Below are 70,522 nucleotides of genomic sequence, written 5' to 3' on the forward strand. Positions count from 1 at the left end.
CAATCAGGGGGCTGGAGAGATGGTTCACTGGTTAGGAACACTTACTGCTCTTGCAGGAAATGTGGATTTGGATTTGGTTCCCAGCACCCAGGTTGGACAGCTCACAACCAACCACCTGTAATGCCAATTCCAGGGTTCCAAAGCTCTCTTCTCACCCCCTGAGGGCGCTATGCAAATGTGACCCACATACATATAGCTAGGTACCCAAATGACTAGACAGACACATCTTTTAATAATAAGTAGTTAGCAGCATTTGATCATGTGAATACTGTTTGCTAAGTTAAGGAGGCTGGCCTTGAATTCACTCTGCTGTAGCCAGATCAGGCCTTAAAAGTCCATCCTTGGGGGATGGAGAGATGGCTCAGCGGTTAAGAGCACTGGTTGTTCTTCCAGAGGTCCTGAGTTCAATTTCCAGCAACCACATGGTGGCTCACAACCATCTGTAATGAGATCTGGTGCCACTTCTGGCCTGCAAGCATATATGTAGGCAGAACACTGTATACATAATAAATAAATCTTTAAAAAAAAAAAAAAGTCCATCCTTGTGTGTCAGCTCCAGGATTATAGTCCTCTATCATCCAGCCTGGCTGCTACCAACTGTTTATCTCTCAAACAACAGGTGTTGGTTTTCCAGCTCCCATCTGTCCTAAACCTTGGGCCCAGGGACATCTCCAGCTTCCTCTGACCCTTACATGCCTGGGCTGTTGGGTCACCTTCCTTTCTGTTCTTCTTTTCCTGGTCTGAAGTAGCATTAGTCAGTCAGGGCCCCCAGGCTACAACTTCATCTGCTCTGGGAGATCTTTGACGTTCTACCTTCTGACCCTGCAGACCGGCCCTGGGAGACACTGGGGCCTGGGCCTGGTGTGCCCCTGCAGGGCCTTGGGAGTCTGGAGCACCCTGTGGTTGAGTGTATGGGTTGGGCCTTGTGGAGGTGCCTGCATGTTGAACAGTGAGCTTCAGGGGTGCATCACCCCTACTCCTGCAGGTCCTTTCAACAAGCCCATTGACCTGGCTAGGCTTGGGTGGTTTGCTCAGCCGGCAAGCAACACGGAGATCTGGATGTATCCCTCTAAGCTTGTGGATTGCGAGAAAGGTGCCCCGGGGCAAGATGCTGATCCTGAAGGAAGTCTTATCTTCAAGGGGCAGACAGGACATGGAAACTCCCTGTACTTTCTGCCCAGGTTCCCTGAGGCCCTAATACTTGTGTAAAAATAAAATAAAGATCATTAAAAATAAAAAGCTAAGGACTGGAGAGATGGCTCAGCAGTGAAGGGCACTGGATGCTCTTCCAGAGGTCTCGGGTTCAATTCCCAGTACCTACATGGCAGCTCACACCTGTCTGTGACTCCAGTTCCAGGGAATCTGACGCCTTCACACAGACATACATGCAGGCAAACACCAACATAAAATAAATGAGTGAATGAATGAATGAATGAACAAATGAAAAGCCAACCACAGAGCTCAGAGGGAGGAACCTCTGTCATTGGCGTGGAGAAGGGTAATGTACTTAGAGCAGAGTTCTCCTGGGAAGCATGCATATAAAGGCAGAGGCAGCAGCTACAGGCCAAAAGGAAATCAGGTCTGGGGGAGAGGAGGAGGCTTAGGGAGCAATTGGTGTGGGGAATAAGGGGTGCTCCGTAGTGGGACAGTTACTGTGGAAGGGCCATGGGGGACTCCCCCGCGTGACTCCTCGTGCACAAAGGGGCAGATGGAGGGGTGATTTTATGTCCTGCTGGCTCAAGACGTCCCCGCACCACCCCCACAAGAAGGCTGAGAAGGCAGGGTCTAGAGACTGCAACTGGATCTTACAAAGAAGAAGGTCAGCGGGTGTGGCAGGAGAGCACCGGATGGAGGGCAGGGGAGCACCGGATGGAGGGCAGGGGAGCACCGGATGGAGGGCAGGGGAGCACTGTGGTGTGGCAGGAGAGCACCGGATGGAGGGCAGGGGAGCACCGGATGGAGGGCAGGAGAGCACCGGATGGAGGGCAGGGGAGCACTGGATGGAGGGCAGGGGAGCACCGGATGGAGGGCAGGGGAGCACTGTGGTGTGGCAGGAGAGCACCGGATGGAGGGCAGAAGAGCACTGTGGTGTGGCAGGAGAGCACCGGATGAAGGGCAGGGGAGCACCGGATGGAGGGCAGGAGAGCACCGGATGGAGGGCAGGGGAGCACCGTGGCTCCGGTGACAAAGGGGTGCTCCTCCCCTTTATTGGAATCTGAGGTTGGCCAGGGCAGAAGGGTGAGGGGAGAGACGTTTGAGGGGGGCAGGCTCAGAGGTGTTTACAGGGTGAGGGAAGTCGAGGGCGTTTATAGACCAGGGTGGGGGGTGCTCCAGTTCTCAGAGGGGAACTCAGCACAGGTGGGAAGAGGCAGGGGCTTTTCCACAGACTGCTTCGGTTTATTACAGAAAACGCATTGCGCTGTGGAAGAAAACACCTTAACTCCATCTTTTGACTTGGTCAACCGTTCGATTTCCTTGTGAAAAGTTTTCCTTGGCAGAGAGAGGAGGGGATTCCGAGGAGGTCGGGTCCCAAGACCTCAGCTTGCCTGGAGCCAGCAGCCAGGGATCAGGGATAGCCTCTAAAGGTTTTCACCACGTGTTCATCAGAAACGAATAAAGAGACCTGATCTGCCACTAGCTCCTCATCCTGTATCCATTCTTCCACTTTTCCCTGGGGCCGCCGTTCTCGGGACTCACCCCTGACCTCCACGCGTGGAGGGGGCAGGGAGGGCCCCAAAGCAGCCCCATTGATGGAGGCCATGCAGTAATTGAATCCAGGGACCTCAAGACAGGCAGAGGCCGATGGTTTTTCCCGGCCTAATTAGACGTATTTGGGGAAAAAAAAAAAAAAAAAGAACACAAAACCTAGGAAACAAATCCATATGGTCTGCGATTCTTTTCTCAGGCTCTTTACCCTCCTGAAGTCGTAAATGTCGTGGGCTTTTTAGCACCAGGGGATTGGGAAGGGGGAGGGCCCACGGGCTAAGGTTTCTCTGCTGTAGCCTGGTCCAGAATCTGAGGTTTTAGCGCCAGGGTCCTCACCCCCACCCCAGTCACTGGCTCTCTCTGTTATGCCTGGCACACAGCCTCCATCCTCCACCCACGCAAACCTCCCTTCTCCCTCAGGCCTCTCCGCCCATGCACACCCTTCCCCAACTCCACAGTCTCTCCCCACAGTCCAGCCCTCCTCTCCACCCGCAGTATGGCCCATACACATCACCTTCCGTCTGTCCTCAGCCCCTGCCTGCACTGAAGTAAGCCGGCAACCTTTTGTCCATCTCTCCCCTTTGGGTGACCTTTCTCCACCACCAGGCTGGAAGCAGATCAGAGACAAAATACAGGTCTTTCCCATCAATCTGGGGAAGCGTAGTCTTTAAAATTGGCCCAAGCAATCTTTAATTTGCTGTATACAGAAGGTATCCAAAGCCAGCAAACAGGATCAGCAGGGTTTTGTGTTAATGTGGACATCTCCCAGTGTGGGGAGGGGTAGAACTTGGGATGGGAGCTGTAGACTCCTCCGGGCTCTGTTGCTTTGCACCTCCTGGCCTGGACGTTTCTGCAGGACCAGGGAGATGCGGGGTTCTGCATTAAAGCCAGAGGGAGGTTTCTGGGGTGACTACAGAACAGGAGTGCACACATTGAGAGGAAAGAGCCCGATCCCTTCTTCTGAGGGCAACCCAGCTTTGGAAATCCAGGTCATAGTATCTCGCCTCTGAGACACCCCCATCCCCCACCCCACCATGGGGATTGTGAGAAAAACCCAGAGTCCTGTGGTCCTTTGGTGTCTACAGGGGACTGGTTTCAGGACTCCTCCGGATACAGAACTCACAAGTGTTCACAGTCTTCCAATGAAAAGATAGAGTATTTGTATATACCTGGGGAGAATAATGACAAGAAATTATGTGCTTGTTCAATACAGATGCAATTTTTAAGAAGTTTTTTATGTTTTGGTTTTTTGAGACAGGGTTTCCTTGTGTAGCCCTGGCTGTCCTAGAACTCGCCCTGTAGACCAGGCTGGCCTCCAACTCAGAGATCGGCTTGCCCCTGCCTCCCGAGTGCTGGGATTAAAGGTGTGTGTCACCACAGCCCAGCTTTTTTTTTTTTTTTTTTTTTTTGCTTTTTCGAGATAGGGTTTCTCTGTGTAGCTTTGAGCCTTTCCTGGAATTCACTTGGTAGTCCAGGCTGGTCTCGAACTCAGAGATCCGCCTGGCTCTGCCTCCCAAGTGCTGGGATTAAAGGCGTGCGCCACCACCACCCAGCACAGCCCAGCTTTAAAGGGGTTTTGTTTTGTTTTTGTTTTTGTAGTGTGTGTGTGTGTGTGTGTGTGTGTGTGTGTGTGTGTGTGTGCTCGTGACACTTGGCAAGTGTGGAGGTCATGCTTCCGGAAGTTGGTTCTTTCCTTTCCTTTTGTTTTTGAGGCAGGGTCTCTCTTGCTGCTGTTACACTGCCCTCACGTGAGTTTCCAGAGGGTTCTCCCGTCTCTGTCTCCCACCTTGCTGTAGGATTGCTAGAATTATAGATTCAAACCACACAGAATCCAGGGTTTTTTTAGTTTGTTTTTAATTAAATGTAGGTTCCAGGGACTGGACCTGAGTCCACACGTACTTTTATTCACTGAGCCATTTTGCTGACCCACAGTTTCTTGTGTTACGGCTTTCAGCCCATGGTTAGTTGGGCGTATGGCTGCAGAAACCACAGATATGGAAAGCTGACTGTGTACGGAGGCCCAAGGTCTCAAAGGCGGCCCCACCTCTGCTGAGAAGCCACAGTGTGTTCTTGGGAGAAGCTTCTTTGAGCCGTTTCCTTGTGTACCAGCGGTTCTCATCCTTCCTAATGCTGTGACCCTTTAATACAGTTCCTCAGGTTGGAGTAACCCCCAACCATAAAATTCTATCTTCATTGCTACTTCATAACTGTAAATTTGCTACTGTTATGAATCATAAGGTAAAGATCTGATGTTCAGGATGATGTCAGGTGACTCCTGTAAAAGGGTCGTTTGAACCCCAAAGGGGTTGTGACCCACAGGTTGAGAACCACTGTTGTATAACTTTGGGGTCCCTGAACAAATTGTTGTTTGTCTGCACAGGCTAATTAGTAAGAGTCCATCCATTCTCAAGGAGCTTGTGTCCCAGGCGAGACACGGAGGAGCATCACTGAAACTCTAAAGGGGATTGGAGGATGCTTTTGGGAGAGCCGCAGCAGACAGACGGGTGTCAGTAGCAGCCCAGCTCAGCAGTCAGAATATCTTCCTCTCACTTTTCCCACCTCATACTCTTCTCCCAGCTCTTGCCTTGGAGGCCCAGGCTGTGTCTGCCTAACAAATTGGTGCCTGTGGGTGGCTTCTCCTTCTCCATGTCAGCCAAGAATGGGGGAAGGAGCAAGCTGCTGGCCTTGCTGGAGCCTGAGGGACAATTGTCTGGAGCTCCTGCCAAACGTGTCAGGCTGGATTAAGTCAAGGGGCTGGCCCAGTTTCTGGGTTTCTCTCTGCTCCCTCACTTTATCTGTCTCTGTGCACAGTTGGGGGTCTGGGTCTTCCTTGAAAGGCAATGCTGGTCCTTTTGGCTGTGAGGCTGGAGTAGAAGCTGACCAAGTAGGTGGGGAGGCACAGGCTGGGTTCACTCTTGGTGGAAGAGGGCCTTCCAGCATTCCCAGGGTTCTGAGCACTTACTCAGAGGACTGGGGGTAGGGTAGGGGCGAGTAGTGACTGTGAAGAGGGTCTCAAAGATGAGTTGGCTTATAGTTTTTTTAAGATGTATTTATTTATTTACTTTGAAACAGGGTCTCACTATGGAGCTCTGGCTGTCCTGGAACTCACTATATAGACCAGGCTGGCTTCAAATGCACAGAGATCCTCCTGAGTGCTGGGGTTAAAGGCGTGCACCCCTACACCTGGCTTTTGTTTGTTTGCATTTTTAAATATTTTTAATTATGTGTAAATATGTGCACATGAATGCACGGTGCTCACAGAATCTCTAGCCTGGAGCTAGAGTTACAGGCAGTTCTGAGTCACCTGCATGGGTGCTGGCAGTTGGATTTGAACTCAGGTCGTCTAGAAAAGCAATACATGCTCTTAACCACTAAACCATCTCTCCAGCCTCAGCTTATAATTTTTAAAAGATATAAGCAAGGACCCAAAGTTAAATGGAATCCTTCCTGTGCAAAGTACTGAGGCAATGTGACATTGAGACCCAGGCAGACAGGCAGAAGGATGCAGCTGATGCCCACAGAGAGCAGCCCTGTGGGCAGCAGGTTGCAGTTCTGGCCTCACGCAGGGACGCGCAGGGTGTGCTGGGGGTGGGCAGGCTGAGAGGGTGGGAGGCATACAAACAAATCACCCAGTCTGGCTGCTGTGACAGGCATCCACGGGGAGGGTGGAAGGCCGGTTAGAAGGGCAGGGTGAGGTTCCTGTGGGGGAACCCTCTAGTACCGGGGTGGGAGAGACAGTGAGTCAAGGATAATTTGAGATAATTATATTCATAAATATAATTTAACAGGCTTGTGCTAGATTCAGCCTCATGCATGCAATATTAACTTTAAGTAGCACAGCAAATTGCCGAGTTAGTAACTAATTATCCCCATTTTACAGCTTAGGGAATAAGAGCGCAGATAGGATTTGGGACCAGTTTCCCCCAGACCCCAGAACTAGTAAGCGACAGGCCCTGGCTTGGAGTCCAGGAGTGTGTAGCTCTGAAGCCCACTTTCCTCTTATAACCCAAGAGGTAGAATCAAAATGACCAGCAGAAGCTGGGGAGAATGTTCCAGCTTGGAGGCTCCTTTTTGGAACATTATGGAGCTACCTGGTGGGATCTAGCAGAGACCAGGGGAGGGAGGAGGGAGGGTCTTTAAAAGGCAGGGTTTCTAGCCAGGCAAGATGGATCATGCCTATAATCCCAGAACCTGGGAGGTAGGAGTGGAGAGAGAAGGATCTTTAGGAGTTAGAGACCAGACTGGGCTACAGGATGAGACTCTGTCATAAAACAAAGCAAAACAAAATAAACAACACAAATCAGTGGCTGGAGGAATAGCTCGGTGGTTAAGAGCACTTGCATTAGTCTGGCGGAGGACCCAGGTTCAGTGCCTGATGCCCTCATGGTAGCTCACAACTCTCTGTACCTCCAGTTCCAGGGAGATTTGACACCTCTTTCTGGCCTCTGAGGGCTCAAGGTAAGCACGTGGTGTACATAAAGGCCAACCATTTATACACATAAAGACAAAAACAAATAATTTTTTTTTTTTAAAAGCCAACTTCTCAGAAAAAATCTCGGACCCTTGGGACCCACTGTGGATCGACAGGGTGGTAAGGATGGATGGGGGTAGCGGTCCAGGGTGCCCAGAGCAGGACCAGGTCTGCACCATGATCCCACTGTCTTCGGGCCCTGCCCCCCTGGGCTGGCCTGGATGGCTCTGTGCCAGGTGCCCAGCAGCCCCAGCCCGCTGCAGCTGGGGTGAGGGGCTGGGAACAGAGGGGAGGGGGCCCTAGTGGCGGCATTAGGGTTCAGACTCCAGGCTCTGAACTGGGATCCCCTTTCTCTTCTTCCCCTGGTGGGCTCCAGCTGTCCCTGTCACTCTTTGGAAGGGGACAAGCGACATGGAAGGGGGTCCTTTAGTCACATGGAGAGAAGGTGGGTTTATCTCCAGGCTCCATGCCACCTCCTCAGCTGCGGTTCCCACTCCAGTCTCCCTGTATCTCTAGACCCACGCCTTACCTCCAGCCTTTATCTCCATCCCCATCCAGCCCCTGCACCTCCAACCTCAGCCCGCTGGGAGCATGGGTCCAGAGCGGTAGACGGCCCTGTGGAGCGGGTGGGCTCCCTGGGTTGTCTCTGCCCCTCACTCTCCTGTGGCCTTGGACAAATCCCTGGCTTTCCATGGTCTTATCTGTAAAGTGGGTCCAGTCATGCTTCTCAGGCAGGGCCAACGAGGGGATTACATGGAAGGGCAACTTACATGGCCATGCTTTGTAAGTACTGCACAAATGGCATCTGATAGCATGAAGTAGTTTCCAGGGGTCCCCGACAGGCACTTTTATTAGCTCCCAGTTCCCTAGGGTCCCCTGGAGTTTCCAGACCCAACTTGGGACCAGACTGAATACTACCTGGATGACGGCACTGATCCTTGTTCGAGCTGCCTGGGACAGCCTCAGTGCCAGTATGCCAAAGAGATTTTCCCACTACCCCGCCCCCCTCTGTTCTTAGCCAACCAGGGCCCCGGACAGGTGGGGTACTGCAGTCTGGCCTGGATGGGAGTCTCCCTCCAGCCCCCACCCTCCTCTGAGTCATTGTTCTGGGTTTACCCAGCTGCGGGGCTTCTGGCAGCCTCTCTGGAGAGGCATGTGGCAGGCCCCAGCCTGACAGGCATGTGGCACTCTCTGGGCACGTGCCCAGCCCGTGTGCTGCCCTATGAAGGAGGAGCCAGGTGCCCAGAGCTGCTGAGGCAGCTTCTATGTGAATCTACTGTGATTTTGACCTCCTGCTCTGGCTTCTAGGCAGTCACACACACCACCCCCATGCCCACCCTTCACACACACACACACACACACACACACACACACACACACACACACACCCCAGAAGGGATGCTGTGAGCATTTTCTGGCTCACAGAGCCTTGACAGCTACTTCTCCAAGTCTCAAGGAGGCAGCATTTTGACAGGAAATCTAGGCTGTGGCACTTGAGACTGAATCCAATCTCACTGAGATAGACAATGTCTGTCTCCATGTTGACCTGTCATGGAGCTGCTGGCGAGGCAGACATTGGCTCGTGCTGGCAGGGTGGTGAGGCATCCAGAGTGGGATCCTGGGGGTCTTAGCCAAACGCCTTCTACTGGCCAAGTGTAGAGACCTTGGAAACTGTGGAGTTTCTGGGGGCTGCCACAGGGTGGAATTCAAGGCTGCCCAGCCATACAGCTTCAGGGTCCCGATCCCGGGCACCCCACTTCCCCTCATCGCCATGCAGGACTTCCTGTTGTCCCTGGGCAGGCCTGTCTCTCTCCTTCCCTTCCCTGCACAGCTTCCAGGGGACTTGCTCAGGGGAGCCATCCATCTCCTCCACCGGGCTTCCCTCCGACCACCACCAGCCCTCTCCAGTTGGTTTGTTTGTTTATTGGTTTTTCGAGACAGGGTTTCTCTGTGTAGCTTTGGTGCCTGTCCTGGATCTTGTTCTGTAGACCAGGCTGGCCTCGAACTCACAGAGATCTGCCTGGCTCTGCCTCCGAGTGCTGGGATTAAAGGCGTGCGCCACCACCGCCTGGCTGAGTAGTTTATTTTTGACATATTTAAGCACAGTACAGCTTTGGAAAAAAGTTTCCTTGTGACAGTTATCACAACAAAGCTAAGACTTGATTCCATCAAAAGTCCTTTGCAAAGCACCTTTGACGTCTTCCATAAAAATGGGTTCTATTGACAGAGAAACAATACTGAGGATAAGGGTCTAGGGAGGAAGGGTCTGGAATAAGCATAATAGTAGTTTTTTTGGGGGGGGGGTGTTGTTGTTTTTTGCAAAGCACATGAGATCTCCTTCTTAAGAATGGGTGATGCAGGTGAGGCCTGGCTCTCAGATAGCAAAGGTTAGTAGCTACATCCAACCCCAGCATTGTGGTGGAAAACAGGCAAACAGGTGGAAACCCTTTCCCTTGAAGAGAAAAGCCGACCAGTTTACTGTTTCTGGTTTCTCTAGTGCTAAGGAAGAGCGCAGCACTTCATACCCTCTGCACCACAGACCTCTTTCCACAGGACCACACTCAGTAGCTGTCAGATGACTCAGGGCTGGGTGGCGGTGGCCTATGCCCTTAGTCCCAGGACTTGGGAGGCAGAGGCAGTGCACGTGTGTGTGTGTGCACGCATGTGCCATGATGTGTGAGTGGAGGTCAGAACCCCAACTTACAGGAATCAGTTCTTTCTACTGTGGAGGTCCCAGGGATCAAGTTCACTCCATGGACCTTGGTGGCAGGCACCTTGCCTTACTGAACCATCACTGGTCCTGTATCCCCTCCTCCTAATACTGCCTTAATAATCTTCTGTGAGTTCCAGGCCAGCCTGGGGGCACACAGAGAAACCCTGTCTTGAAAAAATCCAACCAAACAAACAAAAACAGGTGACTCAAAGGTATTCCTCTAGAAGACTGGAAACTCCCTGAGCCCTGAGATTCCATCACCTCAAGGCTCTGAAAGCCTTCCCTGCCTCCCAACTCTCCTGTCTCCGTGAACATCTCTGTCAGCCACACAGTGCCCAGGCTGGTGCTGTTTCTCATTCTGACCCCCTACTGCCTTGCTGCTCTGATGCCAAGGCTAGCTTAGTTCCTCTTGGTTTTTCTTGAGACAGGGTCTCTCACTTGTAGCCCAGGCTGACATTGGGTCCTCTTGCACCAGCCTGAGTACTGGGCTTATAGGAATTGCCACTATGCTATGCCTGGTTTTTACTTTATCTCATCAAATCTCACTCTCACCCCTCCCACCCCGCCCCCGCCAGTACTGGAGATTGAATCCAGGGCCTTATGCATGCTAAGCAGGTACTCTGCCAATGAGTTATATCCCCAGCCACGTTCCTTCTTTTTCTTCTTTGATTTTTTTTTGTTTGTCTTTTGAGACAGGATCTCACTCTATAGCCCTAGCTGTCCTGAAGCTTACTGTACAGACCAGGCTGGCCTCGAACTCACAGAGATCCACCAGCCTCTGCCTCCCAAGTGCTGGGATTAAAGGTGTGAACTACCATGCCTGGCTAAATTTTTGTGTAATTTTATCTATGCATTCATAGATGTGTGCACGTGTGTGCACGCATGTGCACACATGTGCCATGCTGTGTGAGTGGAGGTCAGAACCCAACTTACAGGAATCAGTTCTTTCCTTCTACTGTGGAGGTCCCAGGGATCAAGTTCACGCCATCGGCCTTGGTGGCAGGCTCCTTACCCACTGAACCATCTCACTGGCCCGTATCCCCTCCTCTTAATGCTGCCTGAATTCTTTTTCTACCCCCTCCCCCCTTTTGTGTCCTTCCTCCTTCCGGAACATTTTCTTGCTCAGGCGACCTTAGGAGCTCCCCACTCAGTCCAGATTCCTCAGACTGCCACCAAATCACCACCGGCCTTGGCTCTGTCCTCCCCTTGTTCTCGTGAGCATCTATGGGAGTCCAAGTCAGCCTCCCACTCCTTTCCCGCCTTGGCTTCAGCTCGTTCTGGTCTTCATGTTCTTTCCCCAGATCTTCCACTCCACAATCCACACCCTGTCCAGACTTTGGGGCTCAATTCAAGTGCTACCCTGGTAGGACCCTCTTGGGGTTTCTCAGAGATCTAATGCCTGCTGGGTGCTCCTGTACCACAATACCCACATTTTCCCCAGTGATTCTTTTGTAGATATTTATTTAATTTTTATTTCTCTCCCCCTCTGTCTCTCTGTCTCTGTCTCTGTCTCTCTCTGTCTCTCTCTGTCTCTCTCTGTCTCTCTCTGTCTCTCTCTGTCTCTCTCTCTCTCTCTCTCTCTCTCTCGTGTGTGTGTGTGTGTGTGTGTGTGTGTGTGTGTGTGTGTGTGTGTGTGTGTATGTGTGTGTGTGTGTATACAGATACCCAAGAAGGCCAGCAGAGGGCATCGGATTTCCTGGAGCTAAAGTTGTGTGTAGTTGTAAGCTGCCAGATGTGGAGGCTAGGAAGTGAACTTGGGTCCTCTGCAACAGTAGCAAGCACTCTTAGTTCCTGAAGCACACCTCTCCAGCCCTTCTTGGTGATTCCTCCTAGAAATCCACACTGCATTCGATGTGTCGGGAGACCCTTTTAGCAGTCTTTTTTTTTTTTTTTGGTTTTTTTTTTTTGTTTTGTTTTTTTTTTTTCGAGACAGGGTTTCTCTGTGTAGCTTTGCGCCTTTTCTGGAGCTCACTCTGTAGACCAGGCTGGCCTCGAACTCACAGAGATCCACCTGGCTCTGCCTCCCAAGTGCTGGCCCTTTTAGCAGTCTTAACAACACCCAGTCCCCAGCCCCCAGCCCCTGCCACACTTGTCAGTCCCTCGCTTCAGGTTGAGATGACATTCTTGCCCCAGGGATGGAGCACTCAGCTTTCGCCTTAGCCGGTTTGTGATTCCCTTCGTGGCTCACAGGGATGGGCCAATCAGAACCAAAGACCCCTAGGGACCTTGGTGGGGATTATTAGGACCAGAGTACTCTCTACCCCTAGGTCCTTGGTCATGAGGCTTTTGGGCTTTCTTGTCAGCACAAAGGGGAAGGTGACCTGAGGAAGGGGAGCAGGAGACGGAGCTGGAGAAATCAGGTTCTGGGGATGTCCTATCCTGGTCTTTTCATTTCTGATGATGGACTGTAAATTGCCAGATTGAGTTGGTTGGGCTTGCTTCCTGTTACAACACAAAGACTCCTGGCTATTACATGCAGGGTTGAGGAGCAGAAAGCTCCTTCAGGCTGCCTTCTGGGCTCCGTCTGGGGACGCCACAAGGTCATGGCATGGCCCTCCGCCCCAGCCCTGATGAATGGCACCTAAGTTGCCCTGTGCCCCTGGCTTGCACATCCTGTGTACAGTGCTGGTATCCAAGGTCTAGGGGAGTAGAATGAGAACCATCTGGACTGCTAATGGAAGCCTTAGCCCTGGGGTGGGTAGGGCTAGGTCTCGGGGCGTGGCACTGAGCCACAGGCCAAGGGTTTGTAAGGTGGGGCTTCAGGCTCCTACGGGATGACTCTGAGGGACCCTTATATCAGAGTCATTAGGCTATGGGGTAAGGGAGCGCATGCCTAGATTTTTTTTTTTTTCCTTAAGGGAGTAATCCCAGCTTGGGGAGGTGACCCAAACTCACTTCTTCATGAATCCTTTGAGAATGTTGCTGGAAACATTCGAACCAGTGATGAGGGAGTGGCAGGTGGGCAGGGATTGCTGGGAAGGAGTACCACCAGGTCTGGGAAATGCCGGGATGTGGTCTGAAGGGGGCACCATTGAATGCCCCGGGAGAGATGAGGGATGAGAACCAGAATGTTCCAGTGTGTTCTGTGATGGCACCTTTGGGAAATGTCCCTAGCTTCATCTCCTACACGGCTGTAGGACTGGAAGAGGTCAATGCTTAGGTGGAGCATGCTGGGTAATGGGGATCACTTCCTGGGCCTGGGAGTTCTCACCCTGCACCTGGAGCTGATGATAAGGGCCTGCGTTGGGGCAGTGTACAGGAGCACTCCAGGGCACGTGCTGGGTGGGAATGCCTGCCCACTTTGAGGAGCTGGGCTGGGAGCTGGATCCTGAGCACAGGCCCGGCAGGAGAGCAGAGGGGTGTCTGGTGTGGCTGGGAAGGGTCAGAGGGAGGACGAGAAGGCTGGAGCAGGGAACCAAAGGGGATAGGAGGTTGACAGAGTCATCCTTGCCTCTTCTTTTCTGTCTCCCAAGCCCCGGGGGCCCAGCCTTCTGCCCACCAGCTGCCACAGAGCTGAAGTGGGTCTGCTTTACATTATCAGAGGAACTGCTGCTTCCAGCCATATGGTCCGCAGACCCTCGGCTGGGGCACCATGGAAAATGGCTTCTATGGACCCCAGCTCTGGCCCAGCCCCTTCTTCCCCTGGAGTTCTACCACAGGCCCAGGGTCCCCCATGGTTCTCTCTGCTGGATGCAGAGGCCTTATATATGTTTCGAATCTTGTCTCTCTTTACCCATTGGCTGAAGGAGGGGAGGGAGGCATGAGAGGGACACCTGGGCCGTCAAAGATGAAGGAATGAGACAGACAGACCCTCGGGTCTGAGTTTAGAGAAAGGATGCCTTGGGAGCGTCGGGAGGCATGTCAGTAGTGAAGACTACAGGCTAGGTCCAAGGTTGCTGAGGACACGCGCAGAAGCTAAGGGGTTCCATTTGTCCTCTGGAACCCCTGAGGACTTGGAGTGAGTCCCTACTCTGGAGGTCCAACTCTCTACAGCTGAGCCCTGGGCTGCGGTGGGTGGCCTCGTGCAGTGGCCACTAGTCATTGGTGACCATTGACGTTTGACATGTGGCTGGTCTAAAATTAGATGTGGAGAAAGGATGTAGACACATAGGAGCTGGGTGTGGTGGCGTACACCTTTAATCCCAGCACTTGATAGGCAGAGTCAGGAAGGTCGGCTAGCCTGGTCTACATAGGAAGTTTCAGGACAGCCAGGACCGTATAGAGAAACTGTGTCTCAAAAAAACCAAAGAAGAAAAGCAAAAACCACGTAGGATTGAGACAACTTAGTGGGACAAAAAAAAGTATCTAAAATATTTCATGAACAATTTTAAGTAGTGATTGCGTGTTGAAATAATATTCTATATCTATTGGGCTAATCCCCTGGTAGAGGCAGCTGTTTCTTTTATTTGTGGAAGGTGCCCACTACAGAGGTGGCAAGGCCGTCTACAGGTGCCACTGGGTAGCAGATGGCATGAGCTCATCACTAGCTCAGTGCAATCAAACAGTGCGTCAGCTCTGTACCGGGGAGGTGCTAAGCGTGGGACAGTGAGCAAGACCAGAGCCTGGCTCTGGTTTCCTGGAGTTTACAGTAATCGGATAATCACGCAGACGGGTGCCTGAATACAAAGAGGTCCTTTAAGCAGTGTAAAGAAGAGGAGGGACCGTGGGGTTTTCTGAAGCTGGAACCAAGAAACTTGATTTGGAGCTAAGTGTGATGGCACACGCCTGTAATCCAGTCTTGGGGTGTGGAGGCAGGAGGATCTGGAGTTGAAGGCTAGTCTTGTTATAGATGGAGGTTCAGATTAGTCTGGGTTATAGAAAACCCTGTCAAAACCAAAACAGATTAAACAAACAACACACACACACCATGTGAGAGGGAGAGAGAGAGGCAGACAGGCAGACAGATAGACAGAGACAGAGAGACGGAAAAACTAATTTGGACCCAGGGAACCAGTTGGCCTTCCCTAAAGATTCTTTGGACTGAGGTAACTTGGTAAAGAATATTCTAGAGAGGACAGTACACACAGAGGCCCTGTGGCTAAAAGAAATTATAAACTTTTTAGACTTCTGAGGCTGTTTGGGAGGCACACAGAGAGTAAGGTCAAACTGTTGGATCAAAGCAGTGAGTCTGGGAGGGTAGGGGGGGTATACTCACACGGCCCCATGGGAGGTCAGTAAACATAAGGGAGCTGATTGTAGAGATTTAACCCTTGAGATTTAACCTGTCTCCAGACAGGAGCGGTGGAGAGGTTACACCAAGCCTTCCCCCTCCGTGTTGGAAGGGACGCGGAGGGTTTGCAATCCTTCCAGAGTCCTAAGAATACAGTCCACCCCCTTCAACAGACTCCACGGGAGCCCTGGCCGCTGTCTGGCCCTCCCTCCTACCCTCCCCCCCGCCTTGCTTTTCCTCCTTTCCTTTTCTGGGCTTGAGGCTCCCTGTTTCTCCAGGCTGGGCTCTGTTCTTTCTCCTCCCAGGCCGGCTACCTCACGCACCCCTAAGGGCCAGCTTCCATGTCCCTTCCCTGACCTCTCTGGGGCTTTCAGTTACACTTTCTGTACCAGCCAGGGCCGCCTGCTGCAGCTCTCTGGAGAAAGCCGTCGCTGAGGAGGGGACTTGTGTCCCTCCTAATTCCCACAAGACAGAATCTGGATTCTTCCATCAGAGACACCTTTAGGGTGAAGATGGTATTTCTTTCATCAGAATGGAGAGTCCCTTGAGGGGGCAGATATAGTTCTCTCATTATTATAGGAACCCATTTCTGCTATGGATAGTCGGTCCATAGTAGGAAGATGGCCCCCCAGCCTGAGCCCTTCTTCTCCATCAGACAGGGTCTCTCTTCCCCATTACTGCGAGGCTTTGCTAGTGCCGAGATCATCTCTCCCATCTCCTCTGTCTCTCCTCTCCACCGCCATGTCATCCTCCTTGTCCATCCCGTCAGTGGGGGCGGGGGAGACAAGGATGCTCCTGTCTCCCTGATGTCCGACTCTTGGCTGGGCCCCGCTGGCCCTGCTCCCTGGCCTGGAAATCTGGAAGGTGTGCTTGCTGTTCTTCCTAGAAGAACAAATCCTTCTCCTGCCTTCCAGGGTGGCCCCAAGCCACTCCCACTAGAGGACCTGTACAGTGGACCAGTAAGGGATGGGCAGTTGTGACCACCTACCTCACCAGCCTCAGAAGGGGCACAGCCTGGAGTCAGGAGTCCTAAAGGCTCCCAGGCCAGGCAGGCAAGAGCCCTGGCTAGGATCTGTCCACAGAGTCTTCAGGGAGGGGCTTGCCTGACTCCTAGCCAGGCCAGCCAGTCTCCTGCTGGGCCATCTGGACAGAGGTTCTGTGTGATCTTGTGTATGATGCTTGTGTGTCTTACAGGCCATGTGGGTGGCTGGGAGCTGTGGGGTCATGACCTGGCCCTCCTAGCAAGCCTCTGGCTCCCCTGTGGTCAGTTTCACTTCTGACATCTGGTCAAGTTCACAGCTGGCCAGCTTCCTGCATGTTTTTTTTTTTTTTTTTTTTAACTTTCCCTCTCTGAGATCTGGGAGCAAAGGCCCCCACTCTTTTCTCCCACCCACCTTATGACCGCACATATGAAGTTGCTGGATTCTTGTCAAAACTTACAGAAAAGCGGACAGGAACTTAGAACACTGGAGATTATAAGGGCTGAGAGTTTGGGGGGAGGGACCCTGATCTACACATTCAATCCTGACTAACAAAACGTGGGTGTTTCCAGAAAAAAAAAATTCTCCTGGCACCATTTTTCTTTCCTTTTGTTTTTTTTTGCTCTTTAATGTCCATCATTTATGTTTTATGTGTAGGTTTCGGGAAGGCCCGAGAAATGCTTATACAGGATGCAAGGGGGAGGTGACGGGGACAGTGAAGGGGGTCTGGAGCTGGAAGCTGCCAGCTGGGAGGGTCAACGGTTCCGTCTTGACCCAAAGTAAGGCTGGAGAGACCCCAGAACCAACCACATGCTAAACTCCCCACTGCCCCCCGAACTTCTGGGGAAGAAAATAAATACACAAAGAATATCCCACTCCCCAAGTGCCTGGATTGAGGTCCATAAAAACGCCACCCGTGTACAATGTTGCTAGTCTCTTTTCAGGGTTCGGAGGACCCTGGGTGGGGAGGGGGGGTGGTCAGTCTGTGCATACCCTGCCTGGAGCTCCTTCATGCTAAATAGAGGGGAGCCCACCCATTCCAACAGCAAGCAAAACAGAACAGGCCAGGGAGGGGGTGAAAACACCACTGAGACCTCATGCCCCTTGCTGGCGGTGCTCAGGAAATCAGTCCTTTGCAGAGGCCTTGAAATTTCGGAGAAACCTGCCACAGGCCACAGGCCAGCATCTGGTTTTTTGGTTTTTTTTTTTTCTTGCTGCACTCTCCCACCAGCCCGCTTATCTTCACTGTAGCCTTCTGGGTACAGCCAAACTCAGGCTTGGAGAAGGGGAGGAGTATGAGCATTCCTCCACGCGCAGGGCCTTGGAAGACAGACGCCAGCTCAGACACAGCAGTCCTTGGCCTGCCAAACCCGGGGGCGAGGAAGGCGGCCCCCATGAAGCTCAGCTCAGTTCCCTCCGATGCTTTTCTGGCAGCGACCCCCCAGCAGGATCTAGTCTCAGCCCAAAAAGAGCATGGAAAAGCAAGATATCTTATCGTGTGTGTGTGTGTGTGTGTGTGTGTGTGTGTGTGTGTGTGTGTGTGTGGTATTGGGATGGTGGGGTGGGAGTCCTTGGTCCCTGACCTCTAGGGCTGATTCTAGGGGCCAACGTTGGCTCCAGGCCTATGCTGAGAATGAGGACACTAACAGATGTACCACCCTGCAAATGCCATGTGGGTAAGCCTGACAGAGACAGAGGAACCCCTTTCCCCAAAGCCCTAGCCTGACTCCATTAGGATGGGCCAATGGACCAGGCCTTGGGCAAACAGTTCATCTGCACAAGGCTTGGGTAGGGGCCTGGAAGTGGCAGAGGGTGGGACAGACTTGGCTTCCGGACATGTCGCTGAAAGTCGCTCCATCCCTGCCATCACGCACACCTGATGCCCTCATTCAGAGAGGAGGACGTCAGTTTCCGTTTGCTCTCTCTGCTGCTGGGTGGGCTGAGCCAGTCCCTGCCTCTCTAGCCTGTGTGTAAGGGGGGAGTGTGGACTGGCTTTCAAGCCTGCCTTCAGCTCAGAGGGGCCTGTAATCCTGTTTATCTTTGGCCAGAGCGGAGGAGGGAGGGACTAAGGAAGGTCTAGCCCACCACAGTGCCCCCCGTTCTCCAGTTCACAGTGTGGAGTCCATGACTCTGGCTCTTTAGTGCTGCCTGAGTCTCTGGGGCGCCCCTGTTACCGTCTCTGGTGTCAGACCCCCAGATCTGACACCGCTAAGGGGCGGGAGAGGGAGAAAAGGCCTGAGGCGGTCATGGGGCAGGACAGGCTTGGGGTGGTCCTGCCTCTCACCAGAGAGGAAGTGTGGTCAGCAACAGGGCTATGGTGTGGGGAGCAGGGCTCAGAGGCCCTGCACAGAGGAGCTCGGCTCTGACTGCTGGGCCACCCCAGGGGAAAGGGGACGTCTCTGTGGGGGGCTGGCTAGAGCATCAGATGTTGGAATGTGGGGCAGGACAGGGGCTCCCCAGCCTGCGAGCTCACACTGGGGATGTGGCTGTGGACTCGCTGCTGCACAGACTCTCCACAATGTCAGCCCTCTGGATGCGGCGCAGGGCGGCTAAAAGGGCATCGAGCGTTGCGCTGTCCTGGGCACCCCAGCTGGCCATCAGGGCTCGGACTGGGCAGGTCTCGTGGGTGAAGGAGTCTATATGCTCAGGCTGGTAGCCCAGCTCGCCTGCCAGATGTCGCCAGGTGTCCCCTGCCGAGCCTTTGAGCAGCTTCTCCACCTCCTCACGCTTGGTCAGGGGCAGGCTGCTGTAGAGGTTGCCATCACCCTTGAGGGCTGCAGAGGACAAGAGCAGGTCAGTCCCTAACCCTGGACCCTCTTTCCTCCAGTGCACATAGAGGGTTGGGCCAAGGCGGCGAGTTGGAAGCAGAGCAATGGTCAAGATGAGGTCCTAGGTAGGTAGGGCCTGGGTGGGAGGGCTCTGGGCCATGCTGACTCACTGTCTCTTCCTCACCCTCAGCTCCTCCGGCATCATCTTTTCCACTAGCGTCCCCTCCCCCCACCCCCCACCCCCAGCAATCATCAAGGCAGAGAAGGGCACAGGGCTCTTCAGCTCCAGACAAGTGCAGCAAGTGTCCTAGAGCCCGGCTAGGGGCTGCTAATTAGGGTACACACTTAACCACTTGTTTCCTAGAAGTCCAGCGCAGGAGGCTAATTGCAGCTACTTTGGGCAGTGATTAACCCCCAGGGGGGACAATTAGCCTGATGAGTCTGGATGCTCCAACTTGTAAAAGCCTCCATTCCCCCAAGTCATCCCAGGGGAAAACATTGCCCTTCCCAAGTCCCCCACCCCAGCCAGCCTCTCCTACCCGTTGTAACCCAGCTAGTCCCTTCTGTAGTCTAATCATAGCTAAACCCCCAGTCATTTGCCTTCCCACTCACCCTGGCCTGAGGCCGTCTGTGTATGGGTCTGCTGGTCGTGCAGGCTCTGGCTGTCCACAGAGATACCACTGTCGCTGTGGAGTTTTTCTCCCTCGGGTGGGGGCGTCTGGTTCACTGGCCGGCTGTTGGCTCCTTGTTTGTTCTGTTTACAGCTGTTCCACCTGGAACCCAGGGGCAGGCCAGGTCTCCGGGTGAGGGGTTGTGTCAGCCAGTGCAGCCAACACAGCCATGCCGATGGTCCAGGCCAGGGCCACGGCAGGTGCCCTCCAAAGTATCTAAGGAACTTGCTTTTTTTACGTCAGTGGTTCTCGACCTTCCTAAGGTTGCGACCCTTTAATACAGTTCCTCATGTGGTGGTGGCCCTCACAACCATAACATCATTTCTGTGGCTACTTCATAACTGTAATTTTGCTATTGTTATGAATCATCATTGTAAATATCTGATGTGTGGGTGGTCTTAGGTGACCCCTGTGAAAGGGCTGGTCAACCCCACCCAAGGGGTCACAACCCACAGGTTGAGAACCACTGCTTTACACGCTTTTATCTAAAAGGCTGAGAAGTGAAAAGGTGCTCATTTCTGCACACACACACACACACACACACACACACACACACACACACTGAATGCTCTATAGGCATAGAAGAACTTGGTAAGCATTCAGTAAATGTTCGCAGAACAAACAGTACATAAATAAATAAATGACTTCCTAGAAATTCCACTTTTCCCAATCTACCGTTCTAAAACAATCCCACATGTGAGCAGCAGACACACACACACACACACACACACACACACACACACAGATTTCCTTGGCTATTATAAACAATAACAACAATAAGAAAAAACTGAAAATAAACCAAATGTCCATCAGGAGAGGACTGGCTAACTATATTACGGTCCAGGCATGTTGCTGAATGGGAGGCTGTAAATGATCAGACAATCTGAGTTCTGAGGAAAGCTCTCCTGAGGGGGATTAGGAGGGGAAAGTGCATTGTAGGTGAACGGTGTGTTTCCACTGAGTCATTAGGGCAGCTCTCCATGTCTACATATAATTATAAAAAATTCATGTGTGAGTGTTTGTATTTTTAAAAAAAAATACAGTATAAACAGCTGGGAAAGTGTTATCCTGAAGAGATTTCCCACAAGATGGGTAGGATTTGAGGAAATAAAGCGAGGCTTTTCCTTCTTGCTTTGGAAGATATTGGTCTTGGGACTGGGGCGATTGCTCAGTGGTAGTAAGCTTGCTTGGCACGTTCAAAGATCTGGGCTCCATCCCCCGCCTCACAAAACAAATTTGGTCTTGTTTGCATTTGCTTTTAAAAAGCATGTATTACTTTGATGATTTAAAAAACAAAATACAAAAGAGAATGGGACAACCATTTATAGTTGAAAAATGCCTTCTGGGAGTTTTTCTATGCCTTGAATTCCTTGATGTGGGTACCACAGAAGCCCAAGGGTGACATGGGAATTTGAGGGTGACATGAAAGCCAGAGTGATTTAGGAAGAGAAGACTCATGTATACCCAGAAAACTGTGGGGTGAGTGGGGTTGGGGGCAAGGATGCAAGCAGCCAGAGGTGGCAGGAGTTAAGGAATGGGGGAGCAGCCTGGGAGTGGGGAGGAGCTGGAGCCGGGACAGGAAAGGGAACTCTCTAATGTCACTGCCCTCCCCCAACCTGCCACACCCAAGGGTCAGGCACAAAATGGTGAGTGAGGATGGGTTTAGGGTTGAATTCAAAGAGTATGTGTGTTTTCAAATGTCCCCTCCATCCTCACTGTGTCCCCTCTTACCTCTTGAAAGCAATATAGGCCACGAGGCCGACAACCACCGCAGCCAAGATGGAGCAGTAGACAGGAATGAGGTTGTCCGTGGTGCCTCGGGTCACTACAGGCTGGGAGCTGCCCATCACAGTGGTCACCATATCTGCCACCGTGCTGGCTACGGGGTCTTGATCTGGAGGTGCCTCAGGCTCCTGGGTGCTGGGGGCCGTGCTGTCCGAGCCCTCTGGGGGTGTAGACCTTGTGATCCATCGGTCAGGGATCTCTGGGGAACAGGACCACAGGAGTTAGGACCTACCCAGGCCTTCCCCTTAGCTCGGGCACTCCAATGCCTCATCATGAGCCTCCAATCCCCGGTCCCAGGCACATGGGGCCAGGCTGTTATGCATGGGGTTGGGGGCTGGGACTGTGCACACGAGTCACGTGAGTGGAGAAGGGCAAGGGCTGCATGACCGGAGACTGATGTCAGTATGGAAGCTTGCCTTCCCCGTCCAGAGAATGGGCTCTCTGAGAAGAAATGGTCTCTAAGAAACTTTTTGACTTGGGCTGCGGAATCAGAATTCTAGTCTCTGTCCAGCAGCCAGGCACGAGGCAAACACACCAAGAAGCCTGAGCTGTAGCGATGTTTCGAGCTGGAGCAATGCCTCAGTTGCTTGAAGGGATGTAATTTTGCTGGCCTGGTGACCAGGGCCCTCCGGAAGGATGTGGCACTTAGGTACCTGATCAGAGATGCTGCTTGGATCAGAGATGCAGGTGGCACTCAGCCCTCTTTCCTGTCTCAGATGCTCCAGGCTGGCACCAGAGGTGGAGAGTATAACTAACTGGCTTGCCTCCTCCCAGCCAGTCCTTGTCCAGTGGCTGGCATGTTGTTTCATGTGCTGCCTGACCCCCAAACAGCCTGGCCCTGGCACCTAGAGAAGACTGGGTCAGACAGCTGGCACCCTTGTTGGCAGGAAGCAGACAGCTGGTGGAGGGAGGATCTAAAAAGTAGGCACTGCCTCCTGCCTCAGAAGGAGCAGTTCTGGGCTTGGCCACCCATCTAGGCATGCTCATGCCATTCGGGCACTGCCAGGCTTCCTGGCAGAGGCCCCGGCCCCTCCTGGCACGGGTGGGTGGGATTTTCCATTCTGCCACCCAGCCAGAGGCAGTGCTAGAGGTTGTGGGCTCTGGATGATGGCCTGGGGGATACTTGTCTGGGCAAAGCAGCCTGTCCCATCCATTCTCACTTCCCACGCTTGGGGCAGGCATGCTAGCGGGGTTAAGGGGAGGACACCTTGCTACCCAGCTCTGTCCCGCCCAGGCTACATTGTGCCCACCCAAGCTGGAGTTGAGGCTGCCCACTGGTTCTCTGGGCCTCCCCGGCTCGAGACAGAAATGCTTCAAAGGCCCCATTTTCAGCACCTTCTGAGGGGTAAGGCCCCCAGATGTGAGTCTGGAATCCATCTGGCTGGCAGTAGGGAGAAGATTGCCATCTGCTGCCCGGTCCCACCCTTCCCCCATCCCAGTACTGGACAGGGCTGGAAGGGGAGCGATGGGAAGTGGAAGAGACAGTCCTGTCTGGGTGTTGGACCCTAGAGCCTTCTTGTGACGTGCTAGGGTAACAGGGCCGGTCGGGGGTACAGCCTGAGCCCCGGGGCTGCAGATATGACCCAGTTCAGATTGACAGCCCTGACCCTGATGCTGACGTGGGTGGGTGAGGGGTATAGAAATGAAGGAGCCTCGGAGAAGGGCTGAAAACAGTGTCGAGTGTCCAGGACACCTTCCCTCACCCTCTCCAGCCTCTCTGATGGGGGTGGAGACGAGATCCAGATGTGGCCCTGTCCCCTAGCATTCCAACCCGCTAAGCCCTTGGCAGGTCCTGACAGCCATTTCCGGAATGGGAGCTATCAGGAGGAAGAGGGAGCAGGTGACCCCTCCGAAACATCAATGTGGCAAGGGGGCCGGGCATCTGCCCCAAGGCTGGGTGAGTCACCATGTTGACACCTGAAATGTATATGCAGGAAAGTATGCTACATTGGACTAGACTGTCAACTCAAGAATCAAATTCCACTTCCTGAAAGGGATGCTTGGCCTCCGGGCTAACATTTAACCCTTCGGAGGTTGGAACAGAAAGAAGAACAATATAGGGATAAACATTCCTCCAGGGTACCTTCTGCCAAGATGTCTGGGAAAGTAGGGTGGCATCTGGGAGGAAATAACTCCCTAAACAGCGAGGTCTTCTCCTTTTCCAACTAGACCCTTCCTTTACTCATCACACCCCTGACCCTGTACCCCACTGGTTGATTCAGACCTGCCCACGGAACTGTGCTGCCCACTGGCCTGCTGCCTGGCTGTTGAAGCTCTCTCCCGGCTCAGCCTGGCTTCTGGGGCCCATGAAAATCTCCACCAGAGCCACCCGGGGCCTATGCCCCACGGCATCCCTCTCCACCTATTCAATAAAGAACACTGCAAACATATTGAGGTCCTCAGTGCGGCTTACCAGCCTTCTCCACTCTGTTACTTGAGCAAGCTGAAGTCTGGGTATGGGGGGTGCTGGTTGTGAGGACCTGGGCCCCATCTACCCCCTGGCAAGGACAGGGTCCTGTATCTTCTACTCAGCTAGAGGCTGACGGAAGGCAGAAACCGTGCTGACTCTCTCAGAATCTCCAAAGCTGGGCCTGTCTTCTTCCTTCAGGAACTAGGGGCTGGGTTGTGGGGCTCCCCTCACTGGACCAGTGCCAAAGGCCATCCCTCTCCAGGAAAACTAGGGACTCCCTAAAGAGATGGCACTCTTGCCTGCTCCCTGTGAGCACAATCTGAGGTTAGAGTTCATAGAAAAACCGGTCCATGGGCGTGGCCACCGGCTGATGGACAGAATGGAAAAGCACCGCCCACTTCCCTCCCAGTCCCCTCTGAGATGAACGCTACCAACCAGTGACCATGGTGGCTGTGCCCTGGCTCCCAGGTGCCTCCTCCTCTCCCAGGATCCCCCTATCTCCTTCAGGTGAGCTGTCTGGATAAGGCAGGCCCACCCAGCTCCTACAGCCCCCGGTAGACAAGAGCCCTCCAAGCATGTCCCACCTTTTCCTACCCACCCCCAGCCCATATTTACCGCTCCTCTTTTGTTCCACAAGACTACTTCTCTCATTGCCTGGCCATTTGCAGCAGCCAACTCCATCTTACTAAACTGCCACAATGTTTCCACCTCATCCCCAGACACCAGGAGAGGAATGTGCCATCTACCCCAACAACCCTATAGCCATCAAAACCAGGTCCAGAGCCAAGAGTAATCTCCCTGATGCCACGCAGAGCTGATCTGATTTGGGATTGCTACAGGCATCATCGTCACCTGCATCTGGCCTCAGAGCTGCAGGGTCCTTACTCCTGCAGGTCCCCAGCCCCACTCCAGTTCAGAAAACCTGCCCCACGCTAAGGAAACCTGCATCTATAGCTCCTTCCAGGTGCGGTTTGTTGTCCATGGAATCTCTGGGAGAGGAGTTAAGAAGACTTCTTCAAGTGAACATCTAACTTTCCCAACGTCAGTCCAAAGAAGGACTTAGTGGAAAATGGTTTTGCAGTGAGGTCGAATCTGGAATCGCCACCTCTGGGCATTTATCAAGAGGGAACTCAGGCTCAAAGAAGGTGCTTGCCGGATGAAGGCCCGCCGGGGCCCTTAAGATCCCTAGAGGGCGCCCTTCCTCACCAATCCAGCCCTGCACCCCCACACCGCCCTGCCGGGAACCACGCTCACCCTCGCACTCAGCGTCGGCCCAGGGCGTGCACTCGCGTAACTGGCGCTCCGTGTCCTCGCACACCGTGCAGGGCAGGCACGGGTCCACATGGTTGGCTTCGTCTGAGTACGTGCCCTCTGGGCACTCTTCACACACTGTGTTCTGTTTGTCCTGGCAGGAGTACACGAGTCCTGAGCCCACCTCGCACACGCTGCACGCCTCGCAGCGGCCAGTCTCCTCGTCCTGGTAGTAGCCGTAGGCACATCGGCACACTGCATCATCTGCCTCGACGCAGGGAGCGGACATGCTCTGCAGGCCCAGGCACTCGGTGCACGGCTTGCACGGCTCGGTGGCGCTCACCACATCAGAGAACGTCACACCTGAGGACAAAGGCACAGAAGGGAAAGCATCAGCCTCAGAACTTAGTCCCTTGGAAGGTGTTTGGGTCGCTTGAATACAGGGCTGGAGTCCCTCCTTGCCCAGCCCCAGCTAGAGCTATTACCGTGTCTCAGCCTCGCTTTCTTACTGACCTCCACTCCCTTTTCTGCAGTCCCTCAGCCTCAGCCTGTGGAAGCTGGTGTGGCAGCCTACTGGGAAGGAAACCAGGATCCCCTCTCCAGAAGAGCTTGAGGGCTCCTGAGGTCCCAGCTCTTCAGGTAGCTTCCTGGGCAAGCCTTAGAGTTCCCAGCCCGGTACCTAGTTCCCAGCATGATTAAAGAATAATGTGAATGTGGGTCCTATCCAGCCTCCCGTGGGAGCTGTGCACCCACGAGCCTCTCTGCCCCAGCTGTCCTTCTGGCCCTCTTCCCATGGGGCGGGGGTGGGTGGCAGGGTCAAAATGGGAGGGACTAGGAGTGACAGCAGACTTTCTGACCAATAACCATACTAACTGCTAACAGCATGGCTCTTAAGACCAGGGCCTGTGCTCTGAGCAAGACAGTCCAGGGACAGCAAGAAAGACAGAAGCTAGAAAGCATCAGGGACTTGCACGTATAGTTCCCTGGCAGTATAAAGGAGTAGTTTCCAAACTCACTCTGGACTCACTGTGAAGTAGGGCATGTGAACTCTGGAAACTCAGGGTAGGCTGTGTGTGTGTGTGTGGGGGGGGTTGTTCCTTGCCTCCTGAGAAGCGATCAGGGAAGGGGTGGACCCAGCTCTCAGTCCCTTCCATCCCAGGGAGAGAACTCTGTACCACCATGAAGACAGGAGGAGCTGTCTTTGCTCAGGGTGTTGAAGAAGCTGAGGACCAGAGGAGGAGGGAGGGCTTGGCATGCGGAGGTGAAGGTAGAGAGTATGGATGCGGTGGGGAATGGGACCTGCAGTGGGACCCCATGTTGACACCGTCTAAAGGCATCGGGATCATATCCTGTCAGGTGTGGGTGCGGCAAAGGATGGAGAGGAGTTAACCGGGCAGAGTGGAGACAGGAGAGAGAAAACAGAAGGGGCCGGAAGACTGCAATACACTTGCATTTCTAGTCACTTCTTCTAGAGGTACCCAGGTTTCTTTTCCTAGGGATGAGGCAGATCTGGCTTCAAAACTCACTTCCATCACTTATTAAGTCTGTGACTTAACCTTTCAGAGAATTTTCCTTTCTCCGTGAAATAGAAAATAATAACCAGGTATGGCGCTGCACAGGAGGATCGTGAATTCAAGGCCAGTCTGCTCTACATGGTGATTTTTGAGGTTAGCCTGGGCTGTATAGCAAGAACCTGTCTCTGAACTAAGTAAGTAAGTAATATCCCCACCCCCATAGGGTTCTGACGAAGAATAAGTGACGGGCTCCATGGAGGAGCAGTGGTAAGGACAGTGGTCTTTGGTGGTTGAGATACAGACAGCAGAAAGCACCTGTCTAGCAGGACATCTGACCTCTCCAAATGAGAGGGTGCTTACGTGGGGGTGGGGTGGAGGCTAGTCACACTGGATGGAAAGAGCAAGCCGGCTCCTGGGAAAAATGCAGAAATTAGCCGGAAGGCTCCTGGGATTAGGTTTTGGATGGTGTGAAAACTGTGGTCTTTTTTGGCAGAGCATGAAGGCAGGAGCTTAATAGGCTTCCTAGTGGAAACGTCTTTTGAGGGTGGAGGGAAAGTCCGCTGGGGTCTCCAGCCCATAAAGTAGGCTTGTAAAAGCAGCCTGTTAACACAGCTGGAGGGGAGTGTGGCGGGGGGACCCAAGGGGGAGGAAAGAGGAAGGGAATGAGGTGGGGAGGCTGCTGCAGCCCCCTCTGAGCTGCCCTTAGTTCCTGTTGCCCTTCCTCTTCCCTAATTCCTGACATGGCCCTCCCCTGAGCTCCGAACCCACCAGCTGCTGAGAAAGGATGCACAGGACACAGGACGGAGACAGAGCATGGCCTATGGCATCTACATCCAGGCAAAGATGTTGACTCTGCCTTGGGATAGACTCCATGAAGCCAAGGCAGGTCAGGTACCACCTTCGGGGGTGGGGGTGGGGGGAGGGGGGCTTCCCATCCAGCCCAGGTGTCCTACTGCTGGGGATGGGGTTACAGAAGTCACAAGCACAGGGATAGAAATACATGTGTTTGAGAACACTAAGGAACTGGGGTTGTCTGAAGATGGGACAGACTCGGGAGGGAGCATACTGAGGTAAGACTAGACTGACAGGTAGTCTCAGAGACCCCGGCTCTGTATTCTGTTACTAGCAGCCCTCCGAGTGGGGACTGAGTGCCAGGCAGATGCAGGATCCCACTGGCAGCAGACAGGGAAGCAGCTCTGCCCTGGGCACCCGAGGCAGCAGCAGAGTAATGAGGTACCTAGCAGCAGAGACCAAGATTCCCGGTCCCACAGGACACAGAACTCTCTTGAGGATGAGAACAGAGCTGTCACCCTTCTCCACCACTCCTGGAAGACGGGACTCCTTCCTTCTGAAGCAGATGCCAGGTAGCTCCCCTCTGCTGTTCCCACCTGGTGCCATCCCATAGTAAGGACATCCCTGTGCTCCAGCCTCTATCCTTCCCAGCATCAGAAAGCTACACAAGAGTGGCCTGGAGGAGGGGCAGCCACACCCTCCCAGGATCCCCCAAGGTCAGTTTCCCGGGCAGCCAGGTTTGAGTCTCCTTCCCTTCCCCCAAACCCACAGAGGGTAGGCTGCAACCATTGATCTTGCAGTGCAGAAGGTATTTTTAGCTGGCCTGAGCATCAGCTTCTCCTTGCCTGGCCACACTCTTCTACCAGCCTCTCTGCTTGGGGGCTGGGAAGGGGGACCCCTTTGGGGGACCCCCCACCAGGTCCCCCTCCCCTGCCCACACACTCCCCCATATACTCAGCATCTCTCTGCCTCTTATATCATATCCTGCTCACTTCTGGTGACCATACAGAGGTTGGCAGGGGACCTGCCAGGAGGTGGAACACGTACAAGGTCTGTTCTGTACGTTCTACACCTTCCCCCATTTGCCATCCTATACTCACTATCCAGGCAGGGTTCACACACGGTCTGGTTGGCTCCACAAGGCTGGGCCACACCTTCGCCCAGGTTGCAGGCTTTGCAGCATTCTCCACTATGGGTGTACAAGCCTGTAGGACATGTCCCCTTGGCACCTTCAAGGGACACCTAGGTGGAAGAAGATCAGAGGGTCAGCCTGGCAGGAGAAGGGGGGGTATCTTCCAGGGGATCAAACACCTCCCTCTTAATACCTTCTATTGGAACCACCTGGGCTGGGATGAGCTCACCCGGGAGGCATTAGGAGGATCAAAGCTGGCAGGAAGGAAGGCTGTGTGTGTGTGGGGGGGGGGGGGGGGGATAGTGTGCCCTTGACTGCTGCTGGGGTGTGAGGTCACAGCCTCAGGGGCTAACCTTCTGCAGAGTTCACCTTGGGGTTACAGCCCCTCATGGAGCCCTGAGGATACGCCACGTGGGGAGGGCAGCCTGAGACCGACATCCACAATGGCTGGACAGGTTGCAGCTTGTGCAGGGCTCCCGGCCAAGGGGGCCAGTGGAACTGAAACCTGGCCTGAACTCCATTGGCTAAGCCTCACACCTGCAGGGCTGCGATTACCCAGCGGCAGGGCCTTTTCCTAACAAAGGGGAACGGGGTCCTTCTCCAGGTCTCGTTCCTCATATTAAATATCAAAAGGGAGTTGTCTATGTCCAAGAGCAGAAGGCCAGAGGCCTGGGTTCAAATCTAGACTCCATCTAGACTGGAGGTCTCTGTCCTGCCCTGGTTTTCCTTTGGGAGCTGTCACCTCTCTGCAGATAGAGACAGTGACAGCTTGGTGCCAGAGCAAAGGACAGGCTGATGGGCAAGTCTGGCGCCAAGACAGGGAGAGAGGGATGCCTGTTATCAGTAGCTGTTCTCACCATCCAGCAACTCTGGTCCACCAGAGTTGACTTCCAGTCACTAGCCTGACTCCATCGCCTCCCCTCGCCTCCCATGTGGCTCCTGGGAACAGGGCTGGAACTGGGGAAAGGGGAATCAAATTCCTGCCACTAAAGCGTCTTTGCTCATGGATGGAACGACTTAGCACCAGATTCCCCAGAGGGAGGGGCTGCAATGAGGCTCGCTTTGTTTCTGTTCCTTAAAGAACGATCTTAATGTCTAATAAAACTCCAAAGCCTTCTCTGCAGGCTCCAGACCTTGCATACACACACACACACACACACACACACACACACACACACACACACACACACACACGCCATTTGATGCCGAGCAATTTGGGCTCTTGTCATGAGACCAGGGAGCTTTACAAGGTTGCTTGGGCATTCCTCTACAGCTTCCATGCTGGACAGATATTTGCCAAGATACCAAAACAAAAGCCTGTGGTCTCACCAGAGTTTGATGGGAAAGGAAATATAGAAGTTGGGGGATACTGGGTGGTTCCCTAGGGGCAACATGGTCTCCATGAGCCCAGTAGGAACAACGCAGGCAGCACAGGAAGCTGCCACCATCTCCTCCCAAGTGCCAGCAGCAGGAGCGAGCGCTGGCTGGCAACATCTGCAGACCAGGAGCCCTGAGGCGAGCTTTCTTCTGGAGCTGAGATTCCAGAAGGGTCTGTTCCCATTTCCTTTCATCACTTAGGGCTCTACTTAAATATCACTTCCTCTAGGAAGTGTTCCTGTCATCCCCACCCCTCCCAGATTAGAGGGACACGAGGTTGACCTTCTATCTCCTGCCCTACCTGGCACAGAGTAGGGCACCAATGTTTGTAATTTGTGTGATTTCAGAACAGGAAGCTGCATGTGCCTTCAGTCGCCTACAAAGTCTGCAAGGCTAACTTTGTGTCCTCGGGGGCAAACAAGTGTGCTGGTGTCCTCCGGTGTCTTTCTCGGTGACCTGGGGGCTGCACCCTGCTCTGCCTCTGCAGGTCCTCCATCACTGGGGCACTGGCTGTTAGCACCAGCGATTACTCAGGGCTGCAATGCAGCAGTGCTCTCGTGTTCTTGGTCCCAGATGACCACATTTCTTGTCATTTTGTCAGCTTTTTGATAGTTTTCCTGTCCCTTCTCTTCCTGTCAAGGTATCAGTTGTCACTTCTTGCTCCCTATCATACTGTGACCAGAAGAGTCCCTCTCCTAGAATCATAATGTGTCAGATCTAATGGAGTCTTTAAAATGATGTCACTGGACTTGGTTTAAAAAAAAAAAAAAAAAAGCTGTCTGGGAGCCAGGTGAATAAGGCCTGAATAAGGGGGTGCCAAGAAAAGAGGATCTCCAGTTCAAGGCCAGCCAGGACTACACAGAGAGAAATGGAGATGGGGGGGAGGGGGAGGAGAGAAAAAAGTGTGTGTGTGTGTGTGTGTGTGTGTGTGTGTGTGTGTGTGTGTGTGTCTGTGTCTGTGTCTGTGTCTGTGTGTCTGTGTAGTAGGAGCTGACACAGAAGAACAGTACCTGAGTCAAACATTTGAGCATAATCACTGCCCATTCCACTTCTCCAGTTGATGTTAGGCCCTCATCAGTTAGGGCCAGAGTGACAAACAGGTTTTTCATTTCTCTCTGCCTCTGTTTCCTACCAATAGGGTAATCAAGACAGCACCTGCTTCAAACTACTGTATTAAATGAATGGGTGAGTATGGGTCAATGTTTTTTAGAACTCTCCTTTTAGATGGGTGGGAATGGTAGCCTATGCCTTTAATCCCAGCACTGGGGAGGCAGAGGCAGGGGGATCTCTGTGAGTTCCAGGACAGCCAGGGCTCTTACAGAGAAACCCTGTCTTAAAAAACCAAACCAAACCAACCAACCAAACAAACAAACAAACAAACAAGCAAATGACTCTTCTCTATTCCGGTGTGTGTTCCCTTTGTGGACCTGGGGTATGTACCATGCCCCACTAAACCGAGGTCAGCAGAGAGTTGGAGAGTGTGAGTTGGGGGTGAAGCTGTATGGTCCTTGTGGGAGACATAGTAGCTTTGGGCAAACATCTCTGCCGAGATCCTGCTCTCTCCATGCCTCCCCGCTCCTTTCAGGACTTGTATTTAAAGTTGAGGCCACATAATCAGCATCCACATCTGCACTTGATTTATGTCCTCTATCATAAAATCCTAGATTTGCTGCAAAATAGTCTGTGATTTTGAGCATCTTATTCTTCTGAAATCTCAGTTTTCCTATCTAAAACACTGGGCCGAGTAAGATTCCTGCACTGGGCTGCTGTGGGAACTGAATGAAATAATGTATGCAGATCTGTCTGGCGTACAGTAGGAGTTCAATCAATGGTAGTTATTGAGGAAGTAGCATGTCTTAGGGAGTATGAGCGGCTGACCCCAGGGAAGTCAAAACAGAAAGGGAGCCATCCGCCAAGCAGGGAAGTGTGACTAGAGTTCAGGCTAATTGCTCCAAAACCCGATCCAAATTGAGCAATGTATCAAAGTGACAGACCCATTTGCCTGATAGTTATATCTATTACATTTATTCATTTCCAAGTTGATAGCATGACTTCTCCATCTTTCAGAACGTTTGCCATCTATTTCTGTCATTGCAGGGCTTTTCAGTGTTCGGTCGGAACAGAAATCACACCAGTGTTTGCAGTTCTATGGATGCTTCCATGGGCTCAATCCTGACCGTTCACAACAGCTTCAGAGAAGGCTCCTCGGAGAATAAAAACCTGGTCCCAGCGGTATGGGGTAGGAGAGGTTTTCCACAATCTGGAGAGCCTTAGATAGATTCAAACCCAGGGATGGGCATTGGCTTCCAGCCCCACGCCCCACCCCTTTGGACAGTCACTGAGTCATGAGAAGGAGATTGCTGTTGATTCCTTAAGAAGCTGCCTTGTCTCCACTTGAGGAGGGGCGAGGGCTCTGGCCACGTGGAGCAGGGGAGTGGCTCAGTTCAGAGGCACAGGGCACGGCCTAACCCACCCAGCCAGTGGCAGTTCAGGACCACACCCCCTTTCATGATCTGTAAGTAAAGGGAAGCTGAAAAGGAACTGCGCATGAGGAAAAAACCAGAGCCTTGACTCCCAGCTTCCTACAGGCCATCTCTGTTTTCCGACTGGGGAGCCTGGTGTCCTGCCTAAGTTTCCTGGGGATCAGCCTCTCACCTGTAAAATGGGAATAACTAAGTTTACCTTGCTGGAACCTAAGGAGTATACAACGTAAAAGTACCTAGGACGGTGCAGGTCGCGGAGTAGGCACCTCCCAAACGTTATTATGTCCTCTCTTCCAACTTATCCACTAGGGAGGAAGCCATGCGCTGGAACTAGGCTGAGCTGGCCAGGTAGGGTGGAGGCTTTTCCCTCCGGGAGCCGCCTCACCATCCACCCTCTGCTCCAGCCCCGACACTCACGCTGCCCATTTGCTGCCTACGCTGCTGCAGCCCTATTAGGAGCATTAGCCAGCCCGGAGGCTCCGGTTACAGACGTCTGAATGACAAAGTGCCTCCATTACCGGCGCGGCCCGCCAGCAGACTCGCCGGGATGCGCTCTGGTTTCAACACTCTCTCAGCGGCGCAGGAAGAGGCTGGACCGCTGAACTGGCTCATACCGAACAATCTGGGGCAGAGGTGGAAAGTAGAGCCCCGGGGGCTCAGGTCCGAAGGTTCTGTTCCAGGTCCACCTTGCTGAGGCCTCCTTGCGCGCCTTTTCTAAACTCAGGGATATCCTCCTGTCCAGGTCCAGAGGCCACGCCCTCATCTCTCCAGGATCGGGACCACACAGCGCCCAAGGCATCTCTAACCAGGGACGTTAGTTAACAAACACCCTTGCAGCCACTCCCAAATCCCCGGAGGAAGCCTCAGGTACCGACAGCTCCAAGGAACCGGGTTTGGGCTTTGAGGATGAAACCGACGCTTGAAGAAGTTCTCCATCCTCTGGATTCCACCTCTGCCTACCCCTTAGGATGGTGTCACCCTGCTGTGAAGTTGACCCCCACCCCCACCCCAAGCTGCACCCTTGAGTAGAGAGACCACAGAGCTGGAATGAGGTGAGGGTCCATCCAGCCACAGGACTCTGGCCCAACTTGCTTGTGAGATCTTGGCCAACTTGTTTCAACTCAAAAGTCTCTGCCTCCCTTATCAGTAAGATGGAGCTTTGGGGGCACGGTGCTCAGATGAAGAAAACGGTGGTGGGAAGAGTGAAGATGCCACTTTCATTGCCAACCTTTCTTAAGATCTGATCAGAAATACCCAGAGTACTCGGGTTCTTAGCAAGACCTGATGACCGAGCTGGAGTTGGTGTCTCTGAACAACAATACGACCGAATCCGAGGCATCCAAGCGGCCACTGTCTCAGCCTAACCAGGTGTGGGCGGGATGATGACCCTATTAAGTTCTGGACCGGAAGGAGCTCGAAGGGCGCAGAGCCGGGGGGAGGGGGGGCTGCTTAACTTAGAAGGGGCGCAGTGCGCAGCCCCAGGCGCGCACGCAGCTGCTAACAGCAATCCCGCACCCCGCAGTGCCCCCTGCGGGTCGCCCGGAGCTTGTGCATTCCCCGAGCTGTGCTCTGCGGGAACCGTCACCGCCTGGAGCGCCCCAGCGCTCCGCATCCCTAGACCCGGCAGGCGTCAGATAGGGTAGGGGGATGCTGGCTCTGTCTCTCCCGGTCCACTGCTTTGCTTCAAACCGTGTGAAAAGGCTTGCCAAGGATCCACTCTGGGAACGGATTTGTCCCAGTGAAGTGGGCGCTCGCTTCCCAGCCTGGGATGCCCAGCTGCAATTCTCGGACTGGGCGAGGCCGCGAGAAAGAGCGCTAGAACCCACGCGGGAAACGTCTGTGTCTGGGCTGTCCTCATCCCACTGTCCTTGAGTAGGCAGGTGGGGCCCCGAACACTTTAGGATACGCACCGCTTTCCATCTCTCTACCTCTTTGGTGGCAGTTTCTTTTCTGCCCTCCTTGAAGCCCACTTCTCGCTCTCCAACCTCTCTGCCACTCCCGAATCGCTCCCTTCGACGCCCCTCCCCCCTCATTGTCTGGCCGGTCCCCATTGTCCATGCCCGGTCCCCTCTGCCTCCAGTCCCTCCAGCCGCCTCCCCCATTGTTCCATCGCTAACCCCTCACATCTCTAGCGCCGCTCTCATCCCCCCGCCCTCCTTTCTCTCCTCGGTTCTGTCCTACAACTCCCCAAGGACTAAGATGCTAAAGGGAAAAGTCCTCTCGAGATCCCAGAATTCGCATGCCGTCGTCAAAAGAACCTAGGCTCCCGTAATTCCCAAACCTCCTTCCGAGAAACCCCTCCCACTACCCTACACCGTCCTCACCGCAGTACCCAAAGACCAGCTGCTGCAGCAGCAGCACCAAAGACCAGCATGGGTGTCACAGTCCTGTCCGCATCTCTATCCTGGGACTGGGTCGCCTCTGCGCTCTCAAAGTCCCAAAAGCTTAGAAGCGCCCCTGTGGGCCACGGCATCGCAGCTCCTCCGCCACCCGTTCCCAGCATCTGGGACCTAGACGCCCTATTCTGTTTCCTGGGTGGTGGCACTCGGATCCCCTTGGGGTTCGGCTCCTGGAAAAGGTTAACAGGCGTCCCTCCCGCTACCACTTACCCCTAGAAGCAGCAGCAGCAGCAGCAGCAGCAGGCGTGACCGGTCCATGGCGCTGCAGGCAGCACCTGCCCTCATCGCTCGCCTCCGGCCACAGCGCTCCGCTTCTAGCTCAGTCCGCTCTGCCGGCCGATGGGCTGCGTGCGCTGAGCTGCGCTGCGCTCCAGCGCCTGCTGCCCGCCGGAGCTGGCGGAGGCTCCACTCGCTCTAGATGCCGGCGGGCGGGAGCAGCTGGGTAAAGGCAGTGCAGCAGCCCCGCCTCCTCCCCGCCCAGCCCGCCCAACTCCCCCCCACCCCTCCGGAACCGCGCCCGCCCGGCCGTTTCGGGGTGGGGAGTCCGGAGCAGCCAAGGGAGGCGTGCGGGAGACCGCGCCCGTGTGCCCCGCTGCAGCTTCTCTAGGGGCTGTCTGTCCCACGTACTCAGTGCGCTGCCGGTTATGCGGAGCATTAATATGGGATGCTGTGGATCCAGCGGGGGGCCATTGCTCTCCTACTGATGAGGCCTGCCTCAGAGCTCACTCGCTAAAACATCTTCAGCCTCTCTCTTCCTAGTTCCCTACCCATCCCTCATTCTGGGAATGCTGCTGCCCTTTTGAGATTAGCTCTACACCTTATTCCATCCCGTCCCCTCTACTGCTTCCCACTTGTGGAGCAAGGTGTTCCTTGGGACGTTCAAGGTGGAATCCATCCCAGTATCATAATTCGGGATCTCCCCCCCCCCCTCTCTCTCTCTCTCTCACACACACACACACACACACACACACACACGGGAATTCTCCCAACACACCTAGGACCTCACACATGCCAACCAGGCATCCTATCACTGAACTGTATCTCCAGTCTTTCAAAGCCATGAGCTTGAAGGAGTCACAGGTGTGCACATAAAACCCAGGCGTACACAGATGCACTCACACGTTCACCTGTACATGTGCTCATACACTCACACTTGCCCATACCATCCTCAGGCATTAGTATAAACCTACTCATCCTACAAGGGTCCCTAATACAGATCAGACATACATCTGCGCACACATGATGTGACATTCACGTACACACCCACACACATTCACAAGTGTACAGTGCACAATCATACTCAAACAAGCCCTCACCGGTATTGAGCACTCAAAAGCGTATACATTCCTGAGTGTACAAACCATGCATAAACACAGTTACCTGAGCTTCTGAGCTTCTGAGCTTCCTAAGATGGGAACAGTAGTGTCTTCTCTGCTACAGTAGGTGTTCAGTAATGAATGCTCTGTAGAGGGGATTTAGTGGGAAAGTGGTTGAATGGACTCTACATTCACATTCTCATTTCATCCATGTACTGTGTAGGCGTTCTGAGGATCAAACTTGTCATGTCTGGAAACCTGGCACATCAAATCATTTGTACACCAGAGAATGTGCAGTCTTTCAAGAGAAACATCACCCCGCCCTTTTGGGTTCCCAGACAGCCAAGGCCCTGGTTCAGAGCTGTGGAGGGGACAAGCCTGCAAAGCCTATCCCAACACCAGATGTTAGCCATGTCTGTACTCCAGTTTCCTCTTTGAAAATATAGTCCCAAATAATAGAAACAAGGGACAGACCAAGAGCATTTATAAACATTTCCTAGGTCACTTTAAACTTAATTCATTCACTGCAGAGGAAAACAAAACAATCCTGCGTAACCAATAAAGTTCAGCAGACAGTCCCCAGGAAAGATGGGCAGGCATCATTGTGGCTTTGAGCATTCACATTCATGAACCACCATGGCTGGGTGTAAGAGTCTAGGCGGCAAGCAGGACCTCAGAAGTCCCTGAGGACCCGCCCCTTCCTCCTGGACAGAGATTACTTCTAAGATGTCCCCTCCCCCAAGGCTTTTACAGATCTGCCTTGCTCTCCACTGAATTCATGGGAAGCAGGAAAGAGAAGCATTAGTACTTCTAGAAGCATCGAGCTGCTTACTACCAGCCTATTGACAGTGTGGCATTAATTTAAATACTCCCGTTATTAATTTATGATCCCAGTTACTATTATTGCCAAGGTTATCCATCTCAACACAATTTAATATGACCCATACCACCATGGCTGGGCCTGGGTTATTAATAATTTCCATGGCCTTGATCATTTAAGCCTTACTCCAACAATTACAAACAGCAATCGTTACTATTATTAGCAGTATTTCTATGATTAAGCTGAAGCGCAGGCCTGAGATGTATTGCTGAGTGCCTGCCGGCAGGGAGAGTGGCTGGGAAGGGTGCAGAAGGAGTGTGGTGTTGGGAGTCAGGTAGGCCTGGGTGAGAAGGCCTGCCTCCTGCTCCATTGCCTGTGCCAGCATTGCCTTAGGAAGGCTACACCTTCTCTCCCGGCCTTCACTTTCTCATCTCTAAGATGGGGCTTTGAAGGAAGATAACAAGGATCAAACAGAGCAACGCGGTGTCCATCACAGGAGGGGCTCCGTCCTCTCTTGTTCGCTCATGTGTGTTTGTGGGGTGCTCACTGTGGAGCACTCGCTATGGAGCACTTGCTACCGCCCACCCACACTCCTGGGCACGGGAGATTCAGCAGAGGACAAGACCTACCGTGGAACCGCCGGACTAGATCAGCGGTTCTCAACCTGTGGATCGCGACCCTTTCACGGGGGTCACCTAAGTCTATCGGAAATATCAGATACTTACATTATGATTCATAAAGAGTAGCAAAATTGCAGTTAAGAAGTAACAAAAGTAATTTTGTGGTTGGGGGGTCACCACAACATAAGGAATTATATTAAAGGGTCAAAGCATTAGGAAGGTTGAGAACCACTGGTCTGGATAGAGTATTAGTTATTTATTTATTTTTTATTTATTTATTTTTATTTTTTTATTTTTGTTTTTCGAGACAGGGTTTCTCTGTGTAGCTTTGCGCCTTTCCTGGAACTCACTTGGTAGCCCAGGCTGGCTTCGAACTCACAGAGATCCACCTGCCTCTGCCTCCCGAGTGCTGGGATTAAAGGCGTGCGCCACCACCGCCCGGCGAGTATTAGTTATTTAATGTGAGGGTTATTTTGTAATGTGACGCTTTAGCACAGCCGTGATCAGAATGTTCCTTTGCTGAGATCCCCATATCACCATGACCACAAACACCTGCCCCCAAACCAGTACACACCACTATGACCACCATTGTCATAATCACCACCATCTCCATCACCGCCACGGTTCATACCATAACAGCTGTCTCGGTGAATCCTAGCAGGCCAGGATCTTCTCACCCCACACCGCCCCAAATCATCATGACCCTGACTATGGCGATAACCTTCATTGTCGACGAGACTAGATTAAGAGGCACTGGGGCACCACCCTGGGTGTTTTTATGGTTTTTCCCAGAAAGTTTTAACCGTGGAAGAAGGAAGCCACCATAAATGTGATAGCATCTTGCGGGCAGGTATCCCACACTGAATTCAAAGGAAAGCGGGGTGAAGTACCTGCATTCCCGGCTGCTGATGCAATGTGCCCCCCTCATGCCCTGTGCTCCTGCTTCTGTGCTGTGCTGGTTTGAAAGAGATGTCCCCACAAGTCTCAGATGCTTTAATAATTGGTCCTCAGTTGCTGGCTATTTGGGAAGGATTAAGAGGTGTGGCCTTGTTAGAGGAGATGTGTCACCATGTCACGGGGATGGGCTAAGGGCTTCAAAAGCCTTTGGGCATCCGTGAGTCCTCCCTGCTTCCTGTCTGTGTATCTGAAATGTGAGCTCTCAGCTACTGCTCCAGCATCTTGCCATGACCGACTGCCTGTTGCCATGCTCCTCACCCAGATCATCTTGGACTCCTAGCCCTCTGGAACTGTAAGCCCCCAATAAACCCTTTCTTCTAGAAGTTGCCTTGATCATGATCCTTCTTAATCTGCTTTACTGGGTCTTTTGTCACAGTAATTAGAAAAGTAAGCAATAAACCATTGTCACCATCATCTGTCACAGACAATTTTACCAAGTCCAGTACTACATGACTACCACCACCCACATTCATCATGACCATGACCCTAACCATCATCATAACCACCTCTACAAACTCTAGTGACTTCACGGCCATTATCACCACAACCACCTCTGCTTACCCCTTAGAGCCATTGCCTGCCTGAGCCAAACTCCTTTGTGACTGCGACTCCTGGCCCCAAACTGAGTAGTTTCCAACTACTTAGTGGTCTCTCCCAGACTCGACAAGATGCGCTTTCTTCTCGGCGATCTTTTCCCTAATCACTGAGAGATGGGACATAGGGACGGCCAGCTTGGCAGCACCAGGGGGCAATAATTTTCCTGAAGGATCTTCTATAACCGACTCCTGTAATAAAGCTGCACATAGAGAAACATAGAGAAGATCTCTCTCTCTCTCTCTCTCTCTCTCTCTCTCTCTCTCTCTCTCAATCTCTCTCTCTCTCTCTCTCTCTCTCTCTCTCTCTCTCTCTCTCTCTCTCTCTTCCTGGACTACACCAACTCCAACGTAAAAGGGTAAATAATAATAAGCGCAGCTCAGCATGGAGCTGGAAGCGGGAGGGGTTGGGAAGTCCTCTCCCTCTCTTCCCATTCCGTTTGTCCACTCACCTGGACCTCTCCAAGGGCCTTCATACCTTTGCAGTTGCAAAGGACTCAGCACCTTTGTGGGCACTGACAGCCCCACGTGCCCATATTCTTGGCTGCAATGTGAGCCAGCCTGATGCTGCAAACCCTGTCCTAGCAGACAATGAGAATGCCCGCCCCCATTACCTTTCTGCAGGCCGGGAGATGCACACGACTATCTCCTGTGCTCCCATTGCCGTCTCCGAAGGCTGTGCTGGAATCACTTTACAGGTGGAGTGTCTGAGACTCGAAGAGGTGAACACTTGCCTCAGGAGGAAGTAGTGGCGTCATAGCTCCCAGGTTCACACCCCTCCCCATTAACATCCTGATCCCAGGTTACTCCTCCCCTCCATGCCAGCTCCTCAGCCTTTACCCTCTAGACAGCTGCTGGGGGCGCTGGGGAGGAAGGACCCCCATCTCAGAGGGACTGAGTCCTGTCTCTAGGTCCCTGGCTGCTCCCTCTTGGTGTCCACAGCCCAAGACAGGCTTAGTTAGAGGCTAAGTGGGATGGCATTTCATGCCAGAGAGGAGGGCTGAACTCTGCCAACTTCCACCTTTCTTGCCCCAAGAGAATTACTTCTGACTCCTCAGTCCCATGTCCAACCAGAGATGGGGTGGCAGGGGGTGGTCCAGGGGAGAGGAAAGAGGAAATGCTAGGTCTTTACAGCTGTATCCCATCTGCCCCTGGCAGGCAGCCAGCCAAGATAAGTGAAACTTGCTGCCCCCGCCCCCCCAAGGAGTTGGCTTGGTGGCTTTGAAGCCTGATTGTCTCTATACTGACTCTGAGACATAAAGGTGGAGCCTATTGGATGAGGGCATGGTGGGGCCCAGAGATTGGTTCAGGGTGATTGAGACTTGATTCTGGAGCTGAGTCGGTAGTAAGGGAAGTGGGAAGAGGCAGCAATTTTGGAGTCCAATTGGACTAACTTGAGCATCATAACGGGCCGTTTTCACAATGCCCTCTCTTCTCCACTGTCCACTCAGGTATGGAGACTAATGCTGTCTCCCCGCCTGAGCTCTGCTCTGTTGGAACCACATAGAACCCACGCTCACCAGCTTCTCCTACCTGTGAGCCTGACACAAGGTCTGCCCCGGGAGCACGGCTTGAATGAAGCTCTCTTCCTTTAACACAATGGTTGGGTTGCATCGGGCAAAGGCTTCCGGGCAGATCACTTTTCCTGTGAAGATCTGGGCCATACCCATACATGGGCCAAGGAGCCACAAGACTTGGTCAGTTCATTCAGGCACAGGTAAGAGGGACATGTTTTCCTCAGATTCCGTGTCATGGTGAAAGGCCCTATCGTGAGGGGGACGAAGGGTGTCCGGGCTCTCCAGTAAAGGCGTGTGGGACAAATGCTGGAGCTCAGGGCCTCAGAGCAGCCAGCTCCTCCCTGACTTCAGTGGTCCAGGCTCTCTCCTCTCTGAGCACAACCTTCCTCTAGGAGGTTCCTCTCAACTTCCCACCATGATCCTTTGAGCTCCCAGGGGCCTCCGAGCTGCCCCACAATTAGAAACTGGATTTTCTTGTAGCTGTTTTTTTTTGTTGTTGTTGTTGTTTTGTTTTGTTTTTTTTCTACACATTTATTTTCCTATTTAAAAAAATATTCTTATATGCCTGAGTGTTAGTCTGCGTATACGTATGTGTACCACGTGCATGCCTGGTGCCTAAAGAGGTCAGAAGAGGGTATAGAGTCCCCGGAACTGGAGTTAAAGACAGTTGTGAGCTGCCATGTAGGTGCTGGAAAACAAAACCAAGTCCTTTGCAAAAACAAAACCATCAAGTGCTCTTAACCGCTGAGCTATCGCTCCAGCCCTTCGTAGAGACAGTGTCTCACGAATCTCGGGCTGGCCCTGAACTTGTTCCGTAACTGATCCTCCATCTCTCAAGTGCTAAGACTATAGGCCTGCGGCATCATGTCCAGTTTAGAGGGTACTGGAAGGTGGAACCCAGGGCTTTTGGGCATGCTAGGCAAGTACTTACCCAACTGAACTACATCTCCAGCCTAGACTCAGTTCTTTATTTGCTTTTTTTTTTTTTTTTAAAAACAGGTTTAAACTCAGTTTGTAGCCAAGATGACATTGAACTCCTGATCTCCCCCCTATACACTGTTATGGCCCACAAGCTGGGATTACAGGTGTGTGTCACAATGGCCTGTTGGATTCAGTCTTCTCTGGCTGCCCTGTGTCCAAGGCCAGGCAAGATGGTAAAGGACAATGAAGTCGAGCTATTCCACAGCTAGAACATCATGGAGTCAGTATGTAGGAAAAGACAATGAACCATCAGAGGCCCAAGAGCCAGTCTGTGGACGTATGTGTAGTGACAAGCCCATCCCTTCCTTGCTCTGAGCCTCAGTGTCCTCATCCGTAATGAAAGGCATAGGATCAGAGCCTCACAGAATGAGTAGTCAAGGAAACAGTGTGGGCGAATGTGCTTTCAAAGTCAGGGGGGCCGGAAAGATGTCAATTAGTCTCGTATTTGATGCCGCTATTGATGGTGGCTTCTAGCGAGAAACCGGATGAGGGGTAAGATGACATTTCAACACTGGGGACTGGGCCCAGGGTCCTTCCTGCTGCAGATAAGAGCCAGAGCTGTGACGGGCCTCTGGCTTCAGGGAATTTCCCACGGGAATTAGTGGAGGAGGAGACGTCCCAGGCCCAAGCTTATCTTCACTCCGCTTTGCTCGGCCTGTGATAGTCTGGGAAGTGGGGTCAAGTGCAATTGTCTGGGTTGGTTTCCAGCAGGGGAGGGCAAAGGGCACTGATGTAGAGTCTGGACAAAGTCATGTCTGCTGTGCCTGTTGCCTACAGAGAGAAGACTCCCTCTGATGGCCAGGAAAGAGCTTGGTGTAGAAGGATTGCTTCCCAGCCCCTTCCATTAGGAGGTGGGCTCTGTTCAGATCCACGGATCCCAAGAAGGGGGCGAAGGGAGGGGGCCTTTGAGGACAGAAAACCAGAGGCACCAGATCTTCCCGGAGAGTCTCTCTCTCTGCATGTAGCAACCGACCACCTTCCGGAGAAGGGGAGAAGGCAGCCTGGCTCAGAAGAGTCACGGGTCTCTTATTCTGCGGAGAGACACCGTCTCCAGCTCCTTGGGAGCACCTAGATGGTCCAGACAGTGGAGAGGAACTTCCTGCTGCTGCCCCCTCTACTGGGCAGGGCCACAGCTATAGCCTCGGAGATCTTCTCATCTTAGGGGTTTCCCTCCACCAAACAACAGTATATCCCTGGGATGGGGACATGGTGTTCAGTTATACATTGTAAGCTGGTAGACAGATTTTGGGGAAGGGAAGAGCCAGCCCAGAGGTACAGCTGGGAAACTGAGGCCCAGTGGTACCCATGGCATGTTCCAAATCTTTCAGTGGGCTGGTTACAGAGAAGGGAGAGGTTTTAGCAGTCTGTGAGGAGCCCTTGCCCAGTTCCCGGTGTGACCTGTGTCACGGCTGCGCCCCTCCAGGCCTACTTTTCTACTTGTGACAAGCAGAAGACCTTCCCACACTGTCTTTGCTCCTGCACCATGAAGCCAGGTTCTTGTCCAGTCTGCTAGGTGCCCCGGAAGTGGGGGGGAGGGCCCCCTGGAGGAGCCAGCAGATGAGGAAGTGCTGAGTTGACACTCAGAGCCCAGCCACCTGGCTGAGCAAGTGTATTCATGCCTAGCCCTCCCCTCCAGACCTAGGCTCAGCTCCGAAAGGCCTTCCCAGCCCATCCCCGCCCGGGGCTCCCCCACTCAGCTGGAAACTCTTAAGCAGAAAGGTCGTCAAGATGATTAAATGCGAACAGATTTTCAGCTCTTTTTCCACTTTAATTAAAAATGTGCTCTCAGTTCAGAGGAAGCTGGGAGACGAAGGAGAAGCTCCCCAAAGGCCACCGGGCTGAAAAGTGAAAGAAAAACACTCAGGTGTCTGAGGTTGGCCCTCCATGGCATGAGGTCAGGGGACTAGCCTAGCGCTGTCATGTGTCCCCAGGTCCCGCACAGCAAGTACAGCCTGGAGGCCACTGGACATGAGACATTGAAATAACACAGGTGGGAGCTGAGTAAGTCCACATCCTGGAGCCTGTACAAGCTGCAGTGGGAGAGAGAAGAAATTTTATTTATATACCTGCACTCCTGGGGAGTTGCCAGTGTGGGGAAGGGGATGAGACACTGGAGTCTGACAGAGAATTCAGGAAAGAAGGGGGATGAGTGACTAACTCCCCACACAGGCACAGGGGGTGGCCCAGGATGCCAGCATGCAGATGGCAGCTGAGGGGACACAAGTGTCTGGAGAAGCAGTGGGAGGCAGCGACCCTCGGGAGATTTAGGATGCCAGTGTGGGAGAGGCAGGTGCCTGGGAGGGGGCCCTGCTACGCAGGGGGGTGAAGCTATGGCAAGGAGTGGGTGGGCAGTCATGGTGGCTTTGTGAATGGGGAGGGGGGAGGCAGAAGCCAGCAGGGGGTGAAGCCCCCACCACTGTCGTCTCCTCCCTCTTTCTCTTGGGGCCCTGCAGCTCCGTGAGAAGAGGGAGAAAGGATGGGAAGGGATGTTGTAGGGACACCTGAGAACATCCGCAGGGGGAGGAGGGAAGGCGGGGGCAGGGAGCTGGCACAGGCCGCTGGAACAGCATCGCACAGCCCTTGGTCACAGATCCTGTTTCCGGTCTGGCTTCAACCCTTGGCAGGCCCTGAAGTGGAGCTTCCCTCAGAGAGTAGAAGACAGGATGATCGCGTTTGAAGTTGCTCTGCATGTTCTGGTTCTGATCTCCTGGGCGCTATGCAAGGCAGAGGCCTCCCACCGTTTCCTGGTCCTGCACCGGGTGGTCCCACCTGCCCCCTCTTGGGATGGGGAGCCTGCCCTTGTCGCTGCTTTGGTGAGCCAAGAGGGTGTTCCTGAGTTCCACTCATCACCTAGCTCCCAGGCAAGAAAGCACCACAGAGGGGTGCTCAGACCCTTCAGAATCCAGCCTGGCATCTTTCCACATCAATCTTGGCCTGCTACATTCGGCAGTTTCCCCCAGCCAAACTTAGGGGCCACCAAGAGAGCAAGGCCACCAACTCAGCAGAGCTCAGAAGAGGCAGCTGGACCCTGAGCAGGGAGGGAGCGCAGGTGTTCCTAGCAGAGGGGGACCATTGGAAACTTGAACATGGAACAGGGTTGTAGGAACGGGAACCCCATCTAGAAGTGTGAGGAATCCATTTGTGGACAGCCTGAGGGTGAAGGAGCAATGGGCAGAGACGGAGCCAAACACACTGGGGACAGACTCTTCAAGTCCTGTCCCTGGCAGGTGATGAGATACTCTCTGCCCCTTGGAAGGCCCTTTCTGACCCAAGTCAAAACCTCCTGCTCTCCCTGGCCTTGACTGGTTCCTGTCACCTGCATTATTCCAGCTCTCTGTCTTGGAGGAAGGGGAAAGACCTATGTTTAGATCTGACCCGCAGCCTCCCTTCCCTGTACCCGCATTGTCTGGTAGGAGGTGGACCAGTCACCTGAGACAGGGACCTCTGATAGCCTAGATCCCCAAGTGGCCCCCGCCCTCGGCCTTCCCTCATTCGGTTGTTCCACTTTTGGAGAACCCAGGGACTCCTCAGCAGGCAGCAGCCTATTTTGCCAGGCTCCACACAGAGCAGCGCCTGGCACAGTAGTGGTGAATCGGGAAGTGGGTCTCTATTGGCGGGCACCGTGGTGCCCGGAACTCGCGATTCCTCCCCAGTGTTAATTATCAAAATTAACCGAACACTATAAATAACCCAACTCGGAGACTCGAAGAGCCTCGCTTCTAATTAATTCATTTCCAATCAAGACACTTCTACGCCCCCTACCCTAGAATCCGAGGGACAGGAACCTCATTGTGCAGCTTTTTAAAATATCGACCTCCGATAAGCCATCCCCCTCACCGCTCCTGAGAGCCAAGAGCCCAGAGAAGGGGGGGGGGGAGGAAAAATCAGCTTGCTTTCTTGGAAGGGGGGAGCCTATAAATAACCACATATTGGTGCATTTGATGGACGACATTCTCATGGAGATTGGCTTTTGCTGGGATGAGGAGACGTGGGGGGTGGGGGTGGGGTGGCTGAGACTTCCATCTGCCGCCTCGTTTACTGGGCAATAAATTTTAAAGCAAGACTGTGAGTACCGTCCAAGGCCTTTGTGCTGGCTGGAGCTGGGGAGACTGATCGATAGAGGAGGGGGAGGGGGACAGAGAAAGCAAGCTCTAGGTTAAATGTGGGGAGGGGGAGGAGCGGAAGGGGCGTCAAGGAAAGAAGAATGACGGGCAAGGGGGAGGGGTGTTTCTGGTCTCACCTTGCCACCCGGCCCAATGGCTGCCCTAGAACAGTCTACCCTGAATTCTATCTCGCTACTTCCCCTCCAGGACCTCCATGGTTGTGGGTATCCTTTGAGAGACTAGCTGTGAATGAGGCTACAGAGCAAGTTCAGGGCCAGTCTGAAATGGGATGAGGAGGAGGAGAAAGAGGAGGAAGAGGAAAGGAGGAGGAGAGGGAGGAGGAGGACAAAGAGGAGGAAGAGGAAAGGAGGAGGAGGAAGAGAAGGAAGAGGAAGAAGAGGGGAGGAGGAGGAAGAGAGGAGGAGGAGGAAAAGAAGGAAGAGGAAAAAGAGGGGAGGAGGAAGAGGAAGAGGAGGAGGAGGAAGAGGAGGAGCAGGAGGAAGAGGAAGAGGAGGCGGGGAGGAGGAGGTTACCTGGGGAAATGGCTCAGTGGATAAAGTACTTGGTCCTACACTCGTGGAGACCGGGTTTCTATCTCAGACTGACTAAAGCAGGGCAGATGGCAGCTCCCCTCAGGAAACGGAGACCAGGGATCCCAGGCAGGCTGGCTAGCAAGACTGGCTGGAACTGGTGAAAGACCCGGGCTCAATACAGTGGGAAGCGACGGAGGAAGACATCTGATATCTCCTGTCAACTTCAGGCCTCCACGTGCACACACACACACACACACACACACACACACACACACACACACACACACACACCTGCATAACACACACAGGCACACACACAGGTGAGCATGCACACACACCTGCATAACACACACACACACATACACACACGCACGCACGCACGCACGCACGCACGTGGTTGTCATCGCGATCGTCAAGAGCTGGGCCATGCCATGGCATCCCACTGTCCCCCTGACAGTGCCCAGCAGCACTGTCACCTCTGTCTCAGCCCTCGCTGTGCTCCATGCTCCAAGCAGAAGCCAGGAGAACCTTCCTTTGGTCACTGGGGTAGGTCACCCACTAGCTGGGAGCTCCGCAAGACAAGGCTTTGTCCCCTAGGGCGGAGTAGGTGTCCATCAAGTAGGGAATCCCTCTGGGGTCAGTATCAGTGGGCACCCATTCTAACCCATCTCAGGCCACCGAACTCCTGCATGGACAGATTTCTGAGGGACTGAGAGACTGACTCCCTGTAGACCCCGGGGCCTGAGAGGCCAACTCCAACTCCAGCCTCCAGTCTGGACTGCTGCCTTCTCAGCTGCAGATGACCCAGGTGGGGAGGGTGGCCGTTTCCCATGCGTGTCCTGTCGTGGGCTTAGCTGAGAACAGTGCAGCAGGATGGGGCTGAGGCGGGGGCTGCCTGGAGCCAGCCCCTGGGCAATCTGATCTCCATTAGCCCTTCTCTGCTTCTCATTACTGCGGCCGGGCGGTTTCGGAAACACGGCATGTCCCCCCAGCTTTTCTCTCCTTCCTCTGCCTTTTGAGGTCCTTGTCCCATCCCTGATTTCCTTGGAGACCCTCTGCCTCCTCCATCAGGCCAGTAATGGTAGCATGAAGCCACCCAAGCACTGGGGCCAATGGTGTAGACCTCAGTCTCAACCCAACTCAGTCTGGGGGAGAGGCACCCAATTTTGCTACTAAAGAAAACCAACTCTTCCTCTCTCACCCCATCTTTCTGCTCTGAGAAGAGGGGCTGATGATTGCCCCCTCCCCATCATCTCCGAAGATCCCTGGGCATCCAGCTTTGAGCCACTGAGGGCAGGAGACAGGAACGAATGAGCTGAAGCCATCAAGTGTAAGGATGGATGATGTCGAGGCCCAGGTGAAACAGAACTCAGCTAGAGAAGTGACCGGAAGCCAAGGCTGTTCACAGGAGTCTACTCTCCAGCCCCACCACTCACCACGTCCCTCTTCTGGATCACTTCCTCCCTCCCGTCTGCCCCTAGAAACACTAGGGAAGGTGTCACATCTTCCAGGAAATTCTCCACTGCTTGAATCCTGGGACCTCAGACAGCAACACGCAGACATGGTCACTACTTCCCTTCCTTTCCTGCTCAGGTGCTGAGTCCCCCAAGAGTGTCTCTGTCTATTCCTTAATAACTTTTCCTGCCTGGGACAGAGTGCTCAGTGACACAGAGAATGAACCATGGACACAGAAGGGCTAGGTTGGGAACAGCTTAACTGGCCCTGGTAGAGGCTGGGGAGGGGGCAGAAAAGAAGGGGACCCTCTACACAGCCATGACAAAACATTGCTGAGAAGCCAGGGAGAGGAATAGGCTGGGGAAAGTGGAATGGCCATCCCTGTCTAAACTCCTCATGCCGCATGTTCAAGGACCGGGAGGAAGAGGTCGTGTTCTTCTTTTAATGTCAGATAGTGATGTTTACAGTTGACAGTGACTTTAAATGACTTTCTTCGTGCAGGGGAGGGGAGGGGAGGCATCTAGGCTGAGCGGGAGGGGTGGTGGGTGGAGCCCCCTGTCAGCCTCTCCTCACGTTCCCAGCTCCTCCCACTCCCACACTCCCTCACTGCACAGTGGCCTGGGGTCCGCCTGGAAAAGCTTGCAGGAGAAGGCAGCCACAGAGCCCAAACAGCCTTGACTAAATGTCTAAATGGACAGGCATGGGCAGTGCCCAGATGGAGTGTGGCAGACACTATTCCTGCCCTCTGGGCCTTTCAGGAGGATCCAGACACACAGATGGGGACAACCATGGATGGGCAGCCAGGAATAACAATAAAACAGCGTGAAATCAGACTCTCTGTGTGTATACATACATGCATATAACATGAACTTCTTCAAGGTTCAGTTCATGTGTTCTCATTCATATAATCCGTTGCCGGGTACCACGTTGACACTTTCTGGCTTATGGGAAACCTAACTTTTTTATGGAGACCACATACTTTCCACTCTCTCTTCACCTCTCTGCCCACTCCAGGAGTGACCCAAGTGTTGCCATCAGATGGTCAGGGGATAGACATACCATTAAGTCCACCCATTTGGGGTCTGCTGGGCTTTCTTCCTGCTGAGGGTGCAGAGTTGGGATGCTGTAAGCCTCCTTAGGGACGGCATGATGAACACGGCCAGCCGACCTGAGAGGAAGCAGAGCCAAGAGTCGCTCAGCGGGATTTATCATCTGCACTTTAGCTTTGCCTGGACCGTGACCTCAACTCTGCCCAGGAAGCTTCAGTTACACTGAACCATAAGCTCTCTCTCTCTCTCTCTCTCTCTCTCTCTCTCTCTCTCTCTCTCTCTCTCTCTCTGCCTTTCTGCTACTGACAGCCCACAGCTCTTACCTACCACAGTATTCACTGGCCACACTGGTACTTTGCCCCTCCTGCTCCCTGCTGGGCCCAGCACTGGGTGCCCGAGGTCCACAGAGACACACTCCTGCCTTCAAGGAGCTCGGGCTCCTGAACCTTGTCCTCTGGGACCACTTGCTGAGTTCCCCCAGGCTGCCTCCAGAACTCTGTTCACACTATTCATTTGATACATGCACGGGCTATTTACTACACACCAGGCTTGGTGACTGTTCCTATTTTTCTAGATATCGCCTGCTTCCGCCCTTAGACCAATGATGCTCAACCTTCTTCATGCTGTGACCCTTTAATACAGTTCTTCATGTTGTGGTGACCCTCAGCCATAAAATTATTCTTATGCTACTTTATATCTATAATTTGCTACTGTTATGAATTGTAATGTAAACATCTGTGCTTTTTATGGCTTTAGTTTACCCTCCCCCCCCCAGGGGTCTAGACCCACAAGTTGAGAACCACTGCCTTAGGCCATGAGCTCTCTGGTGATGGGCCCTATGTTGGTGAATCTCTGTGCCTAAGCCAATGCCTGGTACGTGCCGATTTCGTGTGTTTGTTGAGTGAATGAATGTCTGTATGTACGTTTGTGCATGCTGGAGTAAGGGAGTAGACATCCAATAAGAAGATAATATGATGTAGACCTCATGGTTGAGGAGAGGGTCCTAGAAGGCTCTAGATCCATCTAGAGCTCCACCAGCAAAAATAGCCCACTGCTCTGATCAATTCAATGAGCCTTCTTGCAGAATCATCCCTTGTGTTGGAGCAGCAGGCATGGCGGTCTCTGCTCATCCTCAGAGACTACTCTTGACTCTTGTCTTCCTCCAGGCCCCTTGTGCCAGATGCCACTCTGCCACCGTCCCCTGCCTGTGCCTGGGAGTGAGGACACTGTAACCTCTCCCTTTGGGACTAATGAGCCATTCTCCCCCCCCCCCCTTGAGTGGGGCTCCTGGGGAAAGAGAGGACTTCTGTGGATTAAGAGCCAGGCCTGGGAGAGTTCTGCCATCTTGGAGGTAAACATCAAAATCCTCCCGTGAGGTAGTCTTCAAGGGTATGGCGAGGAGGAGGATACTGGTTCCTGTGCCATCATTACCACCCTGTGGAGGTGGCCTCAGCAGCACCATCTATCTCCTTCCTGATCCCATCCATAGACCGTAGACTGAGGGCCGTTGAAGGCTGACCCCAGGCTCCTGCTCACACACTGAGCAATGGTAGGGCAGAGACATGTTTCCTACCTCACCATGCAGGATGCAGCCTGCAAAGGTATAAGTCCCGGGGTATGCCAGTGAGCCATACCCTTCCATGCCCGCAGCCAGCCTGAGGCCACACAGGAAGGCTGCCCCTCTCTTCTCCAGTGGCAGTAATTCCAGCTACCTCTCCAACCATCTCCTTGATCTGTGGTCCCCACTCCCTAAGCCATGGAGGCTGGGCCCCTGCATCTGGCCACCCTATCTGGGCAGTGTAGTCCCACCCCTCTCTCAGAGCATCCTTCCTACGTCCACCACCATGCTCTCTCCCCTCTCCTTTTTCATTCTGTCTACCCTTGCTTCTTCTTACCCCTCCCCTCCTCCAAACACCTTCCTCCTATTTCCTGTCCTGACACCCCTCCCCTCTTCTCCTCCTCTGTCTCTCACCCCAACCCTCCTTCTTCACACACACCCCCAATCTCTGGCTCTCCCATCTTCCCACTAGGTCAGTCCTCCCAGCCCTTGTCTGCAGCTGGGTAAATTTCTATAAACAATCCAATTTGTAATACATTCAACTGTATTACATCCTTATTAGGAGCTTATAGCATTTGGGAAGAGGGACTCGGGCGGCTAAGAGGCGGAGAGCTCTCTGCCAGCCGAGTGCCTGGAAGTGGAGTGCTCCCATTTTCACATTAACTCGAGCACCATGTATTTCATTATCTTCCCACATTTCCCAGGTCAAATGGTCCCAAGCATTTCTCTCTCCTTCCTCTCTGCCTGCGAGTCTCTCTTCTACCTTTCTGCAGTCCCGGGAGAATTGCTATTACAACAGGAAGGATGTAGAACGTGCAGCGAGAAGGACTTCCCAGCTGATGATGTCTTAAAAGAAACCTTGGACAAAGGAGAGGCTGAGAGGATGTGAGGGCCTCCATCAGTGGAGAGCTGCGATTGTGGATGGGAGAAGAAGATGCCAACCCCCTCAGTTCTAAATCTGGGTATCTGGGACCCACAGAATGGCTGACAGGAGTTTCCTAGTCCAAGCCTCTGGATGGGAACCGGGAGAAACAGCTGCACACATCTGGAAGAGGCTTGCCAGGCTCCATCAACCCAGGCACCAGCCCGTGCTTTTGATGTTTGATCTTGCCCTGGGCGAAGGGAGAAAGCCAATGAGATGTCAGGGACTACTCATAGAGACACCCCCTGCCACCATCCAGGCCCCCTCCCCAGATCCCCTGACAGCCCAAGCCAGCTTCCAAGGCATAAATGAAATGCCAGAAAACCCGAACACTGACACCTCCCACCACCACCACAGTGGAGCCAAAGCCAATTTCCTGGGGGTGGGGGTGGGGCAGGGTGCTGGAGCCTCCCCCGCCTGCATCCCCTCCCCACGCCTTTCTTGTCTTTCCCAGACCCTGGGAGAGGGGCCCAGTGCCAGACCACAGTCATGCCTCATTTTGATTCCTTTTTTTTTTTTTTTTTGCAGAGGGCAGGTAATTGATGGAGAGGTTTTTTGAGTGGGGCTAGGGAGTGAACCTCCAAAACCTGTTTGGGGGCAACAAGGAGAATCAGCCAATTTTCAAGGATGAGAATATCGAGGATGGAAAGCCATGTGCATTTCTTGGGTGCCTGTTATAAACGTGCATACAGAGGTGGATAAGACAGCCCAGTGCGGGAGGCAGGCATTCTATGCAGACACAGGGAGAGTGAGACTGTGGGAAAGCCCCCCGGTCAGAAAGCAGAGACAGTTCTGCTGGGAGAAGATGCCCAGAGCTTCCCGGAGCAGGTGACCCTCAGAGTGTGCTTTGATGGGTGAATAGGAGCCAGCCAAGCAGAACGGAAAGGAGAGAACCTTCTAGATAAGGTCGGGCAGCATGAACAAGGCCACGAGATGTTTAGGGAGCACTGGTGTAGCCTGTGTGCCGCAGCAGGGGCATGAGAGTATGTAGCGAGGAGGGGTGGCTGTGAGAAGGGCCTGTCAGCCAACACCATATCCATACAAAACATCACAGCGTGTAAGGTGCTTTTCAAAGTCACTGTCTCACTGGGTCCTTGTCACAAACCGGGCGGATCTCACGTAGCTCAGGCTGGGCTCAAACTCATTATCTAGCCGAGGAAAAGCTTGAATCCCTGATCTTCTTGCTTACACCTTCCAAGTGCTAGGATTACAGATGAGCACCAGAAGGCCCAGTTTATGTGGTCCTTGGGGGTTGAACCCAGGGCTTTTTGCATGGTAGGTAATACTCTACCAACTGAGCAACATCCTCAGCCCAGAAAACGAGGTTTAACGTCTATTGGAGGAATAAGGAAATGAAGACTCAGAGAAATCAAGTGATTGAAGCCAAGTCATACCTGGCTGTTGGGGCTACATGTGACCTGAGAGCAGTTTACTTAGTCTCTGGCCTTGATAAAGCCTTGATGTTGAAGCAGATAGATAGTCAGGACAGGTGCAGAGTCTGCACCCAGCCTAGACCAGGAACAGAGAGGCAGGGGTTCCCTGGGAAGCCTGGGGTTGGGCTGGGCTGCAGGGGGGTGTGAGGCAGGGGATTTGCAAGGAATAAAAATGAGCCTTGGTGGGCTGAGCTGAGGGGTGATGGCCGGGCAGGGTGGGGGTGGGGGGTTCTGGATCCAGTCCTGGGGAATACTAAATAGACGGTCATGGTGATGGATGAGGTGTGGGCAGAAAAGTGAGCCAGTGTGGATCCAGAGTGGGAAGGCGCTGGCTTCCAGGCTCTACCTCAGTTTTCTAGAAATAACCACTTCAGAAAGGTATTTAAATAAGTGCCCACTTGGCACAGTCCCTGGCGTGTGGCATGGTGTTCACTACGTGGCATCTCACAAGACTTTAGTAAAGGTGCAAACAGCTTTGGAGAAATGAAACTTGCTTGTTTATTTACGAATCATTTCACATTTTATTTACTGTGTGTGCACACGTCACAGGATGTATATGGAGGTCCGAGGACAACCCACAGGAATCAATTCTCACCTTCTACCCTATGGTTCCCTGGATCAAAGTTAGATTGTCAGGTTTGGTGGTGGGTACCTTGTTTATTTTGAGACAGATTCTCATGCACACCAGATTGGTCTTGAACTCACTATGTAGCAGAGGGTGACCTTGAACTTCTGATCTTCCTTCCTTCCTGAGGACTGGGGTTATAAGCATGAGCCACCATATCTGGTTTATGCAGTACTGGGGAATCAAACCCAGGGCTTCGTGGACACTAGACAAGCACTCTGCCCGCTGAGCTACATGCCCCCCTTGTAAATATTTACTGACTACTGTGTGCTTGGGTCTTCGGAAGAATTTCTGCTGAAACTAAAGTTTTCCAGAGTCATATTCCATGAGACAGGCTGGGGCAGCTCAGACCCTCCAGGGGGTCCTGGGGAATGAAGCTAAGGTACGTGTGAAGAGCTTTCGCAGGTGAGGAGAGCTATGAGGACTGGCTATAGGATGGAGGGGGGTGACAAAATGGGACAGGGGGCCCACGGCCCATATTCAGTAGGACAGCTGCTGAGGTGATCCAAGTCAAAGGGATTAGGGACGGTTGGGGTCTATTAGTTACCGATTACTGGAGAACAAATTGCACCCAGATTCAGAAGGCTAAAGAATTTCAACCATTCATCTTCCGGCATTGTGTCTATGGGGCCAGGATCTGGGAAGAGACCACAGAAGAGATTTCAGAGAAACGGAGCCCAGTAACTCTGGCCTGTAACCCCAGCTAATCGGTAAACTGAGATTGGACTGGAAATCCAAGGCTAGCCTGGGCTACATAGTGAATTCAAGGTTAACAGGAACAACTTAGTGAGACCTTGTCTCAGAATAAAAAGTAGTGAGGGGGCGGTGGTGGCGCATGCCTTTAATCCCAGCACTCTGGAGGCAGGAGCAGGCAGATCTCTGTGAGTTCGAGGCCAGCCTGGTCTAACACAGAGAGTCCAGGGTAGTCCAGGCTACAGAGTGAGGCCCTGACTCAAAAACAATGATGTAAATAGTAATAACAGGATTGGGGATGTGGCACAGCCGTAAAGCTATCCATGAGGGCCTGGGTTCAGTTTCAGTACTGAATAAAAGAAGTGGCAGAGGGCTGGCACTGTGGGTGAGACAGGGGGATCCTCGATATCGACATGGTTAGAGCAGTGGTCCTCAGCCTTCCTAAAGCTTCCACAGTTTAATACAGTTCCTCGTGTGTGGTGAGCCCCAACCATAAAATTATCTTCGTTGCTACTTCATAACTGTAATTTTGCTACTGTTATGAATCATAATGTGATTTATCTGATATGCAGGATGGCCTTAGGTGACCCCTGTGGAAGGGTCACTCAACCCTAAAGGGGTTGCAACCCACAGATTGAGAACCGCTGGGCTAGGGACCACAGGCCATCTGAGCTTCCTTACAACATGCCAACTGGGTTCCCCAGAAGTGGCCTAAGACTGAACAAGGAGGAAGCCACAACTTCAGGATCCGACCTCAGACGTCACGTAGCATTTCTGTAACATATTATTAGTTACACACATTAGTACTTCTATCATGGAGCCACAGGGCATGGAAACCAAGGCTTATCATGGGCCATGCTGATGTCTGGTTATCACAGAAGGAGATTGTCACCTCCATCCTACACATAGGACAAGTGAGGCTCACCTACTTAGTTCAGGCAACCCAAAGCTCATTCTAAAACTCTGACCTCCCTCCACCCCAACTGTATAAGTCCCCACCAGCCCCAACTCCTGGGAGAAAAAAACAACTCACTGCTAGAGAACCCGGGTCTATGTGACCCCAGCAGGGAGGAGGGGGCAGTGACAATCAGGCCTCCCAGGCCTGTGAAATAAATATAATCACATGTTTGCCTTGCAGAAAGCAAGCTCCGTGGTGGGTTCTGGGGCAGGGGAGGGGAGGGGCTTCCCAAACAGTCTCTGCTCTCTCGGGCTTGTGTTTCCCATTCAAAACCGCACTCAGATGGCTGAGAAAATACGCCTGATCCCACGGAAGAGTTTGGAAATTCAACCTGCTGGGTTTCTAACCCCTTCTCGGGTGCCCCTGAAAACAGGCTCACAGCGGCGCCCACCACAACCTTCGTAGCTCACTCCCAGGGTGGTCCCAGCCCCTCGATCACCCTCTCTGAGCCCCAAGAGCTGGGAGCTGTGGCCAAGTCTCCAGGGGCTGGAAAACTCTGTTCTAATGTCAGCTGACTCTGGGGAAGAGTGGCCTTAGGTCTGGGAGACCTGGTTTCACAGGGTCTGAGGACCCGGCAAGCACTTACCTGAGTTCTCTCTGGGACTCCCAGGGAAAGGCCACACCTCCTTCCTCAGGCTTGGGGAACTGGGGAGAGATGACCAGTAGGTGAGTACTGAGTACTGAGTACAGAGTACTGAGGAGGGTAACGGGGTTCCTCTCATTCCTCTGCAGCCCCGGGCTTTCTTCTTTCAGTTAAAAGGTCCACACACTGGGGAAAGGGCAGGAAAGTGTGATGGGTGGTTGTGATGTCAACTTGTCACAAATTAGAATTGCCCGAGTAGGGAGCCTTGACTCAAGAATCAGCCCATTGTGTAATGGACTGGAATGAACAGTGGCGGTACTCTGACAGCAGCCCAGATGAAAATGGGTGCATGACAGACGGAAGATAACCGGCCTTGTGCCGGCATGGCCTTCCCGCTCCATGCCCAGTGGGTTTACCCTGCTGCTGCTGCTGCTGCTGCTGCTGCTGCTGCTGCTGCTGCTGCTGCATCCTTCACAGACATCAAAGCCAAGGTTTCCAGGCTTCCATCATTGGCTGAGGATCAGATAGGAACTGCTGAGACACTCCGCCTCATGGATTGACTACCAGGATATCAACCTCTTGGGTGTGAGACAAGTGTTGTTACTGTTTCAGTGTAAGTTGATTGAATAAATTGTGTGTGTGTGTGTGTGTGTGTGTGTGTGTGTGTGCAAGCATGTTTGTGTGTCTATGTATCCTATATTTCGATTCTGTCCTTCTAGAGAACCTTGATACAGAATAAGGAAGGCCACAGTCATTAGAGCCTGGAATTGTCCTCAGCCTCCAACCTGCCCCACCCTGGACCATCTCTCTCTCTCTCTCTCTCTCTCTCTCTCTCTCTCTCTCTCTCTCTCTCTCTCTCTCTCTCTTTCTGTCTCTCTCTGTCTCTCTATCTCTCTGTCACACACACACACACACACACACACACACACACACACACACACACACACGAGTGTGCTATTCCCAGCTAAATGAACACTGCAGAAACAAAAAGCTCAAAGCTAACAGGGACCCTTGGCCTCATTATTCAAATGGGGAAACTGAGACTCGGAGAGGAACCAACATTTGCACCAGGCAAGCCACTGACCTGGCTGTGGAGGTGAGCTGCCTTCCCCACACATGGGCATCTGGCAAAGCCAACAGTGGCCACCATCCAGGTCACGGTCTCTTCATTCAGGAAACCCAACCATCCAGGATTGGGGAGCAAATGGGAGAGGAGCAGGAGTTTGGGGTGCCTTAGGCTCCCCATGTGGAGGAGTCTAGAAGTTGGATCTCTCAGCAGGGGCAGGGAGTGAGGGGAGCAGGGGAACCTAGTCCCCAGGTGACTTCACACAGATGACTCCTCTCCAGGTTTTGAGTTTGCCTTCCAGAATATGAAGGAGAAGAATTTCTTCCTTCACTCTGGCCTGGCTGTCAGTTGTAGCTCAGAGTCTTTTCTTGCTGCCTCTGGCCTTGGAGCATCGAGAACATGAACTTGGCCCCCGCCCCCCCCACTCTTGACCCCCGTTTCCTCTGTGGTGGGGCAGCAGGAAGAGAAATAAATCCTGTGAGGGGATTAGGGTCACCAAGGTCGCTTGAGAGCTCAGATGGCAGGGGAGTAGATGGATGCTGGGTGGGAGGGGCTTCCTGGCCTGTCAGGGAGGGATGCCTAGAGAGTAGCTAGAAGGGATTCCTCTCCTGGGGTGGCCCTTCTGGCTACTCCTCCCTGGGTCAGAGCCTGTGGAAGACCCTGTGCTCTCGCCAGGAGCCTCACCCCTAACTACAAGAAGGGCACAGAGGAGACAGAATTTCCCCTCAAAAGAGCAATAGAATTCATTAGGGTAAAGTCAATCCTTGGACGCTGGTGGAAGCCTAGACACCCCCAAAACAGCTACCTGAATAGGGAGGCTCAAAACTCAGGACCCTAAGAAGGAGGGAGTAAGTGGGGGGGGTAGATGTTTAAACAACTAAATGGGAATTCAGAGTCAGTCATGTAGTGCATGCCTACAGTCCTGGCACCCAAGAGGCTGAGGTGAAGGGATTACTGTAAGTTTGAGGCTATCCTGTGCTAAATTTGAGGGCAGCCTGGACTACATATGAGACCTTGTCTTACAACACCAACAGCATCAAAACGAATGAGAATTTATGGGATAGTTCGAAGGGTCTGCAGACAATAAAGCAGGCTGGTGTGCCAGATGCTGGAGCTGTGACAATGAGGGTGGGAAGGACGTCTCTGATGAGGTGACAGGTGAAGTTCAGGAAGAATTTAGAGAACAAAGGCAAAGCATTCTGGGAAGAGGGAATTATGGTGAACAGCCTTGAATCGGACCCCGAAACCGTTGCTGGCAGATTTAGAACCCGAGCCCAGAGTGATGGGAGACAGACCGGAAGTGGGATCGTAGAGGTAGCCAGGGACTGATCACATGAAGCCTTCTAAGGGGAAGCGAGGAGGTTGGATTTTCTGCTCACAATGCGATTTAAGGCTGTAGTGGCGTTTTGAACAGAGTCATCAAGAGACCAGATTTATGTCTCCAAACACTGCCTGATCCCTGAGAGGAGAGCAGGTTATGAGTGCTAGGGTGGTGGCTGGGAGGGGAAGTCAGGTCGGGCGGTTATAGCATCCAGCTAGAGTGCTGCGGCGGACGCAGGGAACAGAGCCCGGTTCTGGATTTGGTTTCTTCGCATTCGAGCTGGCAAGCGGCGTGGACAACTGCACGAGGCTGAAGGTCAAAGGGAGGAGTGGAAGAGACAGGCGGGCCGTGGCGGTGCTGCCAAGAGGCTGGCGTGCTCTTCATTCATCAACTGCCACCACAAGCCGAGGCTTCCTCCGTCAAGGCTGCGGGATACTTGTCCATTCATAGATTCCAGGAGAACATATTTCCCGAGCTTCAGCCTGGCCCCCACAAGCCCTGGCGTACCCTGGCCAGCCCTTGCCCTGGGTCTGTGCTATTTCTGAAAGAGAGAGTGGAGAGCCCACCTCTCTGGTTCCAGCCAGGTGGCATGGCCTCACCTGCTCATGCTAACGTGATGGAGACACTGGGGGCTCGGCAAGCTTGAAAATCAGTCTGTGTGCTGAGGTGGTCCGGAGGAGACTGGGGATCCTTACCCATCCCCGTAGCCAGGAGGGCTGGCACCAGTGGACATCCTTTGTCATTGTAGGGTGTAATGAATGACAGACAACACAGAGGACCTAGGCATTGTCAAAAAGGGTGACTACCAGGAGTGCCTGTGCCTGGGACTAACTGCCTTCTGTTGCAGATCCTGTGCTAGGAAGGCTCAGGCTGAACAAACACAATGTCACACAGCAAGCAAGCAGTGTCTCAAACAAAGTCTTGGGTCTCTCAGCCGCAGCAGAGCGTCAGAGTGCCTTGAGGCAACTCGCAACCCTCTCCCAGCAGCCCACGGGCTTCTGTGTCTAAGTCTTGACCCAAACCTTTCTCCTGCCCCCGAGGCCCCTTCTGTATTTCCACCTGCAACCCAACTACCATCAAAATCACCACTCACGCCTACCACTGTTCCTTGGGTACCGCCACAGCACCCAGCCAGGGCTCCAGCTACCTTTACACACACGCCCCGGTGGCTGGGGCACCTAGGTGGGGTCCACCGCATCAGATGGTAGCCCTGAACTCTCATCCCTGCCCCCACCCGAGAGCCTCAGTCTGTCAGCAGTGATGGATGCCGGGCAGTGGTCCCTTGGAACAGATCCTGGATCTAAAAGCCTCACGCAGCCATCCTGGGCAGGAGGCGGGGAGGAGTGGGGGGAGGGACACAGGGGTCCCCCAGAGCCCGGCTCCTTGCCATGAATCAGTAGGCAGGCAGAGCCAATTAGTGCAGTCAGGAGCTGGGCGATGAATCATGGGCCCATTAGTTCCCTGGCTTGCACCCTCCTCCAAAGTGGGGTCCTGGCCCTGGTGGGGGTGCTGCTTCCCTTCGGATGGACTCCTCCTCTCCAGGGCCCCTCCCACTCAGAAGAGCTGAGAAGACCCTCTTGCAGAGCCAGCCCAAGGGGCAAGGACAGGAGCTCCGGGTCATTTGCATATAATTTGCATGGAGCAAGAGCACTAGACGCTTCTTGACGTGGCCCCGCCTCTAGCCTCTGGACTCACCTTGCCAGCTACCGGCCAACCGCTCAACCGGAGAAGCAGTGTACAGAGGTCCCCTTAGCCAAGCCTAGAGCAGGCCTGGTAGTGATTGCCTCAGTCTTCCAGGTGGAGAGCTAGGTCTGGCTCCTTTGATCACCAGAAACGTGAGCCCTGAGTGGGGCTTCAGAGATAGCCTAAACACTGACAGAGGGTCTTATTGGAGATCCAGTTCATCCCGGGGAGGGGATGGATTATAATACCCTGTCAGTTTGCCAGTGCCTGGAGCAAATACCTCCTGGAGTCCTTGGGGGCGCAGGGGGGGGGGTGCTCTGTATTGATGTCACCTGCAGCAGGTTTCTGCCAGTCTGGTTGGTGGTGGGCACCAAGCCCAGCGGTGTCAGGGAAGGATGCACTTGAGATCCCACGTGACGGATGTTTTCCAAAGACTGTCTTGGTGTTCCTGCTGCTCCCTCTCCTCCTGTATCATAGATGTTTGGGGTCACAGATAAGACACGGCACCTGGCTTTGAACCCAGGTCTGTCTAACTTCAGCTCTTGGGCATGTAAATTCTGAGCCACTCAGCCCTGATTCCTTCCTAAACTCAGCCTCATTCCGCTAGCTACGGACTTGACATTCCAACTAGCTGTCCCCTGGGACCGCTAACAAGGTGTTGAAATCGGAGTTGGTTATCCCTTGCTCCCAGCTGGCTTCTCTCTCCTCTACAAAAGGTTAGCTGAAGGCTGCCCAAACCAGCAGCATGGAGATAGTCCATTCCCTGCTCCTCCTCTTCCACAATGGACAGGGTGTGTTGTGAGTGTGTAGTTTTATCATAAAACTGGACTCTTGCTGTCTGGCCATGTATTGACTTGGGCTCTGTACCTTGGGCTCTGTACCTCTACCTAGAAGACTCCTACAGACTCCCACCAGACCTGGGGTTCCATCACTCACTCCCTGCATCTTGCGCATCCCTGCCCCCACATCCTTTGCTTCCTACCTTAAGCAGGTTGGCCTCCCACTACTTTTAAGGTGAAATATTAAAAGACCCTCACGGTGGGCCTAGAAGACCTTTCTAGACCCATCTCTGGCTCCTTCTTGTCAAAGTCCAGTGAGCTACTGGCCTCATGGGATTCCTTGCCTCGCCTAGAACATGCTATAAGCTTTTACCCTTGCTGTCAGCCCCGAAATCTTCTTTTTTATCCCCACTGCCAAGCGAATCGTCTTGCCTTTCCATGATCAACTAAGATCAGTTAAATAGCATCTCCTGCAGGAAGCTGGCCCTGCCCTCCCCAGCAGAATGGATGACAGGACACAGCCCTGGGCTCAGACTGCTAGCCTAGCATTTTCACACTTGTCAGAAGTTAGCAGCTGACCATCCAGCGCTTTGCTGAGAGGCCTGGGACAAGGTCGAGGACAGGCTGACCTCTGCTTCTGTGACCTGAGACATTTAAGACGGTCAATAAAGGACTGAGGAGCACCAACCTCCCCAGTTGAAACCATCAGAGACAGGAGTTCCGCTAAGCTGTTCCGGAAGTTGGCTGTGATCTATGAAGCCCTCAGACTCACATCTGTCTGATCTGGATACCAGATGGACTGCCGGATGGCTGACCTAGTGGAGTCAGAGACTCAGACTCCAAACCAAAGTGGGAGGCTAGAGATGAGTCCCTGTTGTTCAGTGCGCCTCTGTTTCCTTACATTTACCTGTTAAGTGGGGTGGGGAGTTCTCGCTTCTGAGATTCCTGAAGCTCTGGAGCTTATGGGTATAGTGTGGCCTGGGGATTTTGTGACTAGTGCTGACACCACGATGCCTGCATTTATGTGAATGAAGAGAAAGCTGAGTCTGAAAGGCGACTTTTCCAGGGCAGACAAAAGCTCTCCCAAGAGGTGGCTCCCCAGAGAATGAGGGACGACTTGGGGAGGAGGTCAGGGTGGACACACCAGGAGGGGGTGGCTCTTTCAGAGTCAGTAATTGTGAAAATCAATGATGTGGCCGGAGGCAGGAGACAGAGGGAAGGCCCGGGGGACAAGACTCCCAGGAAATGAATGGTGCTGGAATGCAGTATCTTTTCTGCATCCTTCCTCAGGGTTGATCCAGGGTAAAGATGCACAGAGTAAGTCCTAGAACTAGGGTTCAGAGAAAAGAGCAATGCAAAGCGAAGGCCTGACATTAGAATCTTGGGGAGAAAGGCAAGGAGAATTTGGGTGCAATGAAATTGTACTTGTATGCAAGTTCAAGAGAATCCCGGCGTCTGTGTTTAGATGAACACACCTGGTACTGAAGACAGCCCCTCGCTCCCAATCTCAGTTAGATCTGGGCTCCAGGGCCGCCACTGACTCATGCATGCTGTGGGCTGAGCAATTCCCTCCCTCCCCTTCAGCCTCTGTTCTCCACGCGTGAGGCGATGACTGGTCCTCGAACATCTCTAGGAGTCACAGCACACACAGGTGCCCCTTTGGTACCCCCACGTACGGGCAAGTTTACTTCTAAGCCCTCGACTGCCAGGCCCTGGGTTCCTTCCCTGCTGACTTTCTCCATGCCTTTCCGGAACCTCGGTGTGGCCCCTGCCCCTCTGCCTCCTGGTTTCCCACAATGCAGTCCTCCAGCCTCTCTCTCAGGTCCTGGTTTGGCAACTTAGGGTGGTGGGAGCTGACTGTGGGAGGCCAGGCCAGACCTCCCACCCTTTATCCGTCCTCATCACCCAGTGACGCCATAGTAACCCACACCCATCCCACAGGAGGAAAACACAGACGCTGGGGGTCCTGGGGAGGGAAGAGAGACAGGCCCTGGGGGGGGGGTGTTGGGGAGAGAAGGAGGAGGGAGGTGGGACAAACTATTCACCAGCAGGAGCTGTGCCGGGCCAGGCCGGGAGGTGCCAGTGCTGACCCAGAGCTGGAAGGCACTCCAGGCTGGCCCACCCCTTTGATCGTCCCTGGCCAGCTCCCTAGGAGGCTGTTAACATCCTTCTTTATGAGCTGGGGGCGAGCCAAGCCTCTCACCTCATCTGGGGCTCCCTGGCGGCCGCCTTTGGTCTTCTCGCCGTGCCCGGCGCCTGCAATGGGGACCTGTGGCTCCTCTCCACATGCCAGCGACGTCAGGCCTGGTGAAAGATCCAATGGAAGGGCAAGTCTCTGTTCCCATGTGCTCCTAGATGGATGACAAGCAGAGAGGATACTTTCGGCCAACAGTCTAAACAGATGGACAGTCACGGCAGAGCAGTGATGGATGAACGCTTCCGTGGGCTTCCTGGAAGAGGCAAGGAAGGACAGAGGATCTAAGAAACAGGAGGGAGGGAAGTGGATGAAGCATAGGATGGAGGTAAAGAGGCAGGCAATCTCAGAAGTAGAATGATGCCATCCTGAGGCTCAGTTGGTTTGTCTGTAAAATGGGCCACCACTTGCTTCCCTGGTTGCTATAAGGATCAACGGGTACCTAAATACCCCCACTTAAGAGATCACACTGCCTTCTCCCTCATTTCCTGCACTGTCTTCTTCTCCATAACTCTTCCAAGTCCAAAGGGGATAGTCCCTTCCCTGGACCTCAGTATCCAGCTGCATCCAGAAACATCTGCCTCTCCTGTAAGAAGTCTCTACAAGGCTCGGGGGGAACAGCAGAGGAGGGCAGGGTGGGAGCAGCGGCTGGATGAAAGAGTGAGGTGCATCCTCCCCGCAGCATTTCCCCAGGCCCTGCTGGATGCAGAAGTCCATTGCTGTCCTCCAGCTGCTCTGACACACACCTGCTTTCTATCTCAGGTCCTCGGGGTGGCCCCTGCAGGGCCTCCAGGATGGGCCTTCACTTCCTCCCTGGCTCCCTTCACTGGCTGTCCCACAATGGATTCTCCAGTCTTGTTTCCAAAATTCCAGCCAATTTCTCTCCTCTGGAACACTCTGTATCATTTCTGCACGAAGGCATCTTCTCTCTAGTCAAGCTGCCACACTTTTGCCGGGAGGTTTCAAGACAGGGTTTCTCTGTGTAGCCCTGGATGTCCTAGAACTCACTCTGTAGACCAGGTTGGCCTTGAACTCAGAGATCTGCTCACCTCTGCCTGCCCCCAGCACTGGGATTAAAGGCGTGCGCTACCATGCCCAGCTAAGCCGCCACACTAATTTGAGTTCGTTGGTTTTTTGTTTTTGTTTTTGTTTTTTGTTTTTTGGGGTTTTTTTTGTGGGGGGGTTGTTGAGACAGGGTTTCTCTGTGTACTTATAGTGCCTGTCCTAGATCTCACTCTGTAGACCAGACTGGCCTTGAACTCACAGAGATCTGCCTGGCTCTGCCTCCCGAGTGCTGGGATTAAAGGCGTGCGCCACTAAGCCTGGTTGGCGACTAATTCTTAACCCATCACTAATCATACAAGCTTTAGAGTGAGAAACTTTATGGTTTCATGTGAGGACCCCATGGACTTTTCTTCTGCATCCTTTCATCCTTGTTCATCCAGTATTAATTGTACACCTATTATGGGACAAGCAGATACCAAGTGACTTGTCACAGCCCCTATGTTCAAGGAAGGCAGTCTACGGGGACCATAGACATGAACAACAGGAGTACCATGTAGTAAGGGGGACTTCAAGCTACAAACTGAATGGCCATGGCAGCCACAAGGAGATGACTACTGGGCTCTGGGGACAGGAAGGAGTGAGTCCCAGTTCTGACTTCCTATTTGTGTGACCCGGGCAGTTGTTTGTCCTTGCTAAGTGTCAGTTTTTGCACCCGTAATGTGGGAAGAGCTATCACATCTCCCCGGTAGGCTTTGGGGAATTAAATGGTGCTGTCTGTAGAGAGTTTAATTTCATGTTCCTGGTGCAGGGAAGGCTCCCAGAAAACAAGACAGACTTTCTTTTTGACATAATTTTTTATTGATTCTTTGGGAATTTCACACCATGCACCCTAATCCTGCTCATTTCCCAGTCCCTCCATGTCTGCCCCTCACCCCTGCAGTGTTCCCCCAAAAGAAAATTTTAAAAAATATTAATTCAAGGGGCTGGAGAGATGGCTCAGAGGTTAAGAGCACCGACTGCTCTTCCAGAGGTCCTGAGTTCAATTCCCAGCAACCACATGGTGGCTCACAACCATCTGTAATGAGATGTGGCGCCCTCTTCTGTATACATAATAAATAAATAAATCTTTAAAAAAATATTAATTCAAAACAAAACAAAAATCACTTCAAGCCTCCGTCCTTCCTGCCTCCCCACCATCTCTTCACTTGTCTTAGTGGCATTGGGGGCTGCGGTGTGTCACCCAGCTTTACTTGCAAATGTTCATTGCAATGAGTTGTCGGTCTGGTTCAAGGCCTCTGGCTTCTGGTACACCATCGACAGCGGACTCGGCCGAAATTCCTCTCGAATATCCTGCCTTTGCCCCGAGTCATGGAGATCTTATGGCTGTGGCTCCACAGGACCAATCCCCTCATGCACTCCAGCAGGTCACAGATGGGGTAGATGTTTGGGGTGGGCCACCTCAAAGCCCTAGAAATGGGTCTGGGTGGTAGCTGATTTGGTCAGTCCAGGCTGCCGGGACTGCCTCCCTCAGGCAAGGGGTGGCGTATCTGTACAGCTCTCCCACACCCGTGGTGAGGGGCGGGGCCAGCTCTCCTGTGAGGGGCGGGGCCAGCTCTCCTAGGGTAGCAAAGGGTGGTGCTAGCTCAGCATGGCCCTCAGATTTTAACATGCATGGTTTCTATGGCCCCCTGTGGTAACATGGGCCATGGTGATCAACACAGACCCCAGCTGCAGCGGGACCATGGACCCAGACATGTCCTGAGCTGCTGCCAATGGCCCCAGTGGCAGTACAGGCCACTCAGACCAGTATGGCCCCCACAGCAGCATGGTCCTTGGACACCAACATGGTCTCAGGTGGTTGACCAGATACCGGGTATCTGCAGGTGCCATGGACATCAACTCAGACCCTGGCTGGTGTAGGGCCATGGACCCAGACATGGTCCTCTGCAGCAGTTCGGGCCTGGATATCACCACAGCCCCAGTGGCAGCCCAGGCCATTGAGATCAGCATGCCTCTACACAGCCCTCAGACACCAACATGGCCACAGGTGGCAGCCCAGACCTTGGGCTGGCCACACTGGCCCCAGACATGGTTCCCAGCAGCATCCCAGGCCTGGGTATGAACAAAGGCAGGTTTTTCCAGGAGAGATGAGAGTTGAACTCTGACTTAAAGACCACATAGGAACTTGTTGGATAAATAACCCAGACAAAGTTGCTCCTGGCAGAAAAACCAGCTTGGGCAAGGCATTGTGGCTGGGGTATCCATGACCTTTGAAGGTACTGCAATGTGATTTAGGAAATGAGTGGGAAGTAGCTGAAAATCAAGAGATTCTTGCTTCGAGATGATAGCAAGATCACCCAAGATCATTTCATGCTAAAACCAATCGGGAGTCACTGAAGGTGGTTGAAAAACAAGCAATACGACCAGATTGTATACTGGGAAACAGAACTTTTTCTTAGTAAGGAAAAGAGAGACTTGGGGAGGGGATTCATTCTAATATACATTGGTGGGAGATGGGAAGGAAGAGAAGTATCGAGTGCTCCTGAGAGCCGATCCCTGAGGATGAGGATGATGATGATGATGATGATGATGAGGAGGAGGAGGAGGAGGAGGAGGAGGAAGCGGCTTCAGGCTCACAGCACACGAGAGAACAAGACCCAGTGTCCACCCCAGGAAACCGAGAGCCTGGAGAAACTCACAAGGCTGGTCCTGACCCTTGGCTTTGTGGATTCTTAGTCCAGTGTCTGTTCCAAGGCATCTTGGCAGCCACCACAGCTGGACAGGTGTCCCTGAGCTGTGCACACAGAGCAGGCCCTCTACTCCACCAGCTATGGAGGTTAGCAATGAGATCTCTGTACTTGTCAGCTTTTCTGGGGACCTGATGATTGTCTGACCTGCCCAGAGAAGAGAGGGGATGCAAAATGGTGGTTTATCTCCCTGTGACCTGAAGGGGCAGATTGGGGGAGGAGAGGGCAGAAGCAGGAAAAGGGGCACAGCAAGTGTTCAGGTCCTGCTTCCAGCCGGCAGAACTCCAGCTCTCCTAGGTGCAGGGATCTGGACCTTAGGCGATACCACAGACTGGAGAGGGAGGGAGGCACCACTGCTGGAGTGCCAGAGTCAAGTCCCTTCACTTGTCTCACAAGCCTGGCAGTGAGACAGCAGGCTGACTCCGTGTTCCCCTGGGGGACCAGTGGGGAGACCTTTGAGACCACCTATGAGGCTTAAAGAAGCAAAAGTGCCACCTGACCTTGTGCCAACCCTTGCCTTGACTCCTGGGAAGAAGCAAGAGGAAGCCAAACTAGGCTTCAGTGCCTGTGGAATCGGCTACCCACTTCCTCTAAGACTAGGAAGTGCAGAGAGCAACACTTGGCTTCTTTGCTATGGAGAGTCCCTGGTGGGTTCCCACTCCACCCCCACCCCTGGCCATTTCCCAGCTGACTGCATGCTCAAGAGGCCAGAGACCCTGATGGCACAGCAGGGGTCTTCCTAAGACATTGGCCAGGACTTCTGATTCTTTAAGTGCTGCTGTGCTGGGGGATGTCTTTCTGTAGACTGTGAATATATGTTGTTCCCATTGGTTAATAAATAAGCTGCTTTGGCCTGTGGCAAGACAGCTTAGAGGCAGGCAGAAAATCCAAGGAGAGAGACAGGAAAGAGAAAGGCAGAGTCTGGAGAGATGCCAGCCTGCCACCGAAGGAGCAACATGCCAGCAGACTGATAAAGCCACGAAACATGTGGCAAGGCATAGATTAATAGAAATGGGTTAATTTAAGATATAAGAGCTAGCTAGCAAGAGGTCTGCCATAGACCATACAGTTTGTAAATAATATTAAGCCTCTGAGTGATTAGTTAGTTAGGTTTTTTTCGAGGCAGAGTTTCTCTGTGTAGCTTTGGTGCCTTTCCTGGAATTCACTCTGTAGCCCAGGCTGGCCTCGAATTCACAGAGATCAACATGCTTCTGCCTCACAAGTGCTGGGATTAAAGGCATGTACCACCACTGCCCAGAGATTATTTTATTTTATAAGCAGCTGCAGGAATGTGGGGCTGGGTGGAACTGGACAAAACTTATGGCTACACTGCTGGAACTCTCCCCAGGGGCAGAAGTCTTTCCTTGTGTGTGTCTTGGGGCTCACCAGTGTCAAGAGATGCTCCAGAAGAAACAGTCTGGTGTTGGGGAATATTATTTTTGTTTATGTTGCATTTAACTCTGTGAAGCCGTGTTACTGTGCCTGTCTAAAACACCTGATGGTCTAATAAAGATCTGAATGGCCAATAGTGAGGCAGGAGAAAGGATAAGCAGGGCTGGCAGAGAGAAAGAATATATAGGAGGAGAAATTATATTGGAAGAGAAAAAAAAATCAGAGAAGCAGCCAGAGAAGGAGGAGGACTCCAGGGGCCAGCCATCCAGCTACACAGCAAGCCACAGAGTAAGAGTAAGATTTACAGAAGTAAGAGAACAGGAAAAGCCCAGAGGCAAAGGTAGATAGGATAATTTAAAGTTAAGAAAAGCTGGCAAGAAACAAGCCAAGTTAAGGCCAGGCATTTATAATTAAGAATAAGCTTCCGTGTGTGATTTATTTGGGAGCTGGGTGGCAGGCTCCCCAAAAGAGCAAAAGAGTGGGAAAAAAAAAAACAACAAACAATGGCCAGATAAGGTTGGGAAATGTTCCCTCCTGGAGCTGCAGACCCTTGGGGATTCATATTCTATATGAGCATAAAAAAGGCTCTGAGAAGTCCTGCAAGTTAGCATGTTGTCAGATTAGGTTTCCGACCCAGCTCTCCCAAACTTAGTTCATCATACACCACCCCTTCTGAAAGTTACCTGCACGCAGCACAAGAGTTGGTCCCACAGAAACACAGCAAATTGAACGGCAATGCTGAAGACCAGCTGGGGACGGGATGAGCAGCTATGACGTGCCAAGTCCCTGACTGCAGAAGTGTGTCTATTGGGGAGCATTCAGGGAGCAGCAGTAACAGGGAGCGCCCGGCTGCTTGACCGTCTCTCATGTCTATAGGTCCAGAGAGACACCACTAACCCTGCCCGCTCCGTTCAGACACCCGAATATGTGTGCTAGTGGCTAGACTCAGCTTGTCCTGAGTGACTCTTGGCCTCTCATTGGGCCCGGAAGCACCTGACTAGGAAGCCACTGAGAAGCTGTGCAAGCAGGAGACCCTTCCCCCAAAGAATATTCCAGATTGTTTGATAGACAGAGAGGCTAGTGTCCCATCAAGCCACCTGCTGTAGGGGCCTCTATGTGGGAAGGCACAGGCTTCAGAGACAGTCTGGAGGGTCTAGTCTGACACCATCATCATTGTCCTGCTGTGGGCCTGGACTCAGTCACTCAGTCTCTCAGAGGCTACTTCCTCGTGTGAAAATGAGAGCATAAAAGCTGCCTTCAAGATTGCCAGGGGAGTCAGGACTTATGCAAGACCTTGTCACCTCCAAGGCTACAATGAGTTAAGTCTCATCACCTCCGGAGTTGGAGAAGTTCCCCCAAAGTCAGGGTTAAATTTCACTGTTCATGTCTTAGTTCATTCATTTCAAATATTTAGCAGGTGTCTGCCGTAGGCCAGGAGCTGGGGAAGCAATGCTGAGTTAAAACAGGCTGGTCTCTACCTTCTCGGAGCTCATTGTCTGGTGGGGTCATTCATTCATTCATTCACTCATTCGTTCATTTGTTCATTTGTTCGTCCTACAACAACAACACAGCTGGCCAGGCACCATGATAAAACCAAGCTCAAGGCCCTGTTGTGGTGTGTATGAAACACTTCCACTATCGCCAGTTGTTTGGTGAGGCCACACGCCACGGAGCCACTACCCCACTGGAAAATGACTTCCAGAGGTTCAGGAAGCTGGCATGGGAAGCTCATTGGGAACCCACTACTTTCACTCTCAACCAGAGCTCCCGAAAACCTGCCCCTCCAGGTGCGGAGTTCCCAGAGAGGGCAAAAGTTCCGGCCACTTGTAGATCTGACAGCCGTTTGTCGGCCTGCTTGTTGACTGGTCCTGATTTTGCCCCAGGCCTCTGGCCTCCCCTCTTCAAGCACGCTCTCACCTGCAACCTTCCACACCATGTGGCACACAGGAACCAGGTCCTGGGATCGTGCCCTCCCCTCACAGCCCTTCTGCCAAGCTTGAACTTGCGCATCTTATAGGCCAAAGCTGCCCCTCCCGCATGGGCCTTCCTTGAGTGGAGAAGAGATCATGGCCTGAGAGGATTGGTCCTTCCTCGGGTGCCAGGCAAGCATGTGATCCCTGCGGTCCAGCAGGACCTGGTGGAAGCACGGAGTGGGAGCTCAGATCCAAACCTTCGCGGCTCTCCAAGCCAGTGAGGCCAGAAGCTGGAAAGGAAAAGGAAGAAAGCAATGGGGAGGGGCTGCAATCTATCTCCCTCTCTCCCTCCCTCTCTGCTCCTCCCTCCTTCTTGACTGCCCTCTCTCCCTCTCCTCCCTCCCTTCCTCCCTTTCTCCCCCTCCCTCTGCCCCCCATCTCTTTCTTTCTTTTTTTGTGCCTGAAAACTGACAGCGAGATCCTGGGGGGAGGGGGGGGGCGGGGGGGATAGGACGAGGTGTGTGATGTCACCCAGCACCCATCTTGTTGTCGGCTTAGATGAGAGCATCCCCGGTCACAGGGAGGACGGACAGGTAAAGAATCCCCTAAAGCTACTCTCAACCACAGCTGCTGCCTCTTCCTCCTTTTCCAGGAAGACCTCTCAGTTCTTCTACCCTGGCACTCCCTGCACATCTGGCCGCTCCATCTGAGTACACCTGAGTGTACTCTCTCTCCCACAGAGCAGGGTTCAGCAGCACAGGGGCTGCCTAGACCCTAATGCAGACTCAGAGTGCAGAGGTTCCTTTGAAGACCAGCGTGGGATGTCCTGCCTCCTCAACCACACTTGCTCTCTACATTCTGAACTGCTTTACAAAGTGCCAAGAGCCTCTGCTGCGTTCCAGACATGGCGCCCTCCACAGAACCTATCTCCTCCTCCATCCCCTCTCTTGGCTTTGCTGACAATTCTCTAGATCTGTTGGCAGCAAGCAGTCTGACCTCAGCCACACTGAGGGGCACATGTTCTGTCTTCCGGGTTCTAGAGAGGATGTATGCATGAAAGATTCAGGGTAGAACCATGGCGGAA

At 53.0% G+C, this 70,522-nt stretch overlaps 1 protein-coding gene across 1 annotated transcript; it reads right to left on the bottom strand.

Moving 5' to 3' along the window:
- Positions 1 to 16,636: 16,636 nt before the first annotated feature.
- Positions 16,637 to 35,036, bottom strand: Ngfr (nerve growth factor receptor). The gene is made up of 6 exons (XM_006971927.4): positions 34,833 to 35,036; positions 28,332 to 28,473; positions 24,929 to 25,288; positions 21,211 to 21,463; positions 19,421 to 19,581; positions 16,637 to 18,814 (listed from the first exon to the last, which is right to left on the bottom strand). The coding sequence occupies exons 1-6, from the start codon at positions 34,905 to 34,907 to the stop codon at positions 18,510 to 18,512; spliced, it is 1,296 nt and encodes a 431-aa protein (XP_006971989.2). The 5' UTR covers positions 34,908 to 35,036; the 3' UTR covers positions 16,637 to 18,509.
- Between the last annotated feature and the right edge of the window lie 35,486 nt (positions 35,037 to 70,522).

The sequence above is a fragment of the Peromyscus maniculatus genome, chromosome 8 (genome assembly GCF_049852395.1).
Source record: "Peromyscus maniculatus bairdii isolate BWxNUB_F1_BW_parent chromosome 8, HU_Pman_BW_mat_3.1, whole genome shotgun sequence".
NCBI lineage: Eukaryota > Metazoa > Chordata > Mammalia > Rodentia > Cricetidae > Peromyscus > Peromyscus maniculatus.

Coding starts and splice junctions, on each gene's coding strand:
- Ngfr (XM_006971927.4), bottom strand. CDS start 34,907: ATGAGGGCAGGTGCTGCCTGCAGCGCCATGGACCGGTCACGCCTGCTG. Junction 25,289..28,331: donor GTGTGAACCCTGCCTGGATA/GTGAGTATAGGA, acceptor CTTTGTCCTCAG/GTGTGACGTTCTCTGATGTG. Junction 18,815..19,420: donor ACAGACGGCCTCAGGCCAGG/GTGAGTGGGAAG, acceptor TGTCCTCTGCAG/CCCTCAAGGGTGATGGCAAC.